At 48.5% G+C, this 67,655-nt stretch overlaps 16 protein-coding genes across 16 annotated transcripts in view; 9 read left to right on the plus strand and 7 right to left on the minus strand.

The window, feature by feature from the left end:
* Positions 1 to 16,438: 16,438 nt before the first annotated feature.
* On the minus strand, positions 16,439 to 18,183 carry P884DRAFT_280183 (uncharacterized protein; the record flags this gene model as incomplete). Its single annotated transcript, XM_069443409.1, has 3 exons — positions 16,439 to 17,263; positions 17,429 to 17,575; positions 17,680 to 18,183. The coding sequence occupies 3 exons, from the start codon at positions 18,181 to 18,183 to the stop codon at positions 16,439 to 16,441; spliced, it is 1,476 nt and encodes a 491-aa protein (XP_069294579.1).
* A 1,032-nt stretch (positions 18,184 to 19,215) lies between these two features.
* P884DRAFT_208975 (mediator complex, subunit Med18) lies at positions 19,216 to 20,208 on the minus strand (the record flags this gene model as incomplete). Its single annotated transcript, XM_069438912.1, has 3 exons — positions 19,216 to 19,549; positions 19,619 to 19,786; positions 19,907 to 20,208. 3 exons carry the CDS (start codon positions 20,206 to 20,208, stop codon positions 19,216 to 19,218), a joined length of 804 nt encoding a protein of 267 aa, XP_069294580.1.
* A 3,205-nt stretch (positions 20,209 to 23,413) lies between these two features.
* P884DRAFT_159126 (uncharacterized protein) lies at positions 23,414 to 23,593 on the minus strand (the record flags this gene model as incomplete). Its single annotated transcript, XM_069437259.1, has 1 exon — positions 23,414 to 23,593. A coding segment is annotated over one exon (180 nt), but the record flags the coding sequence as incomplete, so codon positions are not given.
* A 3,057-nt stretch (positions 23,594 to 26,650) lies between these two features.
* Positions 26,651 to 28,447, plus strand: P884DRAFT_263738 (uncharacterized protein). The gene has a single exon (XM_069441784.1). It carries the CDS (start codon positions 26,772 to 26,774, stop codon positions 28,131 to 28,133), a length of 1,362 nt encoding a protein of 453 aa, XP_069294582.1. The 5' UTR covers positions 26,651 to 26,771; the 3' UTR covers positions 28,134 to 28,447.
* A 603-nt stretch (positions 28,448 to 29,050) lies between these two features.
* Positions 29,051 to 31,750, minus strand: P884DRAFT_294421 (heterokaryon incompatibility protein-domain-containing protein; the record flags this gene model as incomplete). Its single annotated transcript, XM_069444276.1, has 2 exons — positions 29,051 to 31,599; positions 31,693 to 31,750. 2 exons carry the CDS (start codon positions 31,748 to 31,750, stop codon positions 29,303 to 29,305), a joined length of 2,355 nt encoding a protein of 784 aa, XP_069294583.1. The 3' UTR covers positions 29,051 to 29,302.
* A 1,877-nt stretch (positions 31,751 to 33,627) lies between these two features.
* P884DRAFT_70749 (uncharacterized protein) lies at positions 33,628 to 34,368 on the plus strand. The gene is made up of 2 exons (XM_069446033.1): positions 33,628 to 34,222; positions 34,311 to 34,368. Exon 1 carries the CDS (start codon positions 33,678 to 33,680, stop codon positions 34,068 to 34,070), a length of 393 nt encoding a protein of 130 aa, XP_069294584.1. The 5' UTR covers positions 33,628 to 33,677; the 3' UTR covers positions 34,071 to 34,222; positions 34,311 to 34,368.
* Positions 34,369 to 34,481: 113 nt separating this feature from the next.
* P884DRAFT_280187 (uncharacterized protein) lies at positions 34,482 to 35,198 on the plus strand (the record flags this gene model as incomplete). Its single annotated transcript, XM_069443410.1, has 3 exons — positions 34,482 to 34,733; positions 34,826 to 35,064; positions 35,126 to 35,198. The coding sequence occupies 3 exons, from the start codon at positions 34,482 to 34,484 to the stop codon at positions 35,196 to 35,198; spliced, it is 564 nt and encodes a 187-aa protein (XP_069294585.1).
* Positions 35,199 to 36,959: 1,761 nt separating this feature from the next.
* P884DRAFT_70765 (uncharacterized protein) lies at positions 36,960 to 39,735 on the plus strand. Its single transcript, XM_069446034.1, has 2 exons — positions 36,960 to 37,448; positions 37,985 to 39,735. Exons 1-2 carry the CDS (start codon positions 37,159 to 37,161, stop codon positions 39,585 to 39,587), a joined length of 1,893 nt encoding a protein of 630 aa, XP_069294586.1. The 5' UTR covers positions 36,960 to 37,158; the 3' UTR covers positions 39,588 to 39,735.
* A 1,268-nt stretch (positions 39,736 to 41,003) lies between these two features.
* On the plus strand, positions 41,004 to 41,417 carry P884DRAFT_280189 (uncharacterized protein; the record flags this gene model as incomplete). Its single annotated transcript, XM_069443411.1, has 1 exon — positions 41,004 to 41,417. One exon carries the CDS (start codon positions 41,004 to 41,006, stop codon positions 41,415 to 41,417), a length of 414 nt encoding a protein of 137 aa, XP_069294587.1.
* A 689-nt stretch (positions 41,418 to 42,106) lies between these two features.
* Positions 42,107 to 43,151, minus strand: P884DRAFT_272380 (glycoside hydrolase family 61 protein; the record flags this gene model as incomplete). Its single annotated transcript, XM_069442519.1, has 3 exons — positions 42,107 to 42,393; positions 42,551 to 42,886; positions 43,094 to 43,151. The coding sequence occupies 3 exons, from the start codon at positions 43,149 to 43,151 to the stop codon at positions 42,107 to 42,109; spliced, it is 681 nt and encodes a 226-aa protein (XP_069294588.1).
* Positions 43,152 to 43,713: 562 nt separating this feature from the next.
* Positions 43,714 to 45,119, minus strand: P884DRAFT_294424 (glycoside hydrolase family 61 protein). The gene is made up of 3 exons (XM_069444277.1): positions 44,564 to 45,119; positions 43,870 to 44,483; positions 43,714 to 43,803 (listed from the first exon to the last, which is right to left on the minus strand). Exons 1-2 carry the CDS (start codon positions 44,955 to 44,957, stop codon positions 44,200 to 44,202), a joined length of 678 nt encoding a protein of 225 aa, XP_069294589.1. The 5' UTR covers positions 44,958 to 45,119; the 3' UTR covers positions 43,714 to 43,803; positions 43,870 to 44,199.
* Positions 45,120 to 47,234: 2,115 nt separating this feature from the next.
* Positions 47,235 to 49,733, minus strand: P884DRAFT_302545 (cellobiose dehydrogenase; the record flags this gene model as incomplete). Its single annotated transcript, XM_069444952.1, has 9 exons — positions 47,235 to 47,452; positions 47,552 to 47,594; positions 47,676 to 47,908; positions 47,967 to 48,045; positions 48,111 to 48,160; positions 48,242 to 48,335; positions 48,477 to 48,598; positions 48,701 to 49,546; positions 49,682 to 49,733. 9 exons carry the CDS (start codon positions 49,731 to 49,733, stop codon positions 47,235 to 47,237), a joined length of 1,737 nt encoding a protein of 578 aa, XP_069294590.1.
* Positions 49,734 to 59,955: 10,222 nt separating this feature from the next.
* Positions 59,956 to 60,726, plus strand: P884DRAFT_272383 (inorganic phosphate transporter Pho88; the record flags this gene model as incomplete). Its single annotated transcript, XM_069442520.1, has 3 exons — positions 59,956 to 59,978; positions 60,066 to 60,226; positions 60,332 to 60,726. 3 exons carry the CDS (start codon positions 59,956 to 59,958, stop codon positions 60,724 to 60,726), a joined length of 579 nt encoding a protein of 192 aa, XP_069294591.1.
* A 471-nt stretch (positions 60,727 to 61,197) lies between these two features.
* On the plus strand, positions 61,198 to 62,726 carry P884DRAFT_70814 (XPA protein C-terminus-domain-containing protein). Its single transcript, XM_069446035.1, has 3 exons — positions 61,198 to 61,399; positions 61,454 to 62,123; positions 62,187 to 62,726. Exons 1-3 carry the CDS (start codon positions 61,301 to 61,303, stop codon positions 62,627 to 62,629), a joined length of 1,212 nt encoding a protein of 403 aa, XP_069294592.1. The 5' UTR covers positions 61,198 to 61,300; the 3' UTR covers positions 62,630 to 62,726.
* A 774-nt stretch (positions 62,727 to 63,500) lies between these two features.
* P884DRAFT_209154 (WD40-repeat-containing domain protein) lies at positions 63,501 to 66,281 on the plus strand (the record flags this gene model as incomplete). Its single annotated transcript, XM_069438919.1, has 4 exons — positions 63,501 to 63,594; positions 63,653 to 63,919; positions 64,001 to 65,920; positions 66,022 to 66,281. The coding sequence occupies 4 exons, from the start codon at positions 63,501 to 63,503 to the stop codon at positions 66,279 to 66,281; spliced, it is 2,541 nt and encodes an 846-aa protein (XP_069294593.1).
* A 1,114-nt stretch (positions 66,282 to 67,395) lies between these two features.
* P884DRAFT_294429 (aspartic peptidase domain-containing protein) overlaps positions 67,396 to 67,655 on the plus strand; it is a gene marked incomplete at both ends in the record, with an annotated part of 938 nt that continues 678 nt past the window's right edge. Inside the window, 2 exons of the mRNA XM_069444278.1 lie at positions 67,396 to 67,482; positions 67,537 to 67,655. The exon at positions 67,537 to 67,655 is cut by the window's right edge and continues 65 nt beyond it. Of these exons, the coding sequence (XP_069294594.1) occupies positions 67,396 to 67,482; positions 67,537 to 67,655 (206 nt within the window). The remainder of the gene's footprint in view (positions 67,483 to 67,536) is intronic.

The raw sequence follows: 67,655 nt of genomic DNA on the forward strand, positions 1-67,655 counted from the left end.
AAGACGCCTATATCTATTAGCTCGATAAAATATATTATCAAATAGGGAGGGAAGAAGATAATAAATATATTAGCTAAGAGATAGTATTTATAAAGTTTAAAGTTATAATATTTTATAAAGTTATCTAAGATAAGTAATTAATATATATATATTCTTCTAATAATATAATTATAAGTATAATAATTATACTTAAACTATTTCTTAAAGCGTATACTATATATATTATTAGAACTTAATATAGACAACAAAAGAGGATTTATTAAAATATTATATCTACTCTATTATTATCTTAGTATTATTAAATATTATATCTAACTTATAAAATTATATCTTATTATTAAGACCTTTAATATTTTAATACTCTAATAGCTACTATTTAAAGATATAGAATATTAGGATAAGATTATTAACAATATTTCTAATACTAATTAGGCTTATTAACTCTTAATTATAAAGATCTAAAATCTTCAATTAAGAAATTACTATAGTAAGCTTTCTATATTAGTGTTTAAAGGAGAGAACTAACCTTTTACTTCTTACCTATTTTAAGTATTAAGATCTTAAACCGCCTGTTTAATATTATAAGTATATATCTAATCTTATATATCTCCTAATAGCTAGATATAATAATCTTATATATTTCGATAATATCCTCAAGTTTATTAAAGAATACTTCTAGATCTTGTACCTTTTACTTAGTTAAGAGTTAGTTTATTTTAACTAATTTAAGGAATTTTAGCTAAAACTATAAATAATTCTACTTCTAATATAGCTACTAGTACTAATAAATTAGAAGGCAACGACGATTATAATATACCTATAAACGGTTAGTAGTATATTTAAGAAGATCTTTAGTAACAAGAGAACTAGATTTAATAAGCTAGTATATATATCCTTTAAGGGCAGAATCTTTATCGTTTTAAAGCAACTAAGGTCTTTTAATCACGCTACTACTAGTAGTTAGAAGCCTAGTATCCTTTAAAGACTTCAAGTACTGGCTAACCTAGGTCTTTCTTGTCTTGAATAGTTAAGCTATATGCTATATACTAGGTTCATTTCTATAGGGTAAGTGGCTAGGTTGATAGCGAGTTCGAGTAGTAAGGAGCTGTTTAGCGGCCTATATATTGGTCGGTTCCTAGATTTGGTAGGTTAGAGGTATTATATATAGGAAAGTAGTTATATTAGGGTTATATTAGTGGTTATATCTTCGAGTATAGGGAGTTGACTAGTAAAATTAGATATATATTTAGATGTATACCTGTCTAGCTATATCTAGGTGTCTAGGGGTTTTGGTCCTACCTATCGGGAGACAGGTAGTAGTACTAAACTAATTAGATAGTACTAACTACTAAGTAATATAGAAAATATAGAAAAGGAAAATTTCTAATACCTTTCTAATTATAAGTATTTAAGAAATAATAATTATCTTGGAATTAAGGTACTAAGTTAATAGAAGGGTTATAGATAAAGGGAGTAGCTAGCTAGAACTAGAGGTTACTTTATTAGATAAATTATATAGCTTTGCTATCCTCTTTACTACAGAGAAAGCTAGTAGATTACCTCTATATTATAATATAGCTAATTACTATATTAAGCTAAAAGAAGGCCCTAATAGGAAGACTCTTAAGCTCCCTTAGGGGCCTCTCTATAATATATTATAAGATTACCTATTAGAGGTCTAAAAGTAGGTTATTAACCTACTTAATAAGGGATAGATCTAAGCTAGTTCCTTATTAGCTACTACTCTTATCCTCTTAGTAAAAAAGGTAGATAGAGGATAGAGGTTCTATATAGATTATTAAGCATTAATTATAATTATAAAGTAAGATTAATAATACTTACTTATATTTATTAAGGAGATATTTTACTCCTTTGCTAGGGCTAAATAGTTTATAAAGTTAGACATTAGAGTAGCCTTCTATTATATCTAGATTATAAAAAGGGATAAGTACTTAATATTATTTTAGACCTAATAAAGGTAAGTCTAAGAGCCTCTCTTACATCTTCGCGAATACCCCACCAAAACACACGAAACTACCATTGCTAGAAAGCTCTCGAAAAACGCTATCCAACGGTACCACTTTTAACCGCGCGTAAGCCATAGTAGGTATGTAACAGGCATCGAAGGCGTAGGAACCAGACCTAACCGTAATCCGACTATACCTCGTACGATTATTAAAATTTTCACTATATAGACTACCTAGTACCCCTAAATATAATATCGATTTAAAGCCTACCACTAAGCTACTAAGTAGGGAGGCCTATAGCTTTAGGCTAATCAAAGAGGGGCTTACTATAGGCCTACCCTACCTTAGATATTAAGGAGCTAAGGGGTCTTATTATATAACTAGTTAACCTTATACTAAGCCCTAAACGAGGTAAGGTATAGGACCTTACTAATAGGCTCTTATAGGGCCTTATAACTATTATTATAGGCCTAATTCTAAACCTATAGGAACTTATAGCCAAGGAAGTTAAAAAGGGGCTTAAAGAAGCCTTTAAGGCTACCCCCTGCCCTACCTAGGTATAGGTAGCTATAGGGCTATAATAGGGGGTAATAGGCCCCTAAGGAGGCCTACTATTAGCTAAGGTAGTACTGCTATAGGCCTTATAGGAGGTTATAATATAGAATATAAGCCTATAAGAGGACCTTAAAGCCTAAACCCTGGCTAAGATAGTCTAAGTAGTTAATAGAGCCTCTAGCTACTAGGGAGCTATCGTAGCTAGGAAGCTTCTAAGTAGAGATATAGTAGTAGTCTTTAAGGATAAGGCTATTAAAGATTAGTATTTAGCTAATAAGTAATAGGTAGCTATAGCCTTTAGAGAGGAGGCTAGAGAGGTTAGCAAGGCCTATATAGTCTTAGCCAAAGGAGTCTAGAAGGAGGAGCTATAGGGGGTTAGTAAATAAGACTTTAAGGGGGTAATAGGCTTATACTTAATCGAAATAGTCAAGTTCTAGCTACTAAAGAGCCTATAAAGGAAGTAGGCTATAGTACTCCTAGGCTTATAGGACCTTAAAGAGGCCTAGAAGGCCTATAACAAGGGTATAGTCTAGGATATCTAGATACTAGACTATAAACCCTATTAGGATACTCTAGAGCTAAGGTAATATTATAAGTATTAAGGCTTTAGCTATACCTAGTAGTATTACTAGTAGCTAGCCTATTATAGCCATTATAGTATAAAGGCCTATAGGGAGGGAGGGAAGACTAGGGAGGCCTAGTACCCTACCTACTCTAGCTAACTCCCTTATAGGTATATAGCCTATAGGGGCCCCTATACTACCTAGTATAGGGGCTACCTAAAGAAAGTCAAAGCCTAGGAGAGGGCTAGAGAGGCCTACTAGTATAGACCCTAGACCTTCTAACTAATAGAATAACTATATTAAAAGGTAGCCTTTAAGTTTAATAGCTAGCTAGAAGATAATAATTATTACTAAACTAGGGCTAAATACCCCTATAGGAGGCCTGCCCTAGCCTAATAGGCGGCTAGGAGTGCCTTATTTAATACCTAATAGACTTATATCTCCTTTTTATAGCCTAGAGCCCCTTCCCTCTTATAACTAGTTAAGGGGGTAATAGCTATAGAGCCTATTACTACTATACCTTTATCTTCTACTCTAGCTACCTCGAATATAAATTAAGGTCCTTTAGTAGAATACCTAAGGTAATAAATAGGCCCTTAAGGTCTTACTAGAAGAGGCTAAATATAACCTATTAGCTATTTAGAAACTATAGATTAATTAGTTTATAGGGTCAATATACTATTCCTAGGCTTCGAAATATTACCTAGTCTATAAGCCTAAGGGTAAGGTAACTATTCTAGTAGCTAAATAATTCCTAGTTAGCTAGTAAGACTATTTAATAGAAGAGAACTAGTATAGGGTAACCTTTCTAACCCTAGGAGAGAGGGGGTTCGAACTCTAGTTAATCTATAATAGTAAGGGTAAATAGGCCCTCTTATAGGACTTACTAGCCCTACCTTAGCTAACCTACCCCCTAGTTCTTATAGGTAACTTTAACCTCTACTACCTAGTCTAGGACCTATTTAACAGGCTTAGCCTAGGGGCTAGGGACCTCTTTAGCCTTATAGACTAGTAGGACCTCGACCTATAAATACTATATAGCTAGGTTCCTAAGGCCTCTAAGGGGACTAATATAACTAGCCTTCTACGATAGACCTACTCTAGGCCTTAGCTAGGCTAGAAGTAACCTATAGGGATATTATAGAATATAGGAAATGTAATTACTATCTATAGGCCCTAAATGTCTCCCTCTAGGGGACTAATAGGTCTATACTAGCTAATAAAGGGTAGGACTAGAAGAGCTTAGATAAGGAGGTTATATAGGCCGAGGTAGCCTACCTCCTACTCTAGCTTAGTAGGTAGGTATCGGCCCTAGCTAGGCCTATCTTCTAAGACCTAGAGGAGCTTTTATAAGCCTTCGACAGGCTTATAGAGGCCCTTAAGGAGATAGCTATAATCTTGGCTCTAGTAAAGAAGGCTAATATAGGTAATAAACGAGCTTAATAGTAGATAAAGGAGGTTTAGGAGGCCTAGAAGAGGGCTAAGGAGGTAGAGAGGGCTTATAAGGGTACCCTAAACCCCTATATATAGGAGGTACTTTAATAGGCCCTATAGGACTAGGCTAAGACTATTATAGCTATAAAGACTAAGAGTTAGAGAGCTATACTATAGGAGGTAACTAACTAGCTAGACCTATTATAGAGGCTAAAGTAGTAGGTAAGGCTATAAAGCTACCTATTAGTTAACCCTCTAAAGCTCCTAGCCTTTAAAGGAGGGCTTATAACCTACTAATAGAAGGCTAGGGCTCTAGCCGATAAGTTCTTTCTAAACCTAGAAGTAGACCTATTAGATATTAATAACCTAGATCTAAATAACTACTAGGAGCCGAAGTTTAAAATAAGCTAGGAGGTTATAGTAGGTAATATTAGGGTAGTATTAGCTAGAGTAGCCCTATAAAAGGCCCTAGAGGAGGACCTCCTCCCTATAGGCCTACTAAAGGCCTATAGGCAGCTACTCTATTAGATATTAGCTATACTAGCCTTAGAGAGCTTATAGCTTAGCTATTTCCTAGCCTAGTTTAAAAGGGCTAAGATAATAGTCTTCTATAAGCCTAGTAAACCCCTATAGGCCTACTTTACCCTAGGTAGCTATAGGCTTATAGTACTCCTACTAATAGTAGGCAAGGTATTAGAGGCTATAATTACCTAGAAGGTAATAGCTATTATAGAGGCCTATAGGCTTCTCTTAGCTAAGTAGATAGGTAACCGGGAATATAGGTCTATTAAACTAGCTATTTAGCTTATTATAGCCTAGGTTTAGGAGGCTTAGAGGTATAAGGTAGCTACCTCCCTCCTATAGCTTAATATCTTAGGGGCTTTTAATATTATTAACTATACCTAGTTATTAACTATTTTATAAAGCTAGGGCTTCTTAAAGTAGTTAGTAGTCTAGGTTAGGGAGTAGCTATAGGATAAGGTAACTATCCTTTACTTTAATAGCTAGGAAATAAAGGATATAGTAATAAGGGCTAGGGTCCCCTAAGGGTTACCCCTCTCCCCTATACTATTTATCTTTTATATAGCCTCCCTCTATTAGGCCATTTACTAGGCTAGCCCTATAATTAGTTTAATAGGCTTTACTAACAATACTAACCTTCTAGCCTTTAGGAGGGCCAAGGAGGCCTATAACGATTAGCTATAGAGGGCTTAGAAGGCCTACCTATAATAGGTAAGGACCTAGGGTATAGCCTTTACCCTAGAAAAGTATAAACTTATCTACTTTAATAAGGGCTAGAAATAGTAGTTATAATTACTAGAGCTCCTATAGCCTAAAGGGGGTATTACTACTATAGCCCCTTCGAAGTCGGCTAGATTCCTAGGGGTCTAGCTAGACTAGAGGCTATAGTAGGGCCCCTATTATATAAAGGTAGCAAAGAAGCTAGAAACCTAGGAGTTTACCCTAACTAGGCTTACTATAAAGACCTAAGGCCCTAGCCTACTATAGGCCTATAAGGTCTATACCAAGTATATCTATAGTACCCTAACTTATAGGGCCTTGAACTTCTATAAGCCTACTAAGCTAGGGGGTAAGCTAAAAGGCCCTACTAGGGAACTATCGAAGGCCTAATATAGGGCCCTTTAGGTAGTTACTAGGGCCTATAAGGCTACCCCTATCTACTACCTTAAAATAGAAGCCTAGGTACTACCCTTTGACCTCTATCTTAACAAGAGGCTAGTTAACTTCGAAGCTAAACTTGACTAGCTACTCTTATAGACTAGGGTAGGCCTAGGGGCCTCTTAGGTCCCTATAAAGGCTCTTATCTAATAGGCCTATAATAGGCTTAGCTAGAGGTTCTAGAAGAGAAGGACTAGGGCAAGGGGCTAGGAGCTAAAGCCTATAGCCCTAGAGGTAATAAGGTCGATAGTCTAATAATAGGTCTAAGAGGGCTATAGATAGGGTTAACCCCCCCTATAGACCTTATAAAGTAAACTATAGGCTATAGAACTAGCTATAGTAACTAGCTAGAGTAACTATTAGAGGGCCGACTAGGCTAGTAGGAAGATATAGTATATATTAGATAAAGACCCCCTATGCCTAGTTTTTATAAGGGAAGGCCTATAAAGGTACTAGGGCCTAACGAAGGCCTAGAGCTCCCTACTAATATAGGCCTATATAGGGGCTATTAGCCTCTATAACTTCCTTTTTAGGGTTTAAGTCCTAGGGGTTAGTACCCCCTACTATACCTATAACTAAGGGAGGGAGACTATAGAGTACCTGGTTATCTAGTACCCAAACCTACTAAGAAGCTAAATATAGGAATCCTAGGAAATATGGTTATAAAGGGACCTAGACCTCGTTTTACAAAGTATAGGGACCTATAACTATCGTTTGGCAAGGAGGGTTCTATAGTAGCTAATAGACCTAGGGAGGCTCCTAGAATACTGCCTCGTAAGGAGGCTAGACTAGGAGGGAAGGCCTCTATAGGGTTATTCTAGCTACTTCTCCTTTTCTCTATAGTATACTAGTTTTCTGGATTAGGCGTTAAAGGCAGGATAGAGGTTTTTATCTAGCCTATTAGGCATGGTTTCCTTTATATATAAATAGAGAGGCTCTGGTATACTTATTAGTATAATAGTATAGGACTAATAATAATAATAATAATATTAGTCTAGAGGATCTTTACCTATTATTTAAGGGTCTAGTTAATATACTCTTATACCTAGGCTAATCAAAGCTACTAGTTCTTCTTAGAGATAAGAGGTTTTTTCTATATAATATGATATTAAAAGCCTAGCTAGTAGAGAGCTTTCTTAATTATATAGGCTCTATATTAGATTTTGAAAAGAGTTATTAATGGTTATAAAAAGGTTATCCTCCTCCTTTTATAAGAGCTATAGACAAATTCTATAAGTTCCTCTTCTTCTTATATGTTTAGGGTATATAGTCGGCTAGAATATAGAGTAATAGTTATTATATTAGATTAAATAGCGTATCGAATTTAGCCTCTTAAATAGCTAGTGATAGCTATAATTTCGGCTTATCCTTTTTAAGTATTATAATAGAGGGTATAGATATAGGCTTTAGCTTTAGTTATAAGGTATTATATATAGGGAGAACTATTGTTATAAGGTATCTTTAGAATAATAGTAATTGTTATAATTATAACCCTAGGAAAGAAAATTCTTGTTAGGCTAGTTATATATGAAATTAGATATAGGGGGCCTAAGAGTTTTTTAGGCGGCCCCTATATTAGTACCTAGGTAGGGGAAAACACTTTAGCTTGCTACTATAGTAAGTATTAGAAACTTCTTATTATTAACTATAGAAGTTATACTATATAAGTCTAGTAAAGTACTTTCTAAAAGAGGATAGTATCTTAGAGTAATAGTATTAAATGCTCTATAGTACTTTAAGAGCTTTCTAAATAGCTAAGGCTAATATAATAATTAAAGTGTTAAGAGAATTAGAGTATTATATCTCTAACTACCTAGAATAGGATAGCTCTCTCTATTTAGTAATAAGCTATTTTTTAGTCTAGCCTATTTTAGCTTATTAAGCGCTTAGTAGATGCTTTTATACTCGTTTTTAAAAGGGTATATATATTATTTATTACTATAGATAGCTTATTTAAATATATTCGTTTATTAGATCCTAGGTATATCCTAGATACTTATAGGGATATCTTATATTCTTTTACTAATTCTCCAAATCTCCTACTCTTTTTTTACTACTCCTTTAAGCTATAGCTAATATAAGCATTATAAATATTATATACTTATAAGAAACCCTAGGTTAAGTATTATTATTAATAAAAATCTCTACTATTATAATAAAGTTATTAAGCTTAGAAAGTAGCTATCTTATACTATCTATAAGCTTAATTTCTAGCTCCTTATTTATAGCCTACCTTATATTTCTAGAATATTATATTTATTAGCTTATAAAAAGGTAATATCAAAATCTTAAATATAATACTAAATATTAACTCTTAAATGTTTAACTATATCTATACTAGTTATATATTCTATAAGAACTATTATATAAAGTATTATAATAGATAAAGCAAATATAAAGTAAAGTACCTAGATAATTCCCTTAGTAAGGTTTATATAAATCTTTCTTTCTTTTTCCCTTAGTAACTCTATAAAGTTTAATATATATAATATATATTAGCTATCCCTAAACCTATTATATATACTTATTAATATTAATAATATATATAATACCCTTATAAAAACCTTATAATTATATAAATTTAGTTATAATAATGATATCTATATATATTAAGTTAAATATAAGGATTATTAATATCAAGCCTTTTAACACTTTAATAGTAAAAGTTATAATCTTTAAATACTACTCCTAGGTAGTTAAGATAAGGTTCTCTCTAGCTTATTTATAGGCAAGGTACTCTAGAACTTATAGGTTAGGTTTATAATTACTATTAAGGTTAATAAATATCTAGATATTAGCAAATTCTACTTATAACTAGATCTTTATATATTATAAGTTCTAGGTACTAGGTATTATAAGATATATAGTAATATTAGTAAAGATCTTAGTTATAGTAGAACGTATTATTAGATATAAATCGAAGTAAGCTAAGAAAGAGTTATTATTATTATTATTATTATTAGTCCTATACTACTATGCTAATAAGCATGCTAGAGCCTCTCTAGTTATTTACAAAGGAAACCGTACCTAATAGGCCGGATAAAAACCTCTGTCCCTCCTTTAACGCCCGATCCAGAATACTAATATACTATAAAGAAAAGGAGAAGTGGCTAGAATAGCCCTAAAGAGGCCTTGCCTCCCGGTCTAGCCTCCTCGCAAGGCGGTATTCCGGGAGCCTCCCTAGGTCCATCATCCACTATAGAACCCTCCTTGCCAAACGATGGTTACAGGCCCCTATGCCCCGTAAAACGAGGTCTAGGTCCCTTTACAACCGTATTTCCTAGGATTCCTATATTCGGCTTCTTAGTAGGTTCGGGTACTATACGACTAGGTGCTCTATAGTCTCCCTCCCCTAGCTATAGGTATAGTAGGGGGTACTAACCCCCGGGACTTAAACCTTAAAAAGGAAGTTATAGAGGCTAATAGCCCCTGTATAGGCCTATACTAGTAGGGAGCTCTAGGCCTTTATTAGGCCCTAGTACCTTTATAGGCCCTCTCCTGTAAAAACCAGGTATAGGAGGTCCTTGTCTAACACGTGCTATATCCTCCTACCGGCTTAGTCAGCCCTCTAGCGGTTACTCTAGCTAGCTACTATAGCTAGTTCCGTAGCCTATAGCCTTTTCTATAGAGTCTATAGGGGGGGTTGACCCCCTCTATAGCCCTCCTAAACCTATTACTAGACTATTGACCTTGCTACCTCTAGGGCTATAGGCTTCGGCTCTTGGCCCCTTGCCCTAGCCCTTCTCTCCTAGAACCTCTAGCTTAGCCTATTATAGGCCTATTAGATAAGAGCTCTTATAGGGACCCGGGAGACCCCTAGGCCTGCCCTGATCTATAAGAGTAGCTAGTCAAGTTTAGCTTCGAAGTTGGCTAGCCTCTTATTAAGATAGAGGTTAAGGGGTAGTACCTAGGCTTCTATTTCGAGGTACTAGATAGGGGTAGCCTTATAGGCCCTAGTAATTACCTAAAGGGCCTTATACTAGGCCTTTAATAGTTCTCTAGCAGGGCCTTCTAGCTTACCCCCTAGCTTAGTAGGCTTATAGAAGTTCGAAGCCCTATAAGCTAGGGTACTATAGATATATTTAATATAGACCTTGTAGGCCTATAGTAGGCTAGGGCCTTAGGTCCTTATAGTAAGCCTAGTTAGGGTAAACTCCTAGGTTTCTAGCTTCTTAGTTACCTTTATATAATAAGGGCCCTACTATAGCCTCTAGTCTAGCTAGACCTCTAGGAATCTAGCTAACTTCGAAGGGGCTATAGTAGTAGTACCCCCTCTAGGCTATAGGAGCTCTAGTAGTTATAATTACTATTTCTAGCCCCTATTAAAGTAGATAAGTTTGTACTTTTCTAGGGCAAAGGCTATACCCTAGGTCCTTGCTTACTATAGGTAGGCCTCCTAAGCCCTCTATAGCTAATCGTTATAGGCCTCTTTAGCCCTCCTAAAGGCTAGAAGGTTAGTATTATCGGCAAAGCCTACTAAACTAACTATGGGGCTAGCCTAGCAAATAGCCTAGTAGAGGGAGGCTATATAGAAGATAAATAGTATAAGGGAGAGGGGTAACCCCTAGGGGACCCCGGCCCTTACTACTATATCCTTTATTTTCTAGCTATCGAAGTAAAGGATAGCTACCCTATCCTATAGCTACTCCCTAACCTAGACTACTAACCACTTTAGGAAGCCCTAGCTCTATAAAGTGGTTAGTAGCTAGGTGTAGTTAATAGTGTTAAAAGCCCCTAAGATATCGAGCTATAGGAGGGAGGTAGTTACCTTATACCTCTAAGCCTCTTAAACCTAGGCTATAATAAGCCAAATAGCTAGTTTAGTAGACCTATATTCCCGGTTACCTATCTACTCGGCTAGGAGAAGCCTATAGGCCTCTATAACGGCTGTTACCTTCTAGGCGATTATAGCCTCTAGCACCTTACCTACTATTAGTAGGAGTACTATAGGCCTATAGCTACCTAGGGTAAAGTAGGCCTATAGGGGTTTACTAGGCTTATGGAGGACTACTATCTTAGCCCTTTTAAACTAGGCCAGGAAATAGCTAAGCTATAAGCTCTCCAAGGCTAGTATAGCTAGTATCTGGTAAAGCGGCCGCCTATAGGCCTTTAATAGGCCTATAGGGAGGAGATCCTCTCCTAGGGCCTTCTATAGGGCCATTCTAGCTAGTACTACCCTAATATTACCTACTATAACCTCCTAGCTTATTTCAAACTTTAGCTCCTAGTAGTCATTTAGATCCAGGTTATTAATATCTAATAGGTCTACTTCTAGGTTTAGAAAGAACTTATTAGCTAGGGCCCTAGCCTTCTATTAGTAGGTTATAAGCCCTCCTTCGAAGGCTAGGAGCTTTAGAGGGTTAACTAGTAGGTAGCTTTATAGCCTTATCTACCGCTCTAGTCTCTATAATAGGTCTAGCTAGTTAGTTACCTCCCGTAACGTAGCTCTCTAGCTCTTAGTCTTCGCGGCTATATGTGACGAACCCAACTCAGACTTCTTCTGAAAGGGTTCAGACGAAGGTGAGTGATGCGGGACAAATGTGCAGGTCGTCTGAGGGATTCGGTGAAGCCAAAGGGTTCACAACAACAGAGTTGTCTCTCACAGTAGTGCGATGCTGTTAGGAGTACTGTGATTGTGAGGAAGCGCGTTGCTATCACTGGTGAACTCCAGAGTCCACCAGAACGAGTGACTATCTATCTAATATACTTGTCTAGTTCCCTTATTCTTGAGTGTTCCCCTTAGATTCCGATCGTGTGATCGCTGCTGCGATCCTTCGATCATTGTTCGGGTGCTCGCCTTGATCAAAGTGCGATCACTGAGATCACTTTCTGATTGGTCCTTAGGTCTTGTGGTTCCTGATTGGTTCCGTGTGCCTTGTCGGGTCGCCTTATGCGGCCAATTCGTGACACTATAATAGTCTTAGCCTAGTCCTATAGGGCCTGCTAAAGTACCTCCTACGTATAGGGGTTTAGAGTATCCCTATAGGCCCTCTCTACCTCCTTAGCCCTCTTCCGGGCCTCCCAAACCTCCTTTATCCACTATCAAGCTCGTTTACTACCTATACTAGCCTTCTTTACCGGAGCCGAGACTATAGCTATCTCCTTAAGGGCCTCTATAAGTCTATCAAAGGCCTATAGGAGCTCCTCTGGGCCCTAGAAGATAGGCCCGGCTAGGGCCGATACCTACCTGCCGAGCCGGAGTAGGAGGTAGGCTACCTTAGCCCGCGCGACTTCCTTGTCTAGGCTCTTCTAGTCTTACCCTTTGCTAGCTAGTACAGGCCTATTAGTCCCCTAGAGGGAGACGTTTAGGGCCTATAGGTAGTAGTTAGACTTCCTACATTCTATAATATCCCTATAGGTTACTTCTAGCCCGGCTAAGGCCTAGAATAGGTCTATTATAGAAGGCTAGCCACGTTAGTCCCCTTAGGGGGCCCTAATAACCTAGCTATATAGCGTACGTAGGTCGAGGTCCTATTAGTCTAAAAGGTTAAAGAGGTCCCTAGCCCTTAGGCTAAGCCTATTAAATAGGTCCTAGACTAGGTAGTAGAGGTTAAAGTTGCCTATAAGAACTAGGGGGTAGGTTAGCTAAGGTAGGGCTAGTAGGTCCTATAAGAGGGCCCGTTTGCCCTTACTATTATAGACTAACTAGAGTTTAAACCCCTTCTCTCCTAGGGTCGGAAAGGTTATCTTATACCGGTTCTCCTCTACTAAGTAGTCCTACTAGCTAACCAGGAACCGTTTAGCTATTAGAATGGCTACCTTACCCTTAGGCTTATAAACTAGGTAGTATTTTAAGGCCTAGGGGTAGTATATTAACCCTATAAACCGGTTAATCTATAGTTCCTAGATAGCTAGTAGGTCGTATTTAGCCTCCTCTAATAGGACCTTAAGGGCCTATTTATTACCTTAGGTATTCTATTAGAGGATCTTAATTTATATTTGAGGTAGCTAGAGCGGAGGACAGGGGTATAGTAGTAATAGGCTTAATAGCTATCACCCCTTAGAAGGGGGCTCTAGGCTATAATAAGGAGATATAGGTCTATTAGGCGTTAGACAAGGCGTTTCTAGCTACCTACTAGGCTAGAGTAGGCCTTCTATAGGGGCGTTTAGCCCTAGTTTGGTAGTAGTTATTATCTTCTAGTTAGCTACTAAACTCGAAGGTTACCTTCTAGTATAGTTACTCTAATAGTTAGAAGGTCTAGGGTCTATACTCGTAGGCCTCCCTAGCCCTCTCCTAGGCTTTAACTTTCTTTAGGCAGCCCCTATACTAGGCTATATAGGGGTTACTATAGGCTGTATATCTATAAGGGAGTTAGTTAGAGTAGGTAGGGTACTAGGCCTCCCTAGTCTTCCCTCCCTCCTTATAGGCCTTTATACTATAACGGCTATAATAGGCCGGCTACTAATAGTATTATTAGGTATAGCTAAAGCTCTAATACCTATAATACTACCTTAGCTCTAGAGTATCCTAGTAAGGTTTATAGTCTAGTATCTAGGTATCCTAGACTACGCCTTTGTTATAGGCCTTCTAGGCCTCTTTGAGGTCCTATAAGCCTAGGAGCACCGTAGCCTACTTTCTTTACAGGCTCTTTAATAGCCGGAATTTGACCATTTCGATCGAGTATAGGCCTATAGCCCCCTTAAAGTCTTGTTTATTAACCCCCTATAGCTCTTCCTTCCAAATTCCTTTAGCTAGGACTATATAGGCCCTACTAACCTCCCTAACCTCCTCTCTAAAGGCTATAGCTACCTATCGCTTATTAGCCAAATACTAATCCTTAGTAGCCTTATCCTTAAAGACTATTACTATATCCCTACTTAGGAGCTTCCTAGCTATAATAGCTCCCTAGCGGTTAGAAGCTCTATTAACTACTTAGACTATCTTAGCTAGGGTTCGGGCTTTAAGGTCCTCCTATAGGCTCGCGTTCTATATTATAACCTCCTATAAGGCCTATAACAGTACTGCCTTAGCCAACGGTAGGCCTCCTTAGGGGCCTATTACCCCCTATTACGGCCCTATAGCTACCTACGCCTAGGTAGGACGGGGGGTAGCCTTAAGGGCTTCTTTAAGCCCCTTTCTAACTTCCTTGGCCACGATTTCCTATACGTTTAGAACCGGGCCTATAATGGTAGTTATAAGGCCTAGTAAGAGCCTATCGGCGAGGTCCTATACCTTGCCCTATTTAAAGCTTAGTATAAGGTTAACTAGTTATATAACTAGACCCCTTAGCTCCTCGATATCTAGGGTAGGGTAGGCCTATAGTAGGCCCCCCTTTGATTGGCTCGAAGCTATAGGCCTCCCTACTTAGTGGCTTGGCGGTAGGCTTTAAATCGACGTTGTGTTTAGGGGTACTAGGTAGTCTATATGGTGAAAATTTTGACGGTCGTGCGAGGTTTGGTCGGATTATGGTCAGGTCCGGTTCCTACGCCTGCGGTGCCTGTTGCGCACCCGTAACGGCTCGCGTGTGGTTGAGAGTGGTACCGTTGGATAGCGTTTTTCGAGAGCTTTCTAGCGATGGTAGTTTCGTGTGTTTTGGTAGGGTATTCGCAAAGATGCAAGAGGTCGGGCTAGACTTAGGCCTTGCTAAGAAAGAGTATTTATAGAAGGAAGAAAGTTATTACTAATATTAACTAACATTAGTAGGGAGTAGTTAAGATACTAGGTATATAACTACTAAATGTAATAGTAAGCTCTAATAAGCTATAGAAAGCACTTTATAGTAGGTAGCTTAAAGTATTTAAGAGGTATCTTATTAAACTATCTATAAAGGAGATAAAACGAGTGATATTTATCTATAAAAGAAATAGTTAATATATTTAAGAATACCTTATACTCTATAGTAAATATATAACTAGTACTTTAGAAGCTCTAGCACTTCTAACTTTTGATTTTTAAATATAAATAGTTTTTAATATATTATAACTTCGCTCTTATAATTATATTACTAATTACCAAGCCTCTAAAGAACTTATTCTCTAGCCTTAGAGTTTATATCACTAGTCGACCATTTACCTCCTCTTATAGTTTATATTTTACATTCCTCACTCAAAACTTGTTAACTTGTTAATATATTAACCAAGTCTATTAATTATCTTTCTAGAACCCTAGTTATAGAAAACGTCTACTTTATAGGACGACAGATATTGTCAAACTATAAATAGCTTTTCCTTCCTAATATTATAAATCACGTCCTCTATCTTCTTAAGCTTCGAAAACACAGGTTTGGAAAGTCTATTTGTATGCCTATGCCTCCTATCCCAAATGCTTATATAGTGCGTTTAGGTATCACCTATCCGGTTCTAGGTTAGGTCTATTTTCGATACATTTATGATTAATCCTAATAAGTGCCTTGTCATCTGCTCGAATGTTTCTCCTAGAGTCAGTTAGTAACTGACCAAATTTGCTTCTTTTTGGGTGTCTGATTATCTGTCTAAAGATTGAGCTCGGTTGCCAAGCTTCGAGAAGTTGATAGCAAAGAAGGAATAGACTCCTGCATCTTGTTATTTATCAACAGGCAAGTTCAGAAACTTGAGGATTTGGAGAGCGGGATTCATCATCACCACAACAGCCTCCTACGCGGTCGTATTAATTACCCTCGGTCTTCGTTACCCAGCGCGAGCTAGAAACAAGCGGGCATGGGCAAGTGTGTACCGTACTGTACATACATGCCTCCCTCGCCAGGATGTTGAATTTGAAGAGCTACCCTCAGCGTGGGTCCTATGAAGCAACGACCGAGACCGGTTGTCAGACGATCGTTTACGCCATTTACACTAGGAGCAGGCTAGTCGTTTCAGCGGAGCACATAATAACTACAAACACCTGACAGTGGTGGGTATGTATGTAATTATAAACCTTCCCTGGCTTCTATTAATAGGTAATTAGAGATCTACGTCGATCTTTATTAGTAGATTTGTTCCACAAACACTGCTCTAGCTATATTAAAAAGTAATAAGGACAGGGTTGATACATTTGTAGCAGCATCACAACAAGGGTCCTACGCTAGGTAGCTTTGCAACCTTGTTGGTGTGTCCCATCACGAGGCGGGCTCTCTGAGTCTTGCAGGTCATGGCATTGGACTCTTCTCGACGGAAGCAATGCTGTCTGAGGTGGGCGGAACAATGTTAGGTTTAGGATAAGACGGCGATGCCGCAGCTGGGGACAGCAGCGGGTCAACGCTCGCGAGCATGCCATCCTGGCGAATCATCATGGATGGAAAGCGGATGTTGGTCTGCAAAGTGTTAGTCCCGTAACGCCATCTTACAGAGAGGAACGAGGAAGGGACTCGCGTCGTTAACGATGTGGGCGTACTTCAGCCCGACTACTTCGGCGATATACTTGAGTCGACCCTTTGCCCACATCCGCTGTTCTTCTGTCGTGAAGTCGTGATTCTTGATGCATGTCAAGGACCATATCAAAAACAGGGCCGGCAACGCCTTACAAGGCCCCTCTTCGCCGCAGGCAAAGGCGGAAAGGCCAGGGCTCCGGAACCTCTTGCCGTTCACGTTCCATCCAAGATGGTAGGGTACTGAGGCAACGATATCCGGGATGATATCCTTGCAAATCCGCTTCGCGATCTCGTATTCCGCTGTGGTGCGGTAGTCGGCCGGCGCGTGGATCCTCGCAGCAACCCGGATGTGGAGCGAGGCGAGGAGGAGACGCGAGGATCGTCCGATATTCCAGGCCATTGCGGTGACAAAGTCCGGGTAGACATCGACGCGCCCCGGAAACACCTCAATCTCGCCAAAGCTGGTGCCTCTTGTGAGGTCACCGTCCCCTGGCACCCAGCACGCAGGCCAAAATTGGAACTCGGCAGGAATCGAGACAAGCCAATCGGCAATCTCGCGATCCAAATTCTGGATATCCCCGGCTAGCTCGTACATCTGCGCAAGGGACTCGGGCGACCTCGAGGCGTTGGCTAGGAGCTGGTTCGCTCTGGCCCTCAGGTCACAAAACCCCAGGGCGAAACGCTGAGACCTTGCCAGGAGGGACTTGGTATCTCCTCCTGACATCCACCAGTCGGTGCCAAGGGGTAGCGGCAACCCAGATGACACAACGCGGGAGACCTGCCTGTGTTAGAAGCCAAGTGGTATGCAAGAAGCTCACTTTTCCCCTTCGAATCACCACCTCTCCGCAAACCCCCCTTTCCCCTTCCCCCTTCCCCCTTCCCCCTCACGTTTCACTTTCTCTTCATCTGGAGACGTTCAAATAGAAGAAAGGGTAAAAGTTACCAGGTGTTGCCGCACGGCCGTGAACAGAAGATTCCCAATCCGGGTCCGGCACATCTCTGCCCGGCCACGTGTCTTGACGATGTGGACAGCCCCGTCAATATGGGAGCGCCAGGCTAGCGCCCTACTCTCCTTATAGGCTGTTATGCTCTTGAAACAAAGACAGAGAGAGTCAATACACTAAGTTCCTCCCAGGGTTGAAATAAAAAGAGAGAGGGGAAAAACACGAGGAAGCCGTCAGAGATATTGCTTACCTCATACAAGGACAACATCAAAATTGCCGCTAGTGTTGAATCGGTACTGGCCAGAGCCGGGTGACCTAGGGCCTTGTGCGTCTGAGCCAAAGCCAGAGTGTGCTCTCTCAGTGAGAGCTGGGCGAGGTCGACGCCGTCGGCCCTGGCCCGGTTGCCCAGCAGGGCAAAGGCGCAGGCGTTGAAGGCATAACGAAGGGCGCTTTCTGGCGGTTCGGCGTCCATGAGTGGGACCAGGTACTCCATGAAGCCATGGGCGACCCTGCCGGCAGCCACGAGGATGAAATTGGAAGCAAAGTGACAGGAGGCACGATGGGCGAGCGGGATGGTAAGTGCCGACTGCGGGGAGGGCCCCGGCCGCTGCTGATGTCGTTGCTGCTGCTGCTGCTGCTGCTGCTGCCGCTGGCGCTGCCGCCCCGACTGTGGCTCTTCGTGGATGAAGACTAACGGGCGGGGACCCGTGGACTTGTGTTGTCGGGGGCCGGCGGCGGTGCGCAAACGGCGCATTGTCGACCGGGTTTGGTCGCGATGGACGAGCTCAAACTCTTGCAGGTACCCGCCGCACTCCCTCCTCGACTTCTCGCATTGTTTGCATGTCGGCCTGCCCTCATCGCACTGGTCGATAGCGGTTAGAATGAAAACCATGTCGGGCGACGGCCGGTGCACTTGCTTGCACCGCTGCCGCCATGACTTGTATGTGCAACCATGGATACGCTCTCCCGTCGCCACGGCAGAGCAGAGCAAGCATAAGACGGGAAAAGGGAACCGGAACTCACCTTGATGCGGCGAGCTCGGCAGGTCCGACAGCCCCGGGAGGGCTTCCCGCCATAAACCATCTCTAATTAGCGAGCATGTATGATGCAAGATCTACAGCTGCTCTATCCGTGGCTTAGCGACTCCCAGCGGCCTGCGTCGCACAATCCGGTTCTCCTGCTCGAGCTCGCAATCGTGTCATCGGCTGCCGGAGACGTGACTTTTGGCCCACAGGCCGCGACGGTTAGGACGTTGGCATCCTTGAAACACACTATACCCAGCCCCATCCACCACCGCGGCTGTGCACGGAGCCCAATCGGCTCGTCCCCCTGCTGCTAGCGGCTCCCGCTTTTCAGACACCGGAGTCGAGGGCCGTGGATCATTCCCGACAAGGGGTTGAATTGGGCCGTGGCTGAAGTTGCGACGAGGCGGCAAAGCCTGTTCAAATAGTTAGGGGCACAAGGCCAAAGCTCCGCACCTAGAGTAGAAAGTGTACGTATATAAAGGTAAGTAATCCGTACATATAGTACATGCCACCTCTGTATGTATCTCTACAGTACAACCCCCCCCCCCAAACGGGGCGCCGCCCTAGATAGTCAGAATTAGGACTTATTCAGCACAGGGAATAGCCATGCTGTGAAACGCCACGACGATTACGATTTTATTCGTAATGCGTAAAGCTGCTCTCGGAGTCAAAGACTGGCCGAAGTTGGGTTCGAGACTTGTTAGTCCTGCCTGATCGTCTGGCGCCCCATGTTCCAGGTTGTCCCATCGCTGTGTAGGTCCCTAGCCCGCCTTCGAGTACGGTACTCGAGTATCGTGGCAACGGCGGTCGAAGGCGGGGAAGTCGAAGACACCCTTCAGTTGCTCCCTGACTCGTACCAGCTGCGCCTGCGCCTGTCTCACTCGCTCCGGCATCGTCGTCGTCGGCGAAGAATCAACCTTGGCGCGGACGTAGAGTATCCAGATGTTGCCGACAGACGTAAGCCCTGCTGGATTCGGAACCTGGGTTGAGACAATATGATCCGTCTTCAATGCTACCACAAACATGCGAGTCAAAGAGTACTCGACGCCCTCAGACCACCAGCAGTACGACTCCTCGATCAGATCCGAGGTGGGCCTGGATGAAAAAGAGTTAGGAGAAGAGGGTAGGCTCAGTAGAGGGTGTGGTTCTCCAGGGCGTACGAACCTAAAGCTGTTCTCGGCAAGAATGGCTGGGGCTCTCGGGTCATCGATGTCGACAAGCCTGCGCTGAGCGATAAAGAGGGGCCGTTGTGGACTTGGTGGATCAGGCATGTCGGCCCATCTGAGAGAACAGGGTTTCCCGGCAGGGATGATGACCGGTGGAGCCTCTCCCCTGGCGGAGAGGTCGAATGGGTTAGTTAGCAGCAGCTTGAAACCGATTTCGAGAAGACACGCAGCGAACAGGCTCGGCCCGGCCCGGCTGCGATGCAGTGCAAGCTGTGCGGCGACCTACCCTTGACTGCGGCTGAGCGCGTTCAGAACCTCTTCCGTGATGTCGGTGCGCACTTGTACAACAGAAGGTTGCCTGACCAGAATCTGGTGTAATTCCTGCCACTGCGCTGTCGTCGGCCTCCGTTCCTTCTGCAGTTGCTTGACCGTGGGAAGGCCCCGCGAAGTAGAGTCCGGAGGCTTGTAGTGTTGGATGCGAGTGAAATAGTGCCGTTCGTGGGATTCGGTCACCCCGCGAAGAATCGCCCGGGCTGTATTTCCATCCTCCTTCAGGACGGTAGCAGCAAGAAAACTCTCGTGTGTCATCCTTGGGCAAATGCCGTTGGGAGCTGCTGCAAGTTTGATTTGGAGAATGATGATGTTGACGGGGCTACAGATTCGTCGTCTGGGGCGAATAATTTACGCTGCCGAAAAAAAAATGAATGCCCGGTCGATCTGTTTGTTGTCTGGAGGTATTGGCCCTCTTTGGCCAGAGGCAAAGTTGCCGTTAGTTGACTGGAGAGGTTTGCTGTTCATCTCACTTCGTCGGAACGGAATCCATCATTGCAGAGCTCGGTGCGGTTCTAACACTGTGAGTGATCACGTGATGAAGTCCAGGCACCTGGAGACCACCGGCACCAACAACAGGCTTGTCAATCGATTAATTAGGGTTTGCCCATGAAAGTTGTCTGTCTGCTCAGAAGGGTCCAGAACTGGTAGCCACGAGGACGGAAAACCGCACTTTCTGAACAACAACGAAGGCTAGAACCTGTCGTTATTATAGGGAGGGCGATTCCGGACTTGGTAGTTCATACTCTTTTTGGGGCAAGTTGCTGACTCAGCAGAACTTGGGTCACGTGTCAAAAACGGTAGATTTGTTACCTATAACTACTACAGTTTCTCACTATACCATTTCCCAAGTCCGTTTCCTCACCTTGCAATGCCTTGTTCCGCCAACGCGTTGCGAATTTTATTCTTAGCCAACCAAACGCGTTTGCGACCCTGCTCCGATGGTGGCTGAGTTGCCTAGGCATGTGGGGTAAAGCGATGACCCCACTTTTCCATCCACAGCATCCGGCGGCATTCGCCGAGTGGCCGACAGCTGGTAAGAGACAGAAAGTTCTTGGCAAGGTGTTTGGTGTGATTGTGTCTCGCTACGTTCCAGACACCAGCGATTGCCTCTCTAGCGGAAAGTTCCAAGGGCTTGTCAAGAATGTGGTCTTTGCAGAAGAATCGGTCGCTCAGGAGTTAAGTCTTGTAGCCAGCTTCGGCTCCAGCTAATAGCAACCAGGTCGTATACCTGCGGGGATGTCCGACCCACCCACCGCCCGCGAAGGGCTCTATCGTATCGCACTATCTAGAAGCCGCGTATCTTTGGAGCCACTGCTAACAGATGCCTGTGACGGCGAAGAGCAAGATCTTCGTAATTGACAACAAAACGGTTTTGGGCCCTGCTCTAGTGGCGTTTACAAGGCGCAACGGCTGAGTTGCCCCTTGATGCTAATCCACCATCGAGCGGCTTACCCCATCGAGTGGCGCACTTTTTTAGACTTGAGCACTACAGACTGCCAGAATTCCACCAAAAACAACGAAATCAATTATAACTACCCTAAATCGCTTGAATCATTTATTTCTCTAGCCTCTTGACACGCCCTTTCGTTGTAACCAGTCTTGCGGCAGATGCCACAGAGCCGCGAACCCGTCCGACGCCTCTTTGACAACCCTTCATTTTCCTCCTCGACGCGTCCTTCCTCTTCAACCACACCCTTCTCTGCCATTATTGCCCTAGCCTGGCTCCCATTAATGGCCCCTCCGTCTTGTAGACGCGTCCGTTTGGCTCTCCGGCGCTTAGAAAGCGCTTCGTTAGCCTCTTGCAATGTCCGTACCTCGGCCTCCAAAAGGACAACCCGATGGGAAACCGCTTGCATTCCTTTTGAAAGCTGGTCGACAGCGGCGAAAATCGGAATCGAAGAGCTCGACTGATGTCTCGTAATCCGAGCTTTAATAAGGGTAGACTGCGAGAGGGCTTCGTTGGCAGTGTGGGGCGTCTTGAAGACCCAAGGTGTTAGTGTTAGAACGGAGTAGGCCTGCTAAGACCGCCCCTCAGCTACTTGTGGCTGAGAAGGCTGACTCAGTAGCAAAGTACATAACAACCAATGCACGAGGCTGAGGACGAAGGAAAAGGAGACAGAAGACAGACTGAATTGGAGCCATCGCCACTCCCACCATCACGGTCGATCTGATCATTCTTGCAGTTACGCCTACAGTGGTTCCAACAGATTTCGTCGGCGTTGTCGCTGTGGCCAACGCTTGATGGCCAAGTTGCTGGAATGGCCTCGACGCCACCGGCGGACAAGATATGAAACGCCATATCTAACAGTCGCTTGTTGTTAGCTTGGAACTTAAGGGTTCTCGATGACGGCGTGGATTCCAAAGACACCAAGGTATCGAGGAACACCAAAGCAAAGTTATATAAAGAAAGGTCAAACGTCCCCCAAGCCGGCTAAGAAAACAGACTTATCATCAACAGCTCAAATATGGATCCAGAACTTCACAGCTTAGCTCTAACTCTCTTCAGACATCGGCTCATACATTCAAAACCCCAACCGCTCAATCGCAAAGTCTTCTTCACACAGCCTCTCCGCCACAGCCACTTTTCTTAACCCCTTGCATTCAATCAGGGTAAGAATGTGGCATTCTCTCGTTTGGCATTTACAACGTTGCTAACACCAAGGCGTTCTCTGCCTGGCCCAGGTAGCCACAATGTGCAAGTATTACGTCTACCTCTACGCTTCGTCAGGTTGCTCCACGAGAGTCGGTACGACGCAACGCCCCAGCAGGGACTGCAGTGGAGACTGTACTAATATGACCCAGTCGAATACCACCACCTCGCGAATTGTGACGGCTCTATATGCCTCTCTCATGGGAATCGTGGATCGAGCTCGGTCGTAGGGCCTTGAGCTCGAACGCTAATTAGTCGTTCGCCCGTGGGGCTGGGGAGAGTATAAGGGATGTCGTGTTATTGATAGACTTTTCTCTTGAAATGGAATGCAGGCCGTTCCGTCACTATATTGTATACAGCTACTGCTTTTATAATATACATCATGACGTTAACACAGTATCTACCTACATCGAGAAAAGCCAGCAGATTTCCGTGCACCCATATAGCGAACACAGCCTGCGCCGCCCAAAACATATGCACGACATCACCACCTACTCGTGGTCGATATACCCTAGTGCCGGTAGTATTTGGGTCTTAGTGAGAGGCCAAATCTCACTCGTCAGAACCACGGCCCAGCCAGGCCCTAGGCAGGCTGACTGGCGCCCACCTCCGTCCAAGCTTCTATTAACCCCCTGTTGTGCGCTCTGGCGATGGCGGTCCTTGCCCCCACCCAGTACCTAATTGTTATTAGGAGTACTCTTACAGAGCGGCCTGAGCCTGAGCCTGAGCCTGAGCCTGAGCCTGAGCCTCTTCTAGGTGCGCCTCATCAACAAAAATGGACGCGATGGTGCGCACTTTGTAATCCTCGTCAGCAACCTCGACGGCGGGTTTGCCCTTTCTTAGGACGGCCGAAGCGGTATCGGCTTCCGATACGAGGTTCATGGAGGGAGCAAGACGCCGAAACGCCTCCCGGTCGACCTTGACCAAAACCACAGCTGGCCCGGTCGGCACGACAAAGTCGGACGGCTGAATCCTAATAGAGACGGCCATTTTTGGGTCTGTTCGTTCCTAAGTCCGTGGATTAGCGCCAGATTCGATGATATCTTATCCAAAACAAGACTGACCTAGGCTGCTTGTCAAAGATACTTCTGCCGGTATCTTGTGAAGGCAAGGGAGCAAGCGGTATGGCAAAGACCCTGGGGGAGGCAGTACTCTCAAATAGTACTGAGGAAGCGGGATTCCACGCCCGCTTGTACGCGCCAAACAGGACCCCCAAATTATGCCGCTCAGAGGGCTCGGATGCGTCCGCGGCCGCATTCCGAGTGACCTAGCGTCCAACAGCATAAGGCTCTACAGCGCATGCGGCGGACTACGGCGAGGACGGTGTGGCCTGGAGGCACAGCCTAGGTCGCTGATTAATTAATACTTTCAAGAAGAGAAGCAGCCAGGCGATTAGACACAGCCTCTGAGGCGTCGTTAGGGCCTTGCATTCAGGTTGCCACCCACCAAGCATGGTGCAGAAACAGCAACTAAAGGGTAATACGTGACAACAAAAGTACAGCCGAAGCAGATTTATTCCCAGTCTAACCACCCTTGGCACACTAAACCCAACCAGCAGGCCCGGAATGAGCAGAGACTCCCTCCCTCCCTAATTCCCCTCGGCTCGGACAGCCGACAGCCAGGATATCCGGCGGCAGCCCGACCATCAGCTCCTGGCGCATACCAGTCCGCCAGCGTCCCCATCTCCCTCTCCGCCATCTTCCTCTCTACAAGCCCCTCCATGGCCTCGACCTGCTCCAGCGGCAGCAGGCCCAACTGCGCCCTCCAATCTCCTCCCTCGTTTCTCCCAAAGAACCGCTCGCGTACACCACCCAGAAGTGGCCTGTCTCCCAGCTCCCGCGCATCATCCGCACGGGCAGCGGCACCTCTCCTTGTCCCAACCGGCCCTGCGCCGCGGCGGCGTGTTCCCGCTCCCTCCCCTCCAGCGCGCGCAAAAACACCTCCAGCCGCTCCGAATTCTCCCCTAAACGCAGGCTAAGTTAAAGCTAATACCTACTATCCTAGCAGCTTCCTTCCCTTCCACTACACCGTTCATCCCTCTTAAATCACGCTTCACGATTCCATTAACTGGGGCGGAGGACATGCTGGTTAGCGAGCCTCATGTTCAGACGCTGTCTCCAGGCGCCGAGGCAGCGGCCTGCTCTGGCGCCAACCACTAACAGCTAGGGGCAGTGGATAGTCCGAGATCATAGCTCGAGAAGTTAGAAGAGAAAATAAAAGTCTCCAGGCGATGTGATTGTAATGGGCGGAGAGGAGTACCGCGTTGGGAAGATGCGAGGCCAAGGGTCGTTTGGAGTTATTTACGAGGGTTACAAACTCTCCGAAGAAGGCTTGGTCCAAGTGGCTATCAAAGTTGTAAGTGACCCTCCTCGACTCACAATATGCGATGCAAGGCAGAGACTGATAAGTGTTGAAACCAGGAACTAAGGAGGTTTCGCAACCCTTATCTACGAGACGAGTATCGTTTTTCCAATACTCTTTCCGGCGGCAGTCAACAACCAATACATGGCATTCCAAGGGTTTATTATTTCGGTCCTTCTGGCCTTCATAACGTCCTTGTGATAGACCTCCTTGGCTGTTCTCTAGAGGTGAGGACCTCTTCCAAGAGCGCAAGTGGAATTTCACACTCAAGACAGTGGCTATGTTAGCCAAGCGTATGGTATGTGTATTATGTCTAGCCCTGGGGTACTGAAGGAGAGCTGGCGCCCGTGACCGCAGGCTGACCAACTCCACAGCTACACCCACACCACAACCACTGACAGGATACTGTGGTCTACCCTGTCGATAGGATGGCTTGTCTGCCTAAGGGGGGCTGGGCTGGTCAGCGACGCAGGTCTCTGATTAGGACAGTCACCCTCAGAGACGGTGAGCTGTAGCTTAGAGGTTTCGGCCATCGTCTTCTCCAACAACTAAGTAACGACCGTCGCGTAACAAAAGAATCGTGAATAAAGTCTGATCTACAGAAGGCCCGAAGGCTGCAGTCTAAAAGAATGTCATAAAACGAAAACTCCTCATCTCGCTCTCTCTGATGATGCCGCCTCGCGCGCATTGTGCGCCTTTTTCTCTCCGCAAACCTGATGTCAAAAACACCGATTTAATACACGACCAGAGACGGTCTTCTGATCGGAAAGAGGAAAAATAAATCCGCCGCAATTCCTGTATGACCCGTGTTCCTGATCGGGAGGGACCGCCGCCCCCCTGTCGATGCCGTCTGCACCACTTCAATATCTGCTACTTTCGTTTCAACCTTCACGTACAACGTGTTTATCTCCAGGTTAAGGGTGAACGACAGTTTCTCAAAAATCTACTAGCAAGGTACTAGTAAGTAAAACATACCAATAAAGGAAGCACAGAACGATCAGAGTACAAGGGATAGGAGGGCTACAAAGAAAGTTACCCTGTTAGGATACAATGAAGTGCAAGAGGATCGAGAAGGCTAAAATGGAATATATCTAGTCTAGCCTTATATACCTTGATAAGACGATAGGCGGGTCTATCAAAACCCGGAAGCCAGGTTGCCAGTGCCCTGCCCCTCGCAAACAGGATATTTGGCGGTGCCCTCGTTTCCTGAGATTGGCTTTCTAATTAAACGCGGGACTGTGCTTCGCCCACTCAGCCATCAACTCACCACGGCCCGCTATGTACCTAGGTTAGCGTCGTCGCAGTGGACTTTCCGGCCGAAGGCTCCCTTATCCTTGTCTCGAATGCTAAGCCAGGGACGGGGAGCTAATATGCGCCTGTGGTTCCTTCAAGAGCCATATAATTCATCCTCTCGTGATCGACAGAAAATATGTTGATGTTTGCGAACTCATCAGGAGAGGTATTAATTAAGCGATGGTCCATCAGAGGCAGCAAGAATCGAGACCCCCAGCAAATTGGGCCCCAAGTTGGGCCCCAAGTTGGGCCCCAAGTTGGTTGCCGTTGAACGGAAAGAGATCCATAATTATTATTAATTAGTAAGGTACTGTACCCTGCGTCAGCCGTTGTTGCAGACGTTCGCGTTTTCAGAACCTATCATTGACATCTCGCTGGTCGCCACTCTAAGGAAATAATAATAATTCCTCAATCGAACAGCTGACAAAAACAAGCGCATACCTGAGATCTCGGCTACTTATTAATTATTATCGCTCCTGCCTGACTTCCCAACCCCAACGCACAACTTTCCAAAATGGCCCAGCCTGCGAAAGCATTCGTAGGTCCCATGATTCATTCCCTCTCGGCGTCCGAAATTGAGGTACTCCCTTATGCTCTGCTTGCAGTCAACAGTGAGGGGAGGATTACCTCCCTCCTTCGGGACGTCAACCCACAGCAGGCGCAAGACGCGCTTAAAGCTCTTAACTTTCACCCGGAATTAGTCACGACTCATTACCTCGGACCGGGTCAGTTCCTCATCCCCGGTTTCGTAGACACGCACAACCACGCCCCGCAATGGGCGCAACGCGGCTTGGGTCAGGGGATGCACATCCTCGACTGGCTCGACGCCATCACCTTCCCCAACGAGGCCCGGTTCCACGACCCAGAGTACGCTCGCCGCATCTACTCCAGCTGTGTCGACGGTTTTCTCCGCCAGGGCATCACGACCGCCTCGTACTACGGCTCCATCCACGGGGAGGCCACCAAGACGCTGGCCCGTCTCTGCCTGGAGAAGGGCCAGCGCGCGCTCGTGGGCAAGTGCAACATGACGCGCAACGCACCCGAGTACTACCGCGACGCGTCGGTCGAGGATAGCCTGCGGCTCACCGAGGAGTGCATCGACTACGTCAGGTCGCTGGATCCCGCGGGCAACCTCGTCAGGCACGTCCTCACCCCGCGGTTCGCCATCTCGTGCGACGCCGAGGTGCTGCGGGGGCTCGGAGACATTGCGCGCAACAACCCGGACCTCCCGATCCAGACGCACTTCAACGAGGCCGAACAGGAGATGAAGGCGACCAGGGAGCTATTCCCGCAGTTCGCCAGCGAGGCGGATCTGTACGAGCACTTCGGTCTGCTGGGTGAGCGGTCGATCCTGGCGCACTGCTGCTACATGACCGACTACGAGATGGAGCGGGTCAAGGCGTTGGGGTGTGGCGTCGCGCACTGCCCCATATCGAATATGACCGTCGGCGGCGGCTTCATGGCCGCCCCCGTCCGCGAGTTCCTGCGGCGGGGGATCAAGGTCGGGCTGGGCACCGACAGCGGCGGCGGGTTCTCGAGCAGCATCCTAGACGCGATGCGCCAGGCCATGATCGCCAGCTACGCGCGCGAGGTCATGTCCAAGGGGCAAGACAAGGGCTTGTCCGTGGACGAGGTGTTCTACCTGGCTACTCTGGGCGGTGCCCAGGTCTGCGGCTTGGGTGACAGGATTGGAAATTTCGAGGTGGGCAAGGACTTTGACGCCATCGTCGTCGGGACTCAGGGGAGCGAACAGGGAATCATGACCATGGTGGAGGAAAATGATAGCCTCAGAACCGTGTTTGAAAAGTTCATCATGACGGGGGATGACAGAAATCTCATCGAGGTTTATGTCCAGGGACGGCTGGTGAAGGGTTAATAGGTAATCGAGGCGTAAAAAGGGCTGCGGCTCAGCCATGATGCGGAATTGCCGCGTCATCGTCCATAAGGCATTTCAAGTGTGCGTTGGAGTGGACTTTGGCCAATTAATTATTAGGTCAAACAGAATATTAATTACCAACAGGTAACATGAAGAAAAGCAGTTCTTGCCGCGCACGGAGGGGTTTCCTACAGCGTCTAACAGCGATTAGTAGGATAATTATATGTATAAGTCATATTACTTGCTACGGCACAATCATAGGGACTACTGGAAATGATTGTCATGTCATGTTACTACCTAGATCACTATGGCTAGCGCTTCGAAGACCTGGGGCGGGGAGGGTTGGTTGCTCAAATAACATAGGTACAGTACGGAAGACTGGATATTAATTAATAATTAATTAACCACACAGGGGTTCAGTGCTGACACCCGGGTGGTCTTAGACACAAGGAGATGACCGTGCCCTTTCAGAAACCCCTGTCATGGAATAATAATAGAGAGAGAGAGATGAAGTAAGAGAAGTCGGAATAATGGTCAAAGTTCTAAAGGTCACCTTAATTACGTAGATTAATTAGACCACGAGTTCTCATTGCTACCGACAGCATTGGAAGAAAGATAAGACAATTGGAAGCAATGGCCTAGAAATTCATTGGAAACCTGCTTAATAGGGAAATGGTAGTTTTACGGAAATCGCCTGATCAGTGGAAAGCGATATAATTCCTCTTCAACCGGAGGGAGGTTGTGTTCTAATATTTAGGTCCCTAGGTAATTAATCATGTACATCCCATCCTGCCAAATAGCCACCCTTCTCCTGAGCAGCATAATATGTCTCCAATGAAGGGCATCTTCCAGCCATCTGAGTCAAGATATGGCTACAAGTGTAAATAACTGCCTCCCATCAGAAGGTTAAATGTCATGATAAGACTTTATCTCAGGTTATTATGATATAGAGAAGACCCATAGTCGCCACCCCCCACACTTGACACTTGCGCTCTACTGCGTAATATACCACAAGAGAAAGAAGAATGGGGGAGAGGATGGGGTTTGAACCTGCCGTGTGAGCAGAGTGTGGATAGTCCGCAGGCTACGCACCGGCAGGCTGCGCATCTGTAATTCAGCTAATTAAGTGCTGGTTGGGGCATACCGCGCGCTCCGGCCATCCTTCTCCCTCAGACAAGATTCACGCTTCTAGTCTCACAGCCGTAAAAGAAGCCTTTCCGGTTGGTATACCCAATGGCGACGCCAACACGCCGATAGGATTCGGGTCGGCCCCAGTCGTGATCGGGAACCAGCAACAGCATCGCGAGCTCTCCCAGCTCGAGACATACAATTTCCCTCTCGTCGCCTTCCCGAACGTACGGCGCGGGATGCTGGTCCGGCTTGTCGTCCGCCGGGACGATATAGTCTAGTTGTCCGACCACCTCACCGCAGTGGGCATCCTTGGAAAGGATGATTCCGTTGCCCTTGTTGCGGGCGTAGATGCTGCGGCCTGGGAACGCGCCAAAATCGAAACAGGACCGGCCGTCACGCTTCCGCTCAATGCCGTCCCATGAGACATTCAGGGCATCGTCGGATATGAAACGGCGAAAACGTCCCCGGACTTCGACCGCTTTGACGCCCCGGCCTCGCTCCTCGACAGCCCGGCCGCGGTTGATGAAGTCGGTAGAAGGGTCCCCGGTTTCCGTCCGAGCCAGCGCGTAGCTGGCCTCGGCAGCTTCGACGCGTCGAACCGCAACGAACCTGAAGTGTGCCGACGGCCTGAACGGCGCTTTCGTCTTGGTCTGCACCCGGAGGGGCAGGGACGCCCACGACCAAGACGGCGCAATGTGCCGCAGATTGTGTCGAGGTTCGACCGCGCTCGCCACAGACCAGGCCAGGTGCCTGGCAAAGTTGTCTCTCCACAAGCCAGCCAGGTAGTCCTCGGTAACCACGGCCCCGCCGTTGGCCGCCTTGGCGTTGTAGAAGCGGACGGCGAGGCCGGCGATGGCCAGGAACCGGTCCCTCGGAGCGACCAAGTCGCGGCGGGTGTAGGCTTGGATGATATCCAGCCACTCTTCGTGGAGCAGCTCCTCGTCGCCGGACCTGCAGAGCTCCAGAAACCGCTGGGGACAGCTCCGCGAACAGGGATCGGCGGGGGAAGCAGCCCAATCAAACTCGCCCAGCTCGGCCACCTGGCGCTCCAGGCAGGACCAGTACCACCGCTGGCCCGCCCAGTACACGATCCGTGGCGATAGTCGCTCCTCCTGTAGCGTCCAGGCTCGTAGCGATACGGGCGACTCGAGCCGAACCCGGTCCAGGGGCATCGGAGTGTTGTGAAGCCACCACAGGTCGCGGAGCCGGCATGCCCCTCCTCGCTGTGTCCAAGCTGGCCTGTCGTACAGCAGGCGGTCGGTTGCCTTGGTGCTCGAAGAAGCAACAAGCGTGAAGGCGGAGTTTCCGTAAACCTCGTGCATCAACGAGGCCTCCGTGTCCCAGTTGGTCCCTTTGGGGATGCAGACGTTGTCGATCCAAACGTAGAAGACCCCCAACGACGCCGATATCGCGATGGCGTCTTGCATCGTCTCTGGCAGTTCCCGGACCGAAAAGGGGTTCAGCCGCTCGGGGACAGGTCGGCCGTTGATCGTCTTGGTGCCCGCACCCTTGATCTTTGCCCATTCGGCGGCCGGCATGGTCGCGGGGTCGCCCCAGGAGTAGCTCAGCACGACGTAGTCGACCGGTTCCGGCGGCCCTGCTACCAGTTGAACAAGGTTATCGGGGAGGATCCTGAGGAGCCAGGTAGGGTTCCGGTGGGACCAGCGGTATCTCGAAGAGCACTCATGGTTCCGGTGGCAATCGTCGACCACTCTGCGTAGCGCGCCGAGATCAGGACGCGGGCCCGGGGCCGCCCTCCTCGAGTTCCGGGCGACTGCGCGAGCGTCGTTGCTCAAGTGAACGGTTGCGGAATAGAGAACAGCTTTTGGCGACTTCACAGCCAGCGCTAACTCGCTGTCCCCGGAAGGACCGAGGTTCAGCACAGCGTAGATGGGCCATTGATTACCGGCGTGCCCCAGGCGCTCCGCACCATGGCTCGTGATCTGTTCTAAGAGGAAGGCTCGCCGGAGCGTCCGGCAGGTGTCACAGTCCGTCTCGAGGGCGCAGCGGTCGAGTTCGACATAGCTGTTGTGGACGATGCGAGGAGGCGACGAGCCCCGAAAGGTGCTGTCCCGTCTTCGTTGCACTTCGCCCCAGCGCAGGAGCTCACAGATCTCGCCGCATCCCTTACATTGTAGTGGGAGGCCCTCGTCCGATAAGACCCAGAGGAGGCCGGAACCTGGAATTGATGCCCGTAACAGATTCCACAAGGCCCTCATTGCGCTGAACACATGGCTCTCGGGCATCGGTTGTGCCAGCATAACGACAACCGCTGAAAGGTCTGCACAGTGGTGCCGATGATGGTGGGATCTTGGAACAGCCTGGCGTTCAGAAGCTGTTCAAGCTAAGGTTGCTGGTCGTGTTTAAGTATTTACTTAGTAACTAATTACGGCACCGCATACTATAGGACGCGGAGGCACATACATACCGGGCTGCGACCCAGACACAAAGGCGGAGCCGGCGCCGTTGAGGCTTAGGTCCTCCATCCTGACCTAATTCGGGCGACACGGACATCTCGAGACCTGTTCATCCGGGCCGAAGGGGGGCCGTAACTGGGCTAAGGTTATTTTTTTAGGTCAGCAGCTGAGAGACACATTGTCTCAACTGGCATGCGCAAGTTTTTTTTTTTTTTTTTTTTTTTTTTTTTTTTTTTTTTTTTGGACGAGTCTTCGCATCATCATACATCAGCAGAAAGCCCCGCACCCCCACGGCTAATTAGAGGCTGAAGCCCGTGGAAGCTTCTCGTTACATCTGGGAGATAGGCGTTGTTACACGCCCTTTTGAAAATCGAGATCGAAGGCAGGTACGGTACAGTACCTAGTCCAGGCCGTCGCGGCTATGCAACGGCGCCGTGCGGGACCCAGGGGTGTGGGAATTGAGGCTGTGACAGAATGCGGCACAAATGGGTCTCCTCAGATTCCGTGAGCGCTCTTCACCAGCACCTAGTAATTTAGTCCATGGAAGATGGAATCATCGCGCGCCAGATCCGACGAATTTTGAAGCACTAATTACTGCAAGGCAAAGAACGGGCCGCTTCCTACCGTGTTTCGTCGCCGCGCGGCTCCCTCCCATTTCCGATAATCCAAAACAGAGTTTGTCATACAAACAAAGCCGTGCACGGTTGCTCTCCATATAATATTTACTTTTCTCGCAGGGAATTGGTAGCAGCGCTGTGCCGGTTTCCTGTGCCTGAGAAGAGACGAATTTACCTTAACGAAAATGGAGCAGAAAAACAAAAGTGACACTGGAAACCGAATAAACCAATGGAAACAAGAGGTTGTTTTTTTCTGTTTTTGTTTTGTTTAAAAGAAGTAAATAAAAGAAGAAGGAAGAAGGAGAAGGAAAGGTGGGTAAACAGAGGGAAAGATCGATCCGTAACGTAAGATGAGACCCGAATACATCAGGCACTGAAACCAACAACACATGGCCGTTAAAATCGAGGAGTGAGAGCAAAACACGGTACCTACCATAAGGCACGCACAGCATGATGACTGCATGAGTCTCTAACGCGCCCATCACGATGACTACGGGAGTACTGTGCCCGGCTTCCGCAGCTTCGCTACGGCTTGACAGATCAGCTCGTATTCCAAACTCGTTTCACCGTTCGGAGGCGGGCGTAATGGCGAAGGGCAGAAAACGGGAAGTGGAAACTCCGCCAGGGAGATTGCCGAGTTGGAATAGAAAGCCAATTGCACAGAGAGAATGCAACCGTTCCCAAACATGCCAGCTCTCAGCTTGTGCTTTTAAAAGTCTCACGGTAGATAGCGCAGGCAAGTTCAAGCTGAGACGTGGAGCGCCCCGCGGGAGGGATCTGGTTGAGCGGGGCCGCCAGGGTTGGGAAAGTGAGGCACGCGCTAACAGCCCCTAAATTAAGCTCAGGTCTCAGCCCTACGCAAGTAGTGTATGTATGTATGTACTGTACGGATTACATACACTACATACATACATACATACATAGAGTATGTACAGTACAGTACAGTACAGCCCGCCCAGCTTAGCCCAGCCCACAGCTCGGCCTCGGGCCAACGCTCCGCTCTGTGCCGCACAGGGCCGGGCTGTTGGCGGCGGCACTCTTGACCCGGCACGATGTTCTCTGCTTGGGCGAGCTGCCTTTGCCAGAAGGCTTGGTTCTCATCCATTGCTATCCTTGTAGGCAGCAAGGTCATCGGCTTACCACATACCTGTGTAACCGTGAGCTGCCGAAGCTTGTATTTTGGTGAGTTTACGTTCTTTCTCCCGCCTCTCGTTCGTTTGAGTCATTGCTTCCTCTTTTGACCCGACTGGAAGGATCAGAAACGGTACACCGCGGTAAGGAGTAATCTGTACGGATTACTTTGATCTCTGTGCTACAGCGAGGCAGACGGGACGGCCAAAACCGAGAGCAACCCACTGCTCATCAGCCAATGAGCAGCCATGTCGAGGCCTGGAACATGCCGATTGGAGGAGTCCGCTAGTGAAACACGAGATGGGGGCAGGCAGTGCGCCCGTGGCGCTGGACCGCCTTGGCACAGTCGCTGGCGGGCGAAGGTCCAGTCTGCACGCAGAGTATCCTCCGTGCTGTCTGATGAGGTAGCATCAGGGCCAAGTCCTTCGACAGTGTGGGCTCGAAGTCCATCACGTGTGGGAGTGCCGCGTCCCACAAGACAGGATCCTCCCGAGTCCTTTGGCCCCAAGACGAGGGCGGCGACAGACTCAGCGAGTGACCCGAGTGTGTGGCTTGTTTTGCGGCGAGCCCGGTCGTGGGCCAACCCGGGTGAGCAAGTGGCGGCCAGAAATACAAGGAAGGGGCTGGTGGTGGTTTCGTGATGGGAAGAATGTGGCAGCCTACGAACATGTCTGCGCTTGAGCCGCTTGACCGTCCTACCGCCAAAAGGATCCTCGCTACCTCAAGAAGCCAGTCCATGCCAAAGCAGCCATGGGCTCGAGAGTCGACACAGTTTTTCTCGCTCTATAGGATGGTGAGCTGCTGCCCTGGTTCGCGGTCGACCCCTACCGATAATATCTTGCCTTCTCTAACCAAGCGTTTTGAACTCTGACGGTCTTAAGAGAACCATCGCCAACACCCGAGTCCCTGTCATTTGATCGTTGCTTTCGAATCGGCCAGAGTCACAGATCATCATCACCCCGGCATACGCTCGGGCCGCTCGTCCCAAGATCCCGATCCCGGCTCTCCCGCCTGGCGCATCCGCCGGACGCCCCATACAGACACAGACCGACATGTATCGGACAAAGCACTTCAGATGGAAGCTGATGCACCTTTGGGGCATCTCAGCCCACCTGGGACTCGTTGCCGCCGTGGCTATCGGCTATCTCTGCCAACTCGGGAGTCCCGCCAGGCCGGAACGCTGGGGCCGCGCAACGACGGCCGCCGGAACGAGCCGTTGCACGGCCGTGATGGCGGCTGGGTTGGACGAAGGAGATACGCTCGACGTAGGAACCCATACACTGCTCAGAGCATGTCTGATCCTGGTAAGCTCCCTCTCTCTCCCCCACTGGACTCTTTCCCGATCCAAGAGGAAATCCTAGTAGGTTGACCGATTTCTCGTTCCATGATCGCGCAGGGGTCACTCGGCTTCGTCATCAACGTTGCCCTTCTCGCCGCGCTGCTGGCCGTGGAGCCGATCAAGATCAGCTTGACCGAGGGGGAGCAACACTGGCGCAAGCAGGTCGTCACGTTTTTTGGCTGCCTGCTCAATCTGCTTCTGGCGGGTGCAGGTTTCTGCCTGGCCGTCCACTTGGGTCTCAAGGCAGCAGATTCCAAACTCTTGATTGCTCCGCTAGTATGGACGTACTTCCAGGCGTACGCTTAATAGCCCCTTGAAGCCCGTCTCCGTATTTCGAAAAAACTGACCCGTGTAAAGGCCATTAGCGTTCGCAGTAGCCGTGTGCGACGCTTTTAAAAACTACCGGGAAGGAAAGGACCTTCTTGACTAGTTCCTCACCTCGGCACTTGGGGAAGTGACCGGGCTATTGGATGGCCAAGCTCGTTCCAAGCCCGACACTCCGAAAAGCACAGTTTCATAGACTATTAGATTTATCTTTATCTGTTCTCTATTAGTTTTTTCATCCCCATCTTCTTTTATCATTTGACATTTTTTTTTTCACTTGAGTACCCTTCCCATAATTATCTTCGTTCTTTTATAGTTTTATATAAGTAGCTGAGATTAGAAATAGGGGGGTCAATGGACCTCAAGGTCCCGGCGTTCTCGGTTAGTCTGATATCCTCCAAATGGCAAATCTCGAGGGTGTTTTGTTTATTAATAAGCTGTAGCACCATAAGCATAGTAGGAGCCTGCAAAGGAGGGCAATAGTAGTATATATACAGAATAATTATATAATCTGTATCTATACTATAGACCTTAATATACCTATTAAACTAGTATTTAATAGCCTAACTATCCCTCTATACTTAGCCTAACTACCCTCCTCTCTAAGCAAGTATTATATAATATAACCTAACTAATAAGTCTTAAAAATTCAAAATCAATTCTATATATATTCTAATCCTTACCCTTATTCTTTATAATATTAAATCTGTTCTAAAATAATTAAAAATTAATTAGTAATCAATTAGAAAATACTTATATAATTATAAATAGACTTTAAAAAGATATAAGATTAAAATATTATTATTACTAGTATTATTAATCCTATACTACTATACCTAATAGGCTAGATAAAAACCTCTATCTCCTTCTTTTAACTCCTAATCTAGAATACTAATATACTATAAAGAAAGGAGAAGTGGCTAGAATATCCCTATAGAAGCCCTACTTCCCAGTCTAGCCTCTTGGCTTAGGTATAGGGGTTGGTCAGGCTAAGTCTAGGGGGTATAGTCAGGCTACCGATGAACACCCTATCCCTATCAAAAGACACCGCAGGATATAGCGGTAGCTAAGTGATCAGTGACCTAATCACTCGGGAGGGTTGCAGAGCTGAAAAGTGCTTAATCACGGAATACCCACCACTATTAGTACTAGAGTTTATTATAGCTGCCCGGGGCCTTCTGTAACGAATGAGCAAGGGCTTCGAAGTGCACCGCCCGCCTGTATGATGCATTCATCGCCCAATCAAAAAATCGCTGGTCTGAGCAGACTTGCACAAGCTGGGGTTCGCTTGAAAAGAAAAAAAATAAAATAAAAAACTCACGATCGAAGCCACGAAGCAATTTTTTTTCGTCGGGTTTCTAATTCAGCTGACGCCGCGGTCAACCCATGTCCTTACATCGAGTTGTTCAATCAGAGACGTGATTGTACAAACATACACCGAAACACAGTTGGTTCCGACCTGGACATAGCCTCTTTAGAAGCTTGTTCTCAAGGCCCCCGAACTACAGCCTCTGTCCATTTTGCTCTCTGTGTTCTACATGTTTCCAACGTCTCAAGTCCTGACACCGGCAGTTCCCAGCTTTCGCGACAATATCAAGTTACGGCCGGGTCAAATCAACGATCAGCGCAGGATCAGAATTGGAGAGCTTCCATACGTCTCGCACGGAATGAATGAAACGCCCTCGACCGGGCCGCAGATGGCACCTTCCCGGAATTTGTGTCGGTCAACCAGCTGAGTGGTCTGCACCGGCATGGCGCGCCAATCAATGATCTGCCTGATGGTGGCAGCCTAGCGGGGTGTCAGACGCCCCCTGCAAGGTTCTTTCTCGATCTGCTGTGCCGCACAGCACAACCCCTTGATAACCACCACCCCGAGGACCGCCTGCTGCAAAGACCTCATTCCATGCCCCCACATTCTTCCTGACGTGACCGCAATCGTTGTTCTCCTGCCTGTAAGGATTTGCGCGAGGCATGGGAAATGGGGTCGTGTATTCGCCGACCTCCGCTAGACTTTCCATGGCCGTTTGCGATATGAAAGAGAACCGAACTCTGCCACCAGCGAGACCATGATCATGCCCGAGAACCGTGCAGTAGCGCCCGTCTGGCCGGGCCCGACGAGCACTGTATTCTCGACTGACTCAGCGCCACCGGCACCGAACCCGACCCTGACTTCGGCGCCAGATGATGCCCACGCCATGCCGGACAGCGCAGGCTTGCAAGGGAAATCCCGCACGCTGCAAGGTCCCTCGGCAAAAGAATGGGCAAGCCACCGCGAGACCATCATCAGCCTCTACAGGCAATATCCTCTGAAGAGAGTGAGCGAGATTATGAGAAAGCAATATGGCTTCTCGGCAAGGTATGCCAGAACCAGTCCGCGCCGAAGCCGAACGGCCTAGCGCGTCTTCTTTTGTCTCTTCCTGAACCCAGATTCTCTCCGCAACAGCACCGGCTGGTGTGGACCGAGGTACGACAGCACAGGGTAGCCATCGGGCATGAAGAAGGAAGAGGGAGAGAGGAAGGGAGGGGGGTGCGCTCGGCAGCACCCTCTCTGCCGTCGCGGCCTGCATCCTGCACGCTAATACTGCCCTGCGTCTTATTCAGTTGACCGGGAAGTCTGAGTGGACTCACCTCGGGCCACCCATCGAGGCCAATCGAAGTATTTCTCTCTCTTTCTCGGGGCCGGTCAGGGCGGTCTGTTTATTAGCCCCCGATCGCGCGACTCTCCCCCTCAGTTTATTCCCCCTAAAGAGACACTTGCTTGTCACCCTGCTTCCCAATTTCATTCGTCTTGCCTCTATTCCAGCCGCATCGCGCCCAGTTTCTACCTTCCATTTCCACCTGATTGATCCTTTCCATCATGACCCTGATCCACGTCGCTGACTCCCGCGACAGCAAGCGCATGTATGACAAGCGATTTAGGGAGTGGAACGTCTTCAAGAATGTCAACAGTGACGAAAGGGCGCGGGCGGCGCGGCGAGGGCAAGGATCTGGCCCTCCGTCGCCTGCCCGGCAGACGGACCAAAGAAACAACTTCAGCCCTGAAGACTTGCGCAGGACGATCCGCTGTGCCAGGACGGTTCAGCAGTCTGTGCAACAGACGCCACCGACAACGTCTTCCTCCAGCCCCGCCCAAACAGGGAGCGCAAGCCCACCACAACCCTCACGGCAACCGAGACGGAGTATCAGCATCTCTGACCTAATTAAGCAAGAAGATGAGCCACAGTTGCCCGCCTCCCAGCAGTCTCCCGGTCAGGAGGTCACCCCGCGGACGCCTTTCTCACCACCCAGCACCCCTAGCAGTACGTCCGGCTCAAGTCTAGCGGCCTCGGACGAGAGTAGTCAGGCACAAGACGACCGTGGTGCACTCATTGTTTCCGGTGGTTCAAGTCCCAGCATGGCTGCTTATACGGAGCAGCTGCGGCGGCTATTCAATAGCCCGTCCCCGTCCATGTCTCCGGACTCGCAGATGCGAACCCTGAGCACCATCACGTTGAAGCTGCGCGAGTATTACGATTGGCAGCTCAATAACATTCCACCAGGTGTTAGTCCCGACCATTACCTAGGAGAAAGATCTCCTGATGAATCCACACGTTATTGGAACACCATAAAAAATGCCCTCTATCTCGTCAAGATATCCGCTGGGTCCGTAGAAGACCCTGAACATCGTCCAGACCGGCGAGCCTGGTCTGCCTTTTCGGAGGCAGGCCAACTTGCAGCCGGGGCGATGACGACCCAACCGTTTGACTTTTTACGGAACGTGTTCGCTACGCTCTCGCCAGTCAACACCAGCGCAAGACCTGAACTTCGAGCCATAATGCTCCAGTTCCTCGCCAAGGAGGCCCAGAGGAGCCTCTCATCCAACCACCCAATCACCCATATCTGCAAGGAACTGCTGCAGGACGAAAACTGTCAAGAAATTTCGCAACGCAGCCTACAGTGCATGCTCGACATCTTCAACACCCGACTTGGGCGGTCTCGAGCAATCACCTTCAAACTCCTCGACTCACTGGCCACGCTTCTTCGCCGAAGTGGTGAATATCATGCCGGTCTCGAGATCATTACGGAGCTGCTCAACTCGGCTCGCCCGGAGTTCGGGCCGGACTCGGACCAAGTGCGATCGGTTGAGAACGAGCTCGCCCACTTTTACATGCTGACCGGCGAGCCTGACCTGGCGCTCAGCCACTGCATGTCAGTGGTGACAAGACCGCCGCCCTCGACAGCGCGGGCGCAGGGGGAGCCCACCTTTTATCAAGACGGCATCGCTGCTCACGCTATGGAGGACATCGCGGAGATACATCAGCGCCGCGGAGATCTGGAGCAATGCATCGTGTGGCTAGAACGCGCCGCCTCGATAGCACTAACTGTCTGGGGACCCAAGGCCGTAGCGACGGGGCATCTGATTGATAAGATGACCAGCCTGCAGCGGCAGCTTGGCAAGGATCTCTTGGAGAGCGCGACGCTATGGGAGGCTGCGCTTTCCAACCCATCTGCCTGAGTTTCTCTCTAGCTCTTTTGCTGATGACCCTACTCATTCTCGGTGGATCGTTGTATCCTGTACCACTCGCTGGGAAGGGTGACACGATCCAACATGATCTCCACCACCCCCCCCCCCCCTTCTCCCAAACTTTCTTGCCTTCTCTTCCTTTCTTCCGAGGGCACCAAAAGATGTGAATGCCGCGATTTGGTCGTAGAAGCATCTAGTTCAATGGGCTATGCGAAAGGGACTCGAAGCCAATGGAGCCGTCGTCTCCGGGGCCCTAATTTGTCCTTAGTAGAGTCTCCTCATTCTTCATGACGGACATGTCTCAGCTGAGCGAGATGGTTTTTCACAATATGTGTCATGAGGCGCGTCTCAACTTCCCGTCAGTCCAGTCTGGTTGGGGTGTTTGTATTTGGATTTGGGTACCTATTACCGTAGGGAGATACAAATCATGGACCATGTGCGACTTCCATGAATGTTAATTATAAGCTCTTGATGCAGTACGTGTCAACGGACGCGTCCATCATGTAAGGTTAGATAAGATAACTGCCCTGTGGAGTCTGCAAACGGTGGGTTCTTTGTGCCCATCTTCTTATACAGAACCACAGGGCCAGCAAACGTTGATAGAAGACATCGATCTTTTGAACTATTTTGACGACTACAACTAGACCTCCATCAGCTCTCTTGCATAGCGAAGAGCACAGGCAGATTACACGACAAAGACATCCAATATTAATCAAAGCAAGAGAGAGGAGCGAATGTAGAGGGGGATGAGTCGGGAAGGGGAACAAAAACAGCCACGACGCTCGAAGAAGCAAACAATTCCGTTTCACCTCTGCTGCCTCCCGTCTGCTTTGTAATTAATAGTGGGTTGAATTTCTCGAATTCTAGCTATCATGGTCACGCTACCACCCCTGATTAGGTACCTTATGCGGTTTCCCGATGCGTCGGAATCCCATGGGTCCAAAAGCGCATAGGACCTGACCTGTTTTGGTGACACCACCCCGGGAACGTGCTGTCGGAGCATCCATAATTCCCTGGTGGTCCACGGTTGGTGTTGCCCCAAGATTGACACACTCGCAGCCGCAACAATACAAGTACCTACATACAAGCCATTGGCAAAACCAGTCGCGATACAGATATACAGGTGTGACGTGGACGTTGCCCGGAGAGACGATGCTGGAAACGACGTGCGAAACCGAGACACCGCTGAGGAAGCTAATAAGTAATATCATGGCTATCAGCTCTTTCCCGAGAGCTGCGGCCGAATAGAACTGCATCGCGTTTTTGGATCGGCTGATCTGGTGTGTTGTTTGTTACTGTCTGATGCTTCGTGTAGAATGTTCAGCTACCTACATTAATAGTCTTTTCACGGGATCTTCGTCGACCGGAACACACCATAATTAACATCAGACGCCTCAATTAAGAGCCATGAAAAGCAACGACGCGCTCGCCCTCATCATCGTCGCCTACACCGCCCTCGGGTTCTTGGTCTCCTTCTTTATTGCCCGGTTAGCCCTCGCCATGCACCGCCGGGCGCACGGCTCCTCGACAGGATCGTCCGGGTCGTCCGGGTCGTCCGGGTCGTCCGGATCGTCCGGGCCGAAATCGATGGCGTCATCGGGTTCGGTCCCGAGCCGCCACCAGAGCGGCAACGCCAGCACCTCCACCCCTCGGCCCGCATCCGAACCCTCGGCAGTCCCGCTGTCCCAAGGCGCGCCTCCGCCAAACGTGCCGCCCGTAACTCCCGTACTGCCCCCGGTAGGCGCAGTCGGCAATAACGGGTATTATTCCCCGGCTCGACCGCATTCGTTTCCGCCGCCGCCGCCGCCGCCTTTGAACTGATCAGGCAAGAGGACTAATTACGGTTGAATCGAACAAAAGATTGGTGAATCGAACGGAGAAAGAAGAAGAAAAACGGAAGTAAAGCATGAGGGAAAAGGAGAAAATCCAGGGCAAGGGGAGAAGTTACCGAAAAGAAGGGGAACGTAAAAATGACGAGAAGTAACGGGTGAGAAGGATGGGGAAGTGAGAGGAGGTTATGTGTGCTTGTGTGTGTCTGTGTCCTCGGGGAATATTGATGATCAAGTTACACATGGGCGGCTAAGTCAGATAGGTACCGAGGTACTATAATTACCTAGTTGCGATCATCCTGGATAATTAAGAGATGGGGTGTAGAATCTAATTAGTACGCGCTTGTTGAGGTGAATCTCAGTCTATTGGCTCCATCTAATACCGCTTTGAGTTCTGCTGTCGTATGGATCACGGTTCGCACGAAGAGACGTCGAGCAAAGTCCGCTTAGAATTTGATTGGCATTCAGACCGTCCAGACTATATACATCCATCCTCCCTTTCCCCTTGCCCCTCCTACCTTGTCGTTCTTGGGAGTGCGCCTGACAGACCGAAGTCAAGGAACCAAGGGACAAAGCAGCTCAGAGAAAACTTTGGTGAACCAGACCGGCTTGCAACTGGCCCTCGAGGCACCGGGAGAAAGAGGATAACAGGGATACCATGCATGCCTACTCATCGACTGATTAGCCGCGCCAGACGGGCGGCCCGGGAGGCTGGTAGGATTCGGGCTTCATGGAGTAGATGTCGACCAGGATGCCGGGGTCGGTGCTCTTGTAGGCTCCGGGCAGCGCGACCAGCGGGCCGGGGGTGCCATTGCCGCCACCGGTGATCTTGATCTGCGTGCAGGCGAGGTAGAACTGGGCCTTGTTGGGCTGAGACGCCATGTGGAGGGCGATCTGCTCGACGCGAAGGAGGTACTCGCCGTCCGGGGTGTTGGCGGGAACGGTGGTGTTCGAGGTCTCATAAGTGTCTGCAACAAGCGCATACAAGGAAATAGGGGAAAAATATTGGTTAGCACTAATATTGGACATGACGGGTTATTAATTACGTTCTCGGACTGCCGACTCATCACCGAAGCCGCGGAGATCTGCTCAGCCCCAGAGAAGAGAAAGAGAGGGGTTCCATACTCTGTCCTGGCCAGAACATCTGCTTGTTGCTGTCCACGGTAGGCATCGTGGTAGAGATCTTGAACCAGACGGTGCCGGACCCGTCAAAGGTCTTGGCCGACGAGCCGGGGGGTACCTTGGCCAGGTAGTACTGAGTCGGGCCGGGGTGGTTGATCTGCTGGGTCGAGATGTAGTGAATGGTCGAGCCGGCCGGCACGGTCACGACGTTGGCCGCCGTCTGCGAGGTGTAACAGCGGATGTCGCCGCTGGTTGGGTTCTCGACGCCCTGCTTGCTCTGCGCATTCTTGGTCATGCGCGTGGCGGACCAGTCACTCTCTTCGGGCTTTCCGTTAACAACTAGTCTCGGGAAGGTGTCTAAGAAAAGAGAGATGAGAGGAGGGCAAAAATAGTGTTAGCCGTTAGTCTCTCATGTTCCCGCGGTTGGCGCGGAGGGGTGGGTGGTATTAGATGAAAAATGCGACATGAATATCTGGTAGCTAACGTAATTATGTCATGGCAGGTGGATGTGTAAACAAATGTCAGGCCTGGGAGTGGTGAGCGTACAGTGAGCTTGAACAGCAACAGCCGTAGCTGCAAGAAACAAGCTTGCGAGGAGCCTCATATCGATGACACTATGTCAATGGCCTCGAGGGTCTCAAGAGGCGCTGTTATTCAATAGGTTCTGGAAAGATACGAAGAGGTAGTTCGTGACACCGGAGCAGCTCCACAAAGCGAGCCTTCACTGAACCATCTGTCTCTTTAATTATGCCTCATGGTGATGCTCGTCTTATATAGGTAAGGTAATTAGGCACCGTTTGGTGAACTCAGCAGGGATTGACTCACGAGACGACCCGCATGGAAAGCGTATTCGAGCCGTATCATAACCTGGTTGGTATCATGGGAGTTAGATTAATTGGAGGTCAGGAAAGGGCTGGCAGACCTTCTTGAATCCCGGAACCTAGGTTCCGGGCCTAGAACCGGTCGACTCGCGGCGGGGTTCATCAGTCACCAAAGTTACCATTAATCCGGTTGTAACTGCCGAGCGTCAGGGGTGCGTCTTAATGTGGACGCTCGAGAGGAGGGTCACGGACGACACAGAGTAATATTAACTTAATTATAATATTGTAAACCCTTCGGCACTCGCTGGCTGGCTCCCCCATTGGGTGTACTGCCAGTCCCAAAAAGTCCGCCGGTCACACCAACTAATTATTAGGTTGCAGAATTAAAGGTTCAAATCTTCCTCCTTGGGTGCCAAAGCAGAGTATTTCGATGTCCTAATTGCCTCCAGCATGTATTAATCTCCAGTACATGTGCGAAGTAGTACAATATGACCTACGTACCTTCGCGGTGAGAAGTATTCTCGGGTGTGGGCAAGAATGGCAAGGTAGTGTGACTGTCGTGAGCTTCATTGGCACTATGTTCATCGTGAAAAATAGGCGTCTATGTACAGATTGGGTTGCTCTCCTCGATCTGAGCCGGTCAACCACGTCAAAGAGTTCTCCCGCGGCTTCCCAGGTTGGTAGGTTGGAATCTTCCCTCCAACCGCCCTTCCTTGATGTTTTGCTTTGGCCCTGATCCGTACGAACGGCGAGGGTAAGAAAACAAGGACGCAGGCGGCTCCAGCCCGCTCCCATTGCCCCGTTCCAACTCCCTTGACTTGTTGTGCCTGCTTAGCAACGGAAGACAGCCGGACCCGGATTCTGGTAGGAGGTCGGGACGGGGTAGTTGATGTTGATAAGAATGCCGGGGTCGGTGGACTTGTAGGCACCCGGGAAGGAAACCTTCTGAGAGGGCTCGGTGCTGCCGCCGCCAGTGACCTGGAGCTGGGCGCACGAGATGTAGAACTGGGCGCCGCCCTGGCTTTGGGCGACGTGCAGGGCGATGTGCTCAGCTCGGAGGAGGTAGTTGCCCGCCCGAATGCAGCTGGGGATAGGAACCTCGAACGAGCTCTTGCCTGCAAGCAAGAGAACAGTTAGCATAATATGAAACGGAAGAAAGAAGGAAGAAGAAGAAGAAGGAAAATGATCAACGCACCGTTGCTAGGCCAGGTCAGCTGGGCGCCAAATTGAGGCTGCTCCTCGTACACCTTGAACCACACGGCACCCTCGCCGGTCCACGACTTGACGTCCTGTCCGTCCGGAACGCGGGCCAGGTAGAACTGCATGGGCCCGGGGTGGTAGATGCTGGGGTTGGCGTGGTAGGTCACGGTCGATCCCGCCTGGACGGTGTAGACGTCTTGGGCGCCGGCAGGGGTCGCCTGGAAGCACCTGATCTGCTCCGAGTTGACGTCGCCGACGAAGCCGTTGTTTTGCCAGTTGTCAGCCCGCCGCACGTGCTGCCAGTCGGAACCGGTCCCGACCCTGGGGAGGGTATAATGGGCGCTGACGCCGAGAGCGGCCGTCAGGAGGGCGAAGGTCGTCGTCAGCATTGGGGATGGAGGAAAGAACTGGAAGAATCGGGGCTGCTAATTAATCAACACGACCTTGGTATGTTTGGGTAGTCTTCGTTAGTTCTGTTCCTCCTCCTTTTCAGAACGCCGCTTCGCTACGAGGCCTCATTCCCGTCCTTATATGCCCTGGCCCCTGGCCAAGGAGCCTGCTTCCCTGCTTTCTCCCCTTTCCCCCCAACCCCCGGCCGGCCGCCGGCCGCTCATCGTCGGTATTTGCAAATCCTCCCCAGATCGAGAAGGTTTGCGGTCCATGGCCCCGAGTTACTCTCCTTGGCAAGACCTGACATTCCCGGATTCCAGCCAGCGTTACACTGTCCTGGGTTTCGGGGGCGCTCTGCCGCCTTGGCCCGGCCGGCTAAAATGCAGCGGCGACCACTCAGGCGCCACGCCGATATTGTCGACGATTCCAAACACATCGACGGCATTTGGCTCCGCCGCCCAGCTCGCCATGCCCAGTGACCCAAGGTCCAGTCAAACGACTCCTGCGGGCGCCGTGTGGAGTGCGTGAATCCCGCGCAGGCGGCGCGGTGAGAGTCTCGGCTCTTCAAGTGAAGCAGAAGGAGAGATTATTATTTCGAACCGAGTTCCGGCCGCTGCGTCATCTCTCGCTCATGGCCTTTGTCATTCTTGATGAACTCCTGCGTGCATACAACGTGTGCCCGACCTAGATTTCCCATTCCCTCGGGAGCCGGGGACCCTCGGTCCATCTACACGTCCCGGCGCCAGTGTATTTAATTTAGGCAGTCCTGGACACTCAGGTACTTGCATGCTTTGGTGTCCTTGCAGTCCAAGGAAAACACAACCGCTGTCCGCGGTGTGTGGTGTGCGATGGCGAATGATACGTGCTCCACAAGGTAATGCCCCCTAAGGCCCCCTTCCTTCTTCACCCTTCCTTCGATGCGCGGATGTTCGCTGCCAACCTGAACCGGTCCGAATACCAGGACAACTTGGTGGCCCTCCGTCCCGTACTTCCGCGGCGTGCCAGGCAGTAGAGCTCTCGAGATGTGACGATTTCTTGCCAGAAGAGAAGGGGGGAGGGGATTGGGTCGCTACCGACGCGCGCTATACATAGCAACCGTCGAGCTCAAGACTAGGGAGCTAACCAGGGACACACAGCCACCGCCTTTTTTGGAGACGCGGTACTGGTGTGCTGTGTACGAACGCTTCATGGCAGCCGGCTTTGCTCGTCATCCCGAAACAGTTACACTAATTAGTTGTATATTACCTGACTTACCCTTCCCGTACCAAGTCAGTGATGGTGCCAAATGGAGGTACCTAGCACTCCAAACGTCGGCAATAGTCGAAAATGACGCAAGTGCGTTGTATGCTACCGATCCAAATCCGAACTGTGGGCGCGGAAGACCTTGTCACGCTAAAGTAGGCCGTGGGGGCGGGTAGTCATCGACGAGCGCGGCTTTGGGCTCTCTCTACTTAACTAATCAGGTATAGCTAAATGTACTATTATACACCGGCGTTAACCTACTTAGTGTCTAATTATTGCTTAGTAACTAATTACCTGCGCATGAGTTCCGGCTCGGTGAGGTAATTACCCTTTAGAATGAAGGCGATATGGTGTTGCGTTGAAAGGAGGGTAGCCGCTCTTTGCTACCTAAGGCTCCATGTAGTCTGGGCAGTTTTCGTCTAATTAGTCTTCGCAGTCACGTCCGGAAAATCCGGGAACGGCCCCCGAGCCAAGCTGCCTGGGTTCGATCTCCTCGAACAACAGCCCACTCACCCTTTCCCCCCTTCCCCGTTTATATTTTTCGTTCACCACCGCATGTGTTTCTCGGGAGTGGCGAATTGCTCAGATGCGCATTTATTGATGCGCTTATATCTGTCCAGCACCAAAAAATGACCTTGGATGGTACCGCCAAGTTTCTTATAGCAATGAGGCAGTGCTGCGGAAGGCGCGTGGTTTCAATCGCGCTCATTTGGAAGGAACTGACCGGAGCTCCGGAAAAAGAGCTCCACCACTTTCCCAGACCGTGACTGCACGCAATACCGACCAACCGACCCTACACTCATCCACCCTTGAGCTCTCCGTTTGGCTGTCAAGACAGGGCACAAAAGCCACACAGCCGGACACTGTATCGCAATCTATGGATTACTGCAAATCAATAAGTAATAACGGAAATCAACTCTCGGGCGTTTCAACAACTTCCCGCACAGCCACGGCAATGCCGATAAACCTCCCCTCTCCACACCTTCACCCCTCCGGCCCCAAATTTATTATTTGAGAGCTGAAGCAGCAAGCCATCACGATGCCGCATTCTCCGGGGCCGGTAGCGCAAGGATCTTGGCCGCTGCATGCTCGGCCGCGATCACGATGGCTGCCGAGGGATTGCCTGTGATGTGGCCGGGGAAGATGGATGCGTCGATGACAAAGATATTGTCAGTCCCGTACACCTTAGTGTTAAGGTCCACCACCGACGTGCCCCCCTCCCGCCCGTCGTCAGGGCCAATCTTGGCCGTGCCTGTGACCCGAGGTTGTCAGCGGTTTGTGTCTGCGACGAGAGAAACGCAGAACTCATCGCCGGAAGGAAAGGGGATAATCATATAATTATCTCTCTCACCTATCCAGTGGTTGGAGCAACGGCGCGCCGGGGTAGCCGGGATCTGGACCAAGTTCCTTCGTAAGTACAAGCTCTGGCTGGACGCAATCATATTCATAGTAACCGATTGTGTCGTTTCGCTTACCGAGTCCACGAAATCCTCCACCGTCACGTTCGACGGCGGGGTGATCCATGTCAGGTTGGCCACCCCTTTCAATGACTCTCGCAGGTTGGCGATGCCCTGGATGACGGCCTCCCTGTCATACTCATCTCGGAGGTATGGAGGGGTCGAGACTACCGTATTCAACCGCCTCGTGATAGTCATCCGGCCTCGAGATCGGGAGCCTGTGCCCAAATACTGGGTGATCGTCATGGAGGCTACGGTCATTCTTGTCAGTACTGCCATTTACCACCCTACAGCCATTGGGAAATTCACTGTTGAGTTTTCCCTCGACCCTCGCCTGCCATTGCAGGTGACGAGAGACACCGTCGCTCCCCTTTATGATCTCCCAGAACTGGACCAAATATGATGAGCATAACGCCGGCAAACATCCAGCGGGTGAGGTACGTCCTAGCTTACAATCGGGCCAATATTGGGTGCAGCCTGCGCCAGCGGACCGGTCCTGTTGGCTGCGCAACGTCAGCCCTCACATATAACCAACTTCGACCCTGGTTCCGCCGCGAGCGGACGGACGTTTCGGGACAACTCACCCAGATATCTTTCGGTGTCCTCGACGATGGGTTCGTCCCAAGCCCCATAGTAGTCGTAGAAGACGACGTCCGGGTGCGCTATTTCAATGTCGGTCTTGTATTTTACATCAGCAGCAGTACGAGCTGGTCAGCGATGATACCCGCACAGAAGTCCCACGGCCTGCACCCGGTGACACACACACACACACGCACACACGCTCGCTCGCGCCAGGAGCCCACGTCAGGAATTACTCACCCCGACGTGATCATTGAGGTTGTAGCCAACCGGCAATTCGATCCACTGGTCCTCCGAAATCATGCTAGGCCCATCGGTTGAGTTCTTGACAATATTGAGTTGGTCCTTCGGTCCAATACCGCCTGGCGTGAATACTGTCAGCCTTTCTTGCCAACAAGATCACCAACCACTCCAAGGCCCACTGCCCACCCCCAGGAGGAAGGCGGAGGGCTCCAAGAACCTACTTCGGAAGAGCAGCTTCGCCGAGCCGAATGCTCCCGCGGAGACAATAACACGGCCGGTCTTGGGGGTTAGCGGGACGATGCCGGCCTGACCTGCCTCGCTGTTGCTGCACTGCACCTCGACGCCCGTAGCATGGCCTCCTTCCCGGATAATGCGCGTCACAGTTGTGTTCATCCACAGCGTAAAGCCCTCGCGCTGAGCCGCCGAGACGAGGTATGTGGCCAAGGGCCCGCCCCTCTCTCCGCCCGAGTACATGAAGGTGCTGTGCCCGTATGTGCGGTTCTTCTTCTCCGGGTGCTCGTTGGGGACGAGGTAGTCCCAGCCGGCAGCCTTGAGGCTGCCGCCCAGCATGTCGAAGCCCTGTGAGAGGTACCGCTTGCCGTCCATCGACGGGGTGATGGTGCCGGGGATCCGCTCAAACACGCGTTCTGTGGCCTCCGCCATGTCCTCGCTGTGCCAACCCTCGGGGAAGTTGACGTCCCAGTCGGCAGGGTGCGGCTTCCACCACAGTCCGGCGTTGACCGCTGTCCCTCCTCCTAGCATACACCCCGCCATCTGGTCGACGTCGGTGCAGATGGCCCCGGTTGGGTCGGCCCATATCTGGTTGCAGAGACCCGGGACGTCGAAGCGGGTCAGGTTCGTACCGATCAGCCACTCCGGTTTCATTATCCCACCCCATCTCCCCGTCGACGGCGGTCCCTTCTCGATCAGGAGAACCTTGTGGCCAGCTTCGCTCAGGCGATCCGCAACAGGGATACCGCCAGCACCGGATCCCACAACGATGTAATCGTACGTCTCGGTGGAGGAGATGTTGGTACATCCTTCCTGTGCTGCCGCTGGATGTAGCCCTGAGATAGGAGAGGTTAAAGGCAGGTAAATAAGGTCAGCAACAGGTATATGCGTGCAGGCAGAACATCCAGTGTCTCTTTGGCTCTTGAGTGGTGACGGCCACTACTGACAGGGGGTTTTGTTCCTCTACTTACAGAGCGCCAGGGCACCGCCAGTGACGGCTACCAACTTTGAAGCGACTTGCATGCTGCCCGACACAAACGACCGAAACACAGCAGACCAGACAAGGGGATAGGCTCGGCGAGGAAGTCAACAGACGCAGGCGAGTGCGAGTTGGCAAACTGAGTTCACGTCCATCTGAACGATGTGGACGAGGATTCGAGAGCTGTGAACCCTCTTTAAACGTTCCAACTCAGATCTGTTTCCCCTCTTCGAGATAGATCCACTGCTCCTCCCCAGAACCACCACCGCCCCTTGTCAGGGTACAAGGGTTCGTGGGAATCTCACAGGGTGTCTCTCGAAGTACTTGTTGCAACCTCCTCCACAATTTCCCCAGACTCGGATGCGGAGATTTCTTTCTCGAAAGCTTCTCTGCCAAATGGAAGTCGGGGAATTTTATTAGCCGAGACTGGGGGAACCCGCCAAAAAACGTGGCACACCGGCAGTAAGCACGCCACGGCTCGACCCAACGAAGCATGTAATTACGGGGTACATCCTCTCAAATTTACCGGAGCGGGGAAACCCTCCCAGGTAGCTGGGGGGGTAGATTAAAGCTACACTGGCAGCCTGCTCATAGTATTAAGTTCCCAGGTTTCCTACCTCGTACCTTCTCCCCGAATCTCCTTGCTCCGCTTCCCCTCATGATGCTGACGCGCCGGGTCCTCAGTCCTACCATATCGGTCTGTCCGGTAAACCTTGCACCTTCCTATTGGTGAACCTCGGCCTGGGCGCAGGAACGAGGTTGTATTTGCTGATGAAATTGCTGCCTCTGGGCTGGGAGGGGGTTTCTACACAGCACCACTACTTGGCGAACAACGTCAGAGGAGGAGTGAAGATTGGTTACATGGAAGCTCACCTGGACTGATGGTGCACTCTATCCTCTTCTTGGCTTCCCTGACTTTAACCTGCGAACTCCGGGCGGTATCTTGACTTATTCGACCAGGGAAAGGTTACCATGCGGGGGTCAGGGGCTGTCAGCCTTGTTAGAAATGTCGGGATGGCTGGTCCGGCGTATGCCTGGACCTACACATTTGGTCCTGTAGTCAGAAGCAAATCGAGGAGGGCGGTGGGTGGAAGGGCACGGTGGGGAAGGATTCTGTAGACCTGTGTCTGACAATCATGAGGTTCGTCTTAGATCCGCGGATCTTCCCGGCTGAAGGACAACCCAGTAAGTTACTACCCTGACTTTTCCCGATGCACGGCAAAATCCACGTTGCTGGGATGAGACGTCCGGCAGTCCGTCTCGAGCTCTCGGAGGCGTGTTGAGGGTTGGATTTTGTGATTATTTGCGGTGGCCGCGGAGGGTATGTTGGCCAACGCCCATAGTGATAATGGCTCTCTGTCTACAACTCTTGCTTTCCGATCTGTTGCTAAGCGGATCCGCCATCTCTTGAAATGAGGAAGCAGCAGCCCCAATAAATATATATATATTTGGGCTTTTAGGGGCTATCATCACCTGACCTAGTTCGGCCAGCAGCAAAAAGGGGGGGGGGGGAAGGGGGAGAGTGGAAAGCTCGATAGGTGAAACCTGTGGTAACTCAAGAGAGGAGGAATACCATCAAGCTGTCCAGTATAGGTATGTATGAACACCATATAGATAACCATAGAAGCATCCCGCTTTGCCTGTACTAATTACGTCTCCGCCTGGCTCAGGTCGAGACGAGAAGAAGGTGGATTGACAGCTCATGTATCAACTCGGTCTCTATTGATACGGAGTTTGCTCTCATAAAGAGGCAGAGTACAAGAATAAAACATTAGTTCACGCACAAGAGAAATTAAGTGTCGGGTTCTCTCGACTGACTTGAAGTGATGTTCCACGCCATTAGCGTTTCGCTGAAGAGGGGACGTTGGAACTTCTTTATTTAGGCAATCTCGAATTCCTTGTTTTTTTTTTTGGCGTTCCGGCGATCTAAAACTGGAGACAACTATGTCGTACGCTCATTTTACTAGAAGCTAAGTAGGAGATAGGTTCAGAAGACTCAGCTATACCCTACTATTATAAGTAATCACATGCTTTAGGTTCAAGCTGTCTTATCATATGATTCCATGCTCTAATATAACAGTGGCCAAGTACGATTACAAATCTTTGTTTTTATTTTTTCTTACCTTCTTTATAGTTAGGTTAAGAAGACAGAATAATTAACTGTCGGAAGCTATAGAGCTTCCAAGCGTATTAGCCACTCGTTTGCCACAGCTATATAAGGCTATTTAACGCATTAGCCAGTCCCTTTGTCTATAAATACCACTCTTTTTATCTCCTTTATAGATAGTTTCAACAAGGCACTCTTTCCTTCGTATAGCCACCTACTGTAGGCACTGCTTTCAATGCTCCCGGAGCTCCCACTACGTTCGGCAGTTATAAGCCCGGTGCCTTGACTACTCCTCTGCCGACGTATCTTCAATATTAGTAGTAGCTTCCTCTATTACAAACACTTATATCCTACTTCTATACGCATTTAACGACGCATCTATCTACCATGTCCGAGATCCTAGTCGAGACTTCCACGCGCCTTACCGGGCCTAGTTCCTAGAACTCATAGTATATTAAACTGTAGTCGCAGGCTAAATTCGCCGGTATATAGGACTTCGTCGACCCTGACGGCGACCGCGAGCCAGATCTGCAAGTTCTAGAGCGCCTAACTCGTGAGCAAGCTAGGAATAACCTTATCTAGGCATTATAGGAGTAACTCTAGGGAGGAGGATTATCGCCCTCGATGTCTAATAATCTAATACCTTTAGAAGAAGCTATTGTAGCTAAATTCGTATGATTAGAAGACTCCTTCTATAAGAATATTATATATACTATAGATATTGGTAAGCGGTTAGGGTAGCTATAATACTAGCTGGTATATACTATAGATCTTAAACTTTATAAAGCTATAAAAGCGTATAGGAAGAAGGATATTAACCTTATTAGGGGGATTATCTAGGTATTTCGCTCTATACTTATACTATCTATTATAATGCTTTATACGATAATTATAATATAATATATAGCTAGTCTTAATATAGCTAAGTGCTTAGGAGTTAATCTATAGCACTAGATTTATAACTTTAATGTTACCTTCTAATAAGCTATCTAATATAATATTCTAGAAGTATAAGGTATATAAAGACTATATACCTTTTTTGATACTATTAGTATATATATCTTACTAGCCTAGGTAGCGTATAAGAGGATAAAAGTCAAGGTCGCTAATAGTCTAGGAAAGCCCCTTCTAGAGCTTAGCTCCCTTGTTATAATAGCCGAGATCCTAATTAATAATAATATATAACCTAGAGTCTCTTGGAAGTATAGAATCTTCTCGATAACTAATATATTAATACTTCCTATAGCTTAGAAGAGCGGTAAGGAGAGAGGTAAAGACTTGTATAGAGACTCTTATAGTAGTTAATAATATAATATAAGATATCCTTATAAGTGTCTAAGATACCTATAGGATCTAATAGATTACTATACTCTTAAGTAAGCTATCTATAATAATAAGTAACGCTTATACCTTTCTAATAAGGAGTATAAGAGGATTTACTAGGAGCTTGATAAGCTAAAGTAGGCTAGATTAAAAAATTAACTTATTACTAAGTAAGGGGAGTTATCTTATTCTAGGTAGTTAGGGGTAGGATACCCTAGTTCCCTTAATATATTAATTATTAGCCTTTAACTACTTAGTAAGCTCTTAACTTACTATAAGACATTTAGTATAGTTACTCTATAGCATTATCCTCTTTTAGAAAGTACTTTACTAGACTTATATAGTATAACCTACTTAGTTAATAATAAGAAGTTCCTTTTACCTAAGATATTTGTTAAGGTAGAAGATCCTAAGTTTATTAAAGCGGGTATTATAACCTTTCCTATTAATAGAAGAGATACTTAGGTGATCGAGAACGTTCTAGATAGACTATATAGACTATATACCGAGAAGCTAACGCTTAAGGATATCGCTATTATCGAAGGGTTCTATATTAATATTGTCTTAGAAGCTCTATTACTTAAGGTAGGTGCTTAGTACTATAGCTTAGATTGCTCTCTATATTTCGGAACATTAGAAAATAACATTATTCTTTATAAGTTAAAACGTAAGTATAATCTTACCTTCCTCGAATATAAGCTACTTTCCTATTACTCGAGCTTCCTAGACTATATCTTAATTAGTAAAGCGGGTATTATAAATATTTATATATCTTTATAGAACGTGTTTACTATATATATTAGAAGGTTATATATATAAGTATTACCTATTATAAGAGAGGATACTAAGGATCTTTAATATTTAAGAGCTAGCTACCTTAGACTAAAAGCATTAAAAGCGCTTGTTAATAACACTAGAAACGTCTATATTAAAGGGATAATATATATTAAGTACGAGAGCTATACTTATATTTATATTACTAAGGTCATTTTAAGAAGACTACTAGAGTAGAAGTCTATATACCTATTCTAGCAAGTAGCCTAGGATTTGTTTAACTATCTTAAATCGATTAATAGATTATAATGGCTACTTATAATTATTAACGAGTATAGTAGGAAGCTCTTCCCTTTCTTATTAATAACGAAGTCGTTAGATTAAATTATAGGAGTTATCTAGAACTTCGAGAGCTAGGTAAGACGCTAATATAGGCTTACTATCTATAAGATCAAGTAGGATAACGATACTATAATAATTAGCTTAGTAAGGTAAGCACTAATATATTACTAGACTTAGGTAGTAGAGAGTAGGATTAATCTTAAACTATTACCTTTATATACCTATAAGCCTAATAGACTAATAGAGCGAGTAGGGCAAAAACTAATCTTACACTTAATTAAGATACTTAATAGTACAAATCTACCTATAAAGCTCTAGTTAGAAAGTATATAAGTAGCAATATACTTATATATAATAAGCCTAAGCTATATTTACTTATTTAGAACTCCTAATAAGGTACTCTATAGCTAGTTTAAATAGTACTTTCGCTAGTACAAACCTAGCTTAATAATTACGTTAACTAGTAACTTATACCTAGATTAGAGTAATATCTTTATATATAGTTACTAGGTATATATCCTCTATAAGGATAGAGAAGCTAAGTAATATATAAAGGACTTCAAGGTACTATTATATAGGCTAATAGGGTATCTTATAGGATATTATATATCTAATATCTATTATATTTAGATACCTAAGCTCGATAGGGTTATTATAACTTATAATATTTACTTCGATAAGAAGACTTTCTATTACCTAGGCAAAGAGCAGCCGATAGAGTCGTTACTAGTGGTAGTAAGCCAGGAAATCAATCAATTCGATCTTAGTAAAGATTCCTAAGATACCGAATTTCTCTAGGAAGCGATACTATAGACCTGCCAACCAGTGGAAGACTCTATTATAGTAGCTTGGCCGCCTCTATTATAAGAGAGTCCGGCGGTAGATTAACCTCTCTAATAGGGCTAAGACTCAGGGGTAAGGGAGCTCTCTGATACGTAGCCTATAAGCAAGCAATTAGTTCTAGAGACTCCTATAGCGGAGACGTAAGTAACAGACGAACTTACCAAATAGATAGAGAGCTTTAGAGAACTCTTAACCCCTAAATATATGCCTAAGCCCTTGGTAGTATACCCCGTACTAGCTAATAAAGGGGATATCTACTAGGAAGTAGGAGGGTTTGAATTAGGGCCTCCCTAGTCACTAACTAGCTAACCAGATACTAGGGAGAGCAGGGGAGCCGTCAAATCTAATAGAGGAATACCTTCTATAGAAGAATATGATATATATGATAAGTAGACGGAAGAGCTAGGAGCTTAGGACAGTACTATCGATATATTATACCTAGCTATATTAGAGGAATAGAGTGTTAAGTAAACTCTAGATTAGCTAATATACCCTCTAGAAGGTAGAAGCGAAGGAGAAGCTATTTAGTAACCTCTTACGAGGAAAGGCAGAGGTAGGAGGAGGGCTTACGTACCTAGGGACCCTATATAGTTAAGTAAATAGCTATAAAACAAAGAGAGGGTCAATTACTACTACTCCTTTATCTATATAACGAAGGAACTCTAGCGATAGTTCTATAAGACTTACCTACCTAATTAATAGGAAGCTTACCTAGAGGACTAGAATATATAAACAGTATATATAGTATTCGTTACTACTATATAATAGAAGGATACTATATACCTTAGAGCAGCCCTAAATAAGCTATATTAGTATATTAACGATCTTATTTATATTCCTAATAACTAGCGAGACCTATATAATCACCTATTAGGATAGTAGTTTAGAGATATGACTTACAAGGAGATATATAACTTAGAGAGCAGGGGAATATAGAAGATTATTCTATATAAGTAGGTAAAAGCGTAACCTATACTATTAAAATAGGTATTTATATATAAGTTTAATAAGGATAGTTTCTTAGAAAAGTATAAGGTAAGAATCTATATATAAGGAGATCTATAAGATATTAGCTTAGTAGAAAGTACGTATATAGCTACCCTAGTAGCGTAGTCGTTCTGTATAATAATAGCGATTATAGTATACTTCAATTTAGAAGTTAAGTAGTTCGATATAGCATAAGCGTTCCTTAACGCCGAACGACCAGAAGACGATCCTATTATCTATAAATTACTAGAAGGATTTAAGTAACTAGGAAAGTATATAGAGTTATAAAGAGCTCTATATAGCTTAAGAGACTCGTTACTCTTATAGTATAAGGAGTTCTATAAAACGCTTTTAGAACTTGGGATAGAGCTATTAGGAGAAGAAAAGTGCCTCTTCCTAAGCTATAATAAGCGTATTATCCTGATCTTCTATATTGACGACTTCTTGGTCTTCTTCTATAAAAGTAACGCTATAGCGGCCGAGCGTATAATAGAAGGAATCAAAGCTCGATATAACGTCTACGAGTAGAGTAATGTTAATTAGTTCCTTGGGATTAGGGTGATTCGAGACTAACCTATATATAAGATATAGTTAGTCTATAACTAATATATTAGAAAGGTAGTAAGAAGATATAGACTAGACGTACCTAGCGTATATAAACTAACTCCCTTAAGCTATAAAGAACTAAAGAAGTTCAAAGGGAGCGCTACTAGTATATAGATTAAAGAGTATTAGGAGCTTATTAGATCAATCCTATACTATATAGTTATATTATATCTAGATATTATATATGCCTATTTAGTACTATCTTAATACCTAACTAACCTAGGGCTGGACTACTTATTAGAGGTATAGCAAGTAGTAAGATATATATTTAGGAGCTCTTGCCTATTAATTTAGTATAGAGGCAAGTAAGCGCTAGATAGTCTAACGCTTGTGATCGTAGGGGACGCTTTGTATATAGATGATCTAGATATATAGTATTCGTTATAGGGATATATCTTCTTCCTATTCGGCGGTCCTATTATATAGAAGGCGTTATACTAGGATACTATTATAATGTCAAGTACTAAAGTAGAACTTCTAACGCTCTCTCTTATAGTAAGAGAGGCTATAGCGCCTAAAAGGCTATTTATAGATATTGATCTTAAGCTTAGAGAACCCTAGAACATCTACTATGACAATTAGCAAACAATTAGACTAGTAATAGCTAAGAACGAATATATCAATACTTACCTATAGTATATAGACATCTATAATATATAGTTATATTAGGAAGTAGCAAAAGGAACATTTAAAGCTATATATCTACTAACTAGTTAGATACTAGCAGATAGACTTATAAAACGACTTAGCTAATAAGCCTTTAAGCGTTAAAGAGTTCTCCTTAATCTTTAAGATATTAGTTATAGGCTTATATAACTAGGGGGTAGAAAATAAGTTAAATTTACGAAATAAAATACTGCCTAATACCCCCTATCTACTACTATTAGCTATTACTAGGATTAATAGCCTTACCCTTGCCTTTATCTTTGCTAGGCAACGATATAGCACCTAATATATCATTAGATACACTAATATAAGTATTATAACCCTCCTTAATTTTGCCTAGCTAGTAGAAAATGTCGTATATAGAGCAGGCAATCTTTATAAAACACGTAAGTTTAGCCTTATTAACCTCGTACTCCTCTATATTATCCTTAACTTACTCAGAGGAAACGCTAGCACGTTTAAGGTTATTCCGAAGAACTATATATAACTTCTTAAGATCCTATATATAACTATTAGCACTTCTGTCTTACCTATATATTAGGGGTAGAAGGTAGGATCTAGGGACTTATAGAAGCCTTAGTACTATCTAGTAGAGCCTTTGTTAAATCCTTTACTAACCTAATATAAGAAGTAAGACTATTCTAATTAGTATAAGTATCGTAAGAGCTATTAGACATATAGGCGATTAATATATATATCCTTATACTTATAGTAACTATAGGTATAATAGTAGTAGTAGGAGCTAGCGCTAGAATGATCGTGACATTCGCCGAAAGAACGTCCTACCAGAGCCGACTATATATATATTCTATAGGGCACCTTACAAAGCTCGCTAGCTTTGATATTACTATGTTTAGTCAGCCTGAACGATCTTGACATGACTAGTAGAGCGCTAGAAACTATGATAGAGTTACCGTTAAATTAATTAGAAGGAACCGAACCATACGAATTCGCTTGAAAACGCTAGATCCGCTAGGATTACTAAAATACTATAAAATTAGCGATAGAAATACTTATAGGGTAGATCCTTTAGTACGCTTACGCTTTTAAGGTATTATAGGAGTAGGAGTCGACCCGCTAGTAATTATAGTACTTATAATAGGCATATCTGACAAGTTATCTATTGATTTAAGCATAAGAGGCGTCATCTTATTATTATTACGATTAAAACTAGTAATACTATCGCTATTATAGTTACGATAGCTATATTTGAACTATAGCTTTAAAGGAATCGCTCTATTATACTTGACTCTTTTAGACTTCCGAATACGGAAGGCAGGCCCCCTAAAGGAGCTATCGAGGTAAGAGCGACAAAGGATATAACACTAGGAACAATATTACCACAAAGCGTAGTTAAACGACTACCGCGTTCAACTGGGGGGTGTGTCGGAAGCTGTGGAGCTTCTAAGTGTATTAGCTACTCGTTTGCCACAGCTGTATGAGGCTGTTTAACGCATTAGCCAGTCCCTTTGTCTATAAATACCACTCTTTTTGTCTCCTTTGTAGATAGTTTCAACAAGGCACTCTTTCCTTTGTACAGCCACCCACTGTAGGCACTGCTTTCAATGCTCCCGGAGCTCCTACTGTGTTCGGTATTAATACTTAGAGTTCTTCCAACCTGAGTTTTCAACGACACCCGAAGACCGTCGCCCCCTCTCTTAATTAGCTGTTCGGTTATGTCCGAAACAAGCTACATGACACACTACCTGTCTTCTGCCTGCCTTGAACCCCCCGTTCACTACGCTAGCAACGAGTCAAAACTTACAGTTCGGTGTGCATTCAGCTACCTACCGGGTCCCTAGGTAGGTAACAATTAGGTTTGTCGGTTTGTCTGGTCCCTAGTAAAAAGGGCAATGCGAATTCATCGTACCAGACTGGGCAATCGCATAGAGGGTATAATTGCCGCCGCAAGCATGACCTTATTCTTTGATATCTTCATAAGAGCAACTTTGACTAAAGCCAGGTTTCGAGACAGGCGTGCTGGCGTCTAGGTCGACAGGGCTGGCTGCTTATCAAGTGGGGCCAGTTCACTGCCCCATCCCAGGACAGTTTCCTTACACTACGTTTTAACGTAGTATACCTCCGTATACCTATGTATTACAGGTATTTCTGATCAGCTGAGTTGCATCCTGCGTACTTCGTACAGTCCCCTACTACTCCACGGATTATGTATGTATCCATTGCAATACAACCCCCAAGAGAGAAAGCGGAGGGCAGTGTTCTCAGTTCGGTGATGGGGAACGTGGCCTTTTCTCGTCCCTGGTGGGTCCGCGGCAGCGCTTGGAAATTGAGGCCAGTCCCGGTTGGTAGGGAGAGAGCGAGGGAAGCGCCCCAACGCCCAGGAACAATGTGGGTGGGCTTGGAACTGCAAGTGGAGCTGCCCAAGACCCCTTTTTGACAAGTAAGCTCTCGGCCGCCTCCGAGTCACAAAAAATAGCCCACGGGTCCATTGCGTGTCTGCAGCAGCCTCCCATTTGTGGGGAAATCTCTAGATACTGAAAATCTCGCGGCATCGCCCCTGATACCTTCCCGTTCGCAACTCGCAAAATCTGTGGCCGCAACCCACTCCTTGGGCAAGATCGAGTCAATCTCGCTGCGCGCGATCTACGCAAGCTAAAATGGCCGGCCTCAGCCCCCAAGTGTACGGACACGCCCAACCCCTCCCCGATCGAGCCAGCACATGCAATCGAGATGGACCATGGGAATGCTAACGTGGGTTTTGGCTTAGAACAAACCTGATCATCATTCTCGGAATGATGCAGGTCGCGAAGAGGATTCCCTTCGATGATCCGAATGTGCTCAACATCTGCCGTGCCGTCTATGTCGCTAGCAACTTGATCATCCTTAGCATCTACCTTTACATAAAATCCGTTATCGACAAGAAGAAGGGTACGTTGGGACAACCCATCAGGGGAATCACGCGCGCACGCGCGCGTGGGGGCATTCGCCGTGCGTTACTGGGAATCCAGAAAAGCTAATTGTGACCCTCGATAGACATGACGACGCTTAAGTACGTCGAGCCGGCACCGATGGGCTCGAGTGAGGAGGGCAAGCTCGTCACCACGACCGTGCACGCCTACGACCTTAGCCAGCTCAAGAACCTCATGCGCTCTCAGGGCATGGGTGTCCTCATGATGGGCGTGATGCACCTTTACTTCAAGTACACCAACCCTCTGCTCATTCAGAGCATCATTCCGCTCAAAGGTGCGCTTGAGTCGAACCTGGCCAAGATCCACGTATGGGGTCAGCCAGCGGTCGGCGACCTGAAGAGGCCTTTCAAGCAGCCTGCGGGTTTCATGAGTGGCCTCCAGAACGGCCCCGCCCAGGCCGATAAGAAGGCAGTTGAGGCTGCTGAGCGGGCCGGTCGCGGTGGCGTCAAGGAGGAGTGATCGATCTGAGATTGGGACGGGAATAAGCCGCAGAGATCCTGTATAGTAAAGCCCAGGGCCACGGGTATATCATGACACGGTTACTAGACGGTGGGGAGTGTGGTGAGGGCGGAGGCGGGATGCCATATTTAAGAGCAAATAATGGAGCATTCCGTTTGGTTACACGATGATTCAGGAACGGGCCATCCACCACCTTCAGAGCATCATTATATTTCGTTTTCGATTCAGCGGACTTCGTTATCAAGTGATGCGAGCATATTCGGGAGTTCTGTCCAGAGCCAACCTTAGGTGTAACTGGTTGCAGGTCCGGGCCCACGGGGTGGCTGGACCCCTGCATCAGCGTCATTCCCTGAAGCATGGCACCTGACAAACTCTAGGTTCCTCTGCACAGATCGATCTCTTCGCGACCCTGACGAAGAAGGAAAAGAAGAAAACAAACAAAAACGAGAAGGGCATAAGGTGAACGGTGTGCAACTTAGGCGCTCAGAGGTCTTTCGCACGCTTCCTTTCAATTACAGAGTTCCCGACGCACGACACTTTGCATGGCTAACTCGCCCGCGGGTCCCGCTCTGCCATGGACCGTCCGGGCACCCCACCACAACCACAACCACAACCACAATCCGTTTCAAGACGGTCGACATCCCCGCCGACACCAGAAGTCACCCGCCGCATAGTGAGTGCTTGCATCCCAGCCATTTTGTGGCTTTACTAACCGCTTGGCCTACAGGAAGAGTCGCGACTGCGTGCCAAAGCCATCCGCCACCAGCGCGAAGCAGAGCAACGATCCGTTCAACCCCCGGCCGAGCCGCGGGCAGCCTCTGGCTTTGTCGACGCGGGAGATATTCAACTGACTGGCCCGGCCGGAAGGAAGCGGCCGTACGCATCGATCTCACGATCCGAGGTACCCGCGACGAACCGTGATGCGCGCGCAAACCCCTCCAAAGATGGCCCCAACACAGACAACAGCGATCTGCGGCCCGTGTCGCGCAAGTTCAGCAAATATGTCGACTACAACTTCAGTGCCATGACCGACACCAAAGGCGGCTTTTTGAGCACAGAGGATGACCCATGGAGCAAGAGCATGTCGACGGGTGCCTCCTCTGCCCCGTCCGGATCCGAGCAGAAGCCAGCGCATATGACAGTAGCCGAGTGGGAGCGGATGCAGCTGATCAAAAAGCTGCAGCAGAACAAGACTGGCCCTTTCGGGCCAGCCTTAAGCGTTCTTGCCGACGAGAAGACGAAGAAAAGGTGTCGCGAGTGCGGCACCGTAGAGATCGACTTTGTTTGGGAGGAAGTGTTTCACTGCGCGGTGTGCAACACGTGCAAGGAGAAGTATCCGGAAAAATACAGCCTTCTCACCAAGACGGAGTGCAAGGAGGACTACCTATTGACGGACCGTAAGTCGATCCGCTGGCGAACGTCGAATCAATTCAATACGGCCTGCTGACCGTCCTTCGCAGCCGAACTCAAAGACAGCGAGCTTCTCCCACATCTTTCAAAACCAAACCCTCACAAGTCTCACTGGCACGATATGATGCTCTTTCTCCGATACCAGGTCGAGGATTACGCATTCAACCACAAGTGGGGTTCGCCCGAAGCCTTGGACGCCGAGTTTGAGAGGCGTGAGGCGGACAAAAAGAGGCGTAAGGAAGCCAAGTTCAAGGAAAAGCTGCTGGATCTGAAGCGCAAGACAAGGACCGAGGCCTTTAGGCGCAACAATGCAAAATCAGGAGGTAGCACTGGCGTCCTGGGAGGGATAGGAAAAGCGGCCAAGTTCGGAGACACAGTCGGCGGCAGCGGGAAGCACGTACATGAATGGGGCCGGGCGGTAGAGAACGCAGAGGGGATAACGGTTAAGACATGCGTGACGTGTAACATGGAGGTTGAAGAATTGGAGCTGTGAAGGTATCAATGTGCCATTGTGATCTTGATCAGAAGTGGAACAAAACGTTCTCGGATCCTGGTCCGGATGGAGGACATCATGCACGGTGTCCAGCACGCCTACAGACAGACACACACACACACACACACACACACACACACACACACACACACACACACACACACACACACAAAATGGGTTCGGCTTGGAAGTAATTAACTATTGCAAGACACTTGAAACACTTGAGCAATGAAATTTGATATGGTATGATACAGCCCTCTCTTCTTGCGCACTACAGAGTTGGTGCAATAGGCTTTCCGCCAAAGTTCCGTGTTCACTACAAGTACTCCGTTCCCAAAAGGAGTCCAGCACACCCGCATGAGGACAAGCCCCCTTGAGGGGACTGGATGCCTTGTAGCCTCATGAGCAGGTAGTGATGGGCTGTGATTCGTCAGCCGTGCCAGCTCCCTCGCTATCTGTGGGCTGCCCAGGGGCCTGTCGCCTTGGCCAGCACAACATCTCCAAGCAACACGCGGGCATTGCCGCCCTGCTTGCGGACCTGTCGCAGCCCCAAAAAGGGGAAAAAACGAGAGAAGGAAAAAAAAAAAACCACCCTTGCTTACCTGTGGGCACGATCTCCGGCACGAAGGTCCCTATTCCCCATTCCCGTCGTTTCGAACCAGCGTTGCGTGCTTGAGGTGCAAAAGCAATCAGATTCCCAGGGGCCAGGTCTTTATTTTTTTGCCGGCCTGGGCCACGAGACTAGGAGCTCTGTGCAGAGAGCTCTGGCCACAACCCCACAACCGCTCATCGCCCGCGCATCGACCTGTCCATGGCCGGATCGGTCTCCTTTGTGGCTTGCGACGTCTAGACTCTTGCCCCGACAACCGCCATGGGCACGAACGGAGCGGGTGGATTGGGCGAAACGGGCGGCATGATGGGGAACAATGCCAACCAGCCGCCAACGACCGAGTACACCCTTCAAGGTTGGTGCAGCAGCCGGCGCGACGGAGCGTGTCAATAGCTAACGTCTCGCCTACACAGGGGTCATGCGCTTTCTGCAGACGGAATGGCATCGCCATGAACGCGACCGCAATGCCTGGGAAATCGAGAAGCAGGAAATGAAGAGCAGAATAGCCAGCCTCGAGGGACAGGCGAGGAGAGCCGACGCGACTCAAAAGGCCCTGAAGAAATACGTCGCGATACTAGAGAAGAAGGTCAAGGACCAAGCCGCCCTGCTGAAGTCCGGCAAGACGGCCGAGCCAGAGCCCAGGCTGGATCGTGCCTCGTTACTTCAGGAAAAATTACGGCGTGAGTCCTCCACGAGAGCCGCCTTTGCCCCTCCCTCCTCTCTCAGGGGTCGTCAGGTTAATGTATCCACGGGAACTGCAGCGTCATCAGAGAAGCCAAGTCCCCCTTCGATGGAGGGAGGCTCACTCGAAGCCAGTCTCGCCGACGAAGAAGCCTCGCGAAACGAGCTCAAGTCTTTCCTCGACCAGTGTCAAGCCGAATTTACTTACCTGATGATCACTCCCGCCAACCCATTACCCCCAAGGGAATCCCCCCCACTACCCATGATCGAAGATTTGCGGGAGGGTGATGGATTGGGTCAGCCGCTCTTGGACCAATCCTACCAACAGGGCCTCCGGCAGCAGCAGCAACAGCAACAGCAGCAACAGCAGCAGCAGCAGCAGCAGCAGCAACAACCCCAGCAACAACCCCAACAGAACCACGTCCGCGAGTTTCTTGCTTCGCAAGCGCGCCCGGTTCCCACTCCGAACAACCAGCCGCCTGCGCCTCCCGCACCCGGAAACATCCCGGTGAAAACGCTCGAGAATCATGCTGCGCAAATGGCTCGCGCCTCGAACAATGAACATGCCGCTGCGGGGTTAGGATATTTTACGGAGTGGCCAAGTCAAGGATCTACATCAGGGAAGACGGCGACAGACCAGGGATCTGACCTCGCCAGCCAACCCACACAAGCCAGCAGGAACGAAGAAAAGAGAGATGGCGCGGAGAAACGTGCCGTCTCCGAGATAGATAGCTGGGACTTCAATGACGCCAACTTCCCGGACGCCTCTGCGCCTGCCCAACCACAGCAAGTTTCGTCCAACCGCCCTGATACCGATGTGTTCCCTACAGCAGACAACATCCCCAAATCGCCAAATCGCGCACCGCTCGCGCACCGTCGGAAGAGCTCAAACACAATGGCCCGCAGGAGGAGCGCAGAACACGAGCTGTCGCTGCATTCGCTGGGCCCGAAGACCGAAGGCTCCAACTTCAAGCTCAAGTTCGGTTTACGCGGACATTTGGACACGGTTCGGACGGTGATCTTCTCCGGGGGTGGCAGCCCCGGAGAGCCCGAGATCTGCACGGCCGGCGATGACGGGACGATCAAACGGTTCCACATTCCCGATCGGCACCCGGGGCACGTGAATGCGAGCAGCTCCGATCTCGATGTCGTAGCCGACTTCACACATCGCGGCCACGTCGGAGCGGTCCTCTCGCTGACCTCGTGGTCACCCTCTCCAAACTTCTCAACTGGCGGGCGGGCGCAGGGCGACGGTTGGATCTTTTCTGGCGGGCAAGATGCCACGATCCGGGTCTGGGAGCGGGGCAGGATAGACCCCAAAGCGACGATAGACGCTCACACTGACGCGGTCTGGGCGCTATGCGTTCTGCCCACCAATCTGGGCGCCATTTTTGGTCAATCCAATCCGTATGGAACACCAGACCGCATCCTTCTCGTGTCCGGCGCAGCGGATGGCAACGTGAAGGTGTGGGCAGTCAGCTCGCCGCCACAGCTTACCTCGCCCCAACCCGCCGCCGGGCGTCGCGCACAGGGTGGTCGTGTCAGGGGCAACTCGATGAGCTCTGGTTCCGCATTCCCCAACTCGCCGCAGCCGACAATAGCGTCGAACTCGCCGTTCCATCATACCCTGATACATACCATCTCGCGCCCCAATTCAAAAGCGAGCCCTACGTGTATCACGCCATTGAGCCTGAACGGCGAGACATTTGTGGTCAGCTACTCAGATGCCGCCATCATTGTGTACGACACGCGCACCGGCGAGGAGATGGGCACCATGGCAAGCTTGGAAACATATGATGGCACAATGTCGACCAGCGTGAACGCGGTTGTCGCGACCACCGCCGGGCTGGACCACCAGCCGCATCAGGGGATCAGCGAGGAGGACACAGCGGGTGGCGGGCCGACGGGAGGCGGTAGAGCCATGGCTGGGTCTGGGGTTGAGGGTGTCATCATTTCGGGTCACGAGGATTGTTACGTGCGGTTCTTCGATGCCAACAGCGGTAAGTCATCCTAGAGGCACTCTCCTCTCTCTCTCGCCTCCCCCCCCACACACACCCCTGATGCCAGGGGGCGTTCCTGACCTTACTGACCACCCGGGCAGGCCAATGCACGTACAACATGGTCGCTCACCCAGCCTCCATCTCCAGCCTCTCGCTCAGCCCGGACGGCCGGGAGCTAGTCAGTGCGGGGCATGATGCTTCCCTACGGTTCTGGTCTCTAGAAAAGCGGTCCTGCACCCAGGAAATCACAAGCCACCGCGTCATGCGTGGCGAGGGCGTCTGCACTGTTGTTTGGAGCCAGGACGGTCGTTGGGTCGTCAGCGGCGGCGGCGATGGGGTAGTCAAGGTGTTTGCGCGATAGTAACAGCAATCGCCCAGCTACGAAGAGAAAAGGGCAAACGACTGTGCCGAACGCTCTCGCAGGCGCCCACCTAGTGTGCTTGAAGGAGTTGCTACTGCGGAACGGGTGGCTTGAATGCGACCTCGTTCCGCAACCCGCTTTCCGAGGACTGATAGTGGAGCTGAAGGGTGATGATACGGCTGGAGGGTTTGGGTACTGGGAGAGGAGCTCAGACCGGGCCGCGCAGTTGCATCATCCAAACACGGAAAGGTCGGAGCAGACCAGCTCTTTTGACGCTTGCTTTCTCCCCACGGTACGATTCTCGGGGGGCTGGTCCGACGACAAGATGTTTCTCAAGATCCGCCCATAATGGAACGATGGACAGGAATATAGTGTAACGGAGTGTATGATTGCTGGAGTCTCGAACCTTCGAAACCTAAAAGGTCAGTTATTATTATTCTAAGGTTGTGTCCGGTGTCGGTGTCAAGGGCTATGATCCGAGGAGCGGAGGAGCACGTTCTACCTTCTCTGTTCAGGTTTTTGGTGTCAAATTGTAACTCGATACCTTGTCCATCGTGTGATTTAACCCGTGTTGTGAAGACGGGTGATGCCTATATGCATTTCTCCCTCCGAGACTGGCCGAGAAGGCAGCAAGACGGAAACTCGGACAACAACCGGTATGGGACCTCATCGCAGAGATAACAGTGTGTATCAACCATTATCGACTAGACGACGAGGGCAAGATATTCCACCTACAACAACGAGGTTGTCGACGCCCTTGGAAGGGCATCAACGATCACAAGACGCAGCCAAGCGCCTCTTGGCACTTCTCGCAATACCAGCGATTTAACACGGTAGTTTGGGCACGAGTTCTAGTGCCGAGGGGCCCCAGAAACCGCACAGATTGACGCACATTGGCGTTGGTTGCCTTCTTCGGGGCGTCCTTTGCTGACAAGCCAAGGACAACCGTGACCCTTGTCGCGTGAGTTCTATACATAGACCACTGCCGGTCTGGTAGGCAGCGTTTGGCTAAACAGCCGATGCAGCGTTGCCGGAGTGCAATAACCCGCACCGCCGTTTGATTCGCCGCTAGGATGTTGCACAGAGCACCTCCTCTCCAACGCTCGCTTTGGCAATGTCAACACTCTCGACTGTGCTCCTGCATGTTGAGCGTGGCAGTCGGCCGAATCAGGAGCAGCACCGAGTCCGGCCATTCAAGGGAGTGGCTGGCCAAAGGGACACGCGAGGGCCACTGCAACCGGCAACCTGACGCCAGGCAGTCCAATGCGCCCCGCAGGTGTCGTCGAGCTTCACCGTCGAGAGCGAGATCGACGGGCTTGCCGGTCTGGGCTTCAGCAGTCTCAACACCGTCAGCCCAAAGAGCCAGCTGACCTT

This window comes from Thermothelomyces heterothallicus (genome assembly GCF_042370625.1).
Source record: "Thermothelomyces heterothallicus CBS 202.75 unplaced genomic scaffold P884_scaffold_27, whole genome shotgun sequence".
Taxonomy (NCBI): domain Eukaryota; kingdom Fungi; phylum Ascomycota; class Sordariomycetes; order Sordariales; family Chaetomiaceae; genus Thermothelomyces; species Thermothelomyces heterothallicus.

Coding starts and splice junctions, on each gene's coding strand:
- P884DRAFT_263738 (XM_069441784.1), top strand. CDS start 26,772: ATGGCCCAGCCTGCGAAAGCATTCGTAGGTCCCATGATTCATTCCCTC.
- P884DRAFT_294424 (XM_069444277.1), bottom strand. CDS start 44,957: ATGCTGACGACGACCTTCGCCCTCCTGACGGCCGCTCTCGGCGTCAGC. Junction 44,484..44,563: donor GCTGACCTGGCCTAGCAACG/GTGCGTTGATCA, acceptor TCTTGCTTGCAG/GCAAGAGCTCGTTCGAGGTT.
- P884DRAFT_70765 (XM_069446034.1), top strand. CDS start 37,159: ATGATCATGCCCGAGAACCGTGCAGTAGCGCCCGTCTGGCCGGGCCCG. Junction 37,449..37,984: donor CAATATGGCTTCTCGGCAAG/GTATGCCAGAAC, acceptor CTCCCGCGACAG/CAAGCGCATGTATGACAAGC.
- P884DRAFT_70814 (XM_069446035.1), top strand. CDS start 61,301: ATGGACCGTCCGGGCACCCCACCACAACCACAACCACAACCACAATCC. Junction 61,400..61,453: donor CAGAAGTCACCCGCCGCATA/GTGAGTGCTTGC, acceptor CTTGGCCTACAG/GAAGAGTCGCGACTGCGTGC. Junction 62,124..62,186: donor GGACTACCTATTGACGGACC/GTAAGTCGATCC, acceptor CGTCCTTCGCAG/CCGAACTCAAAGACAGCGAG.
- P884DRAFT_70749 (XM_069446033.1), top strand. CDS start 33,678: ATGTCGAGGCCTGGAACATGCCGATTGGAGGAGTCCGCTAGTGAAACA.